The sequence below is a fragment of the Trichosurus vulpecula genome, chromosome 1 (genome assembly GCF_011100635.1).
Source record: "Trichosurus vulpecula isolate mTriVul1 chromosome 1, mTriVul1.pri, whole genome shotgun sequence".
Taxonomy (NCBI): domain Eukaryota; kingdom Metazoa; phylum Chordata; class Mammalia; order Diprotodontia; family Phalangeridae; genus Trichosurus; species Trichosurus vulpecula.
The window spans coordinates 224,041,946-224,098,756 of record NC_050573.1 but is presented as its reverse complement, the minus strand read 5'-3'; the positions used below and the strand labels follow the sequence as shown (position 1 = coordinate 224,098,756).

The 56,811-nt window shown below is 38.5% G+C and overlaps 1 protein-coding gene across 1 annotated transcript; it reads left to right on the top strand.

The window, feature by feature from the left end:
- Positions 1–6,073: 6,073 nt before the first annotated feature.
- RNMT (RNA guanine-7 methyltransferase) lies at positions 6,074–45,479 on the top strand (the record flags this gene model as incomplete). Its single annotated transcript, XM_036743537.1, is given in 16 exon segments — positions 6,074–6,221; positions 6,224–6,433; positions 6,436–6,482; positions 8,962–9,097; positions 16,106–16,131; positions 16,133–16,215; positions 17,443–17,575; positions 18,606–18,787; positions 28,240–28,376; positions 28,379–28,403; positions 33,766–33,780; positions 33,782–33,881; positions 40,993–41,068; positions 41,071–41,093; positions 41,989–42,022; positions 43,288–45,479. Coding segments are annotated over 16 exon segments (1,413 nt in total), but the record flags the coding sequence as incomplete, so codon positions are not given.
- Positions 45,480–56,811: the final 11,332 nt, after the last annotated feature.

Below are 56,811 nucleotides of genomic sequence, written 5' to 3'. Positions count from 1 at the left end.
GGAGTGCCTCGAAAGGAGATAAGCTTCGGGAAACTTATCATTGGCCCCTGTCGTCATCTGGAGCATGATGAATTGATGTGAATGGAGCAGAGCTTCTTAAAGTTTCAGTCTCACTTTCTCCTCCAGTCTTCAAAGTCCAGTGGCAAGACAAAAATAAAGACAACTGGCGATGGCCTGGGCTGCAGTGAGGGACCTTCACCTTACTAAATTGAGGTCTTTCCTAGGCCTCAGGTTGTCTGAGGCCACACCCATTCAGTGACTAAGGGCTCTATTTGCCATCTCAAATATATCAGTCTGGGAGGGGAAGACCCTCGAGTTTCTGCCCAGAACCTCAACAGTTGCTATTTACACTCATTCTAAGCCTTCAAAATCTAAACTGAGCCACTGAGGCTTGGGTTGGAGCTATGTTGGCTATTTTAGGAAAGCCTGAGTGATTTGGATTTTACAGTGGAATCTAATAGGTCCATTTAAAACACAGTGGGCTTTTAAAAGCCTGTCTTTTCAGAAGTATATTTCAAGAAATTAAAAATGAAAACCAAGATGGACAAAAACTAAATTGTCCTAGCTTTTTTTGGGGTGGGGGGCTAAATAAATAAATAAAAGAAGGTGAAAGATAGCAAGAAAGAAAACGAGCTAGTGTAGCATTCCCCAACTTCTGCTTAAATTGGCAGGTTGGGTCCCCTGAGAGGACTATTACTCTCAGATAACATGGTGAAGACAGTTAATACAAAAGTTCTATCAACCTAGTTCAGTCCTTCCCACAAATTCAGCCATTGTCATAGTGAAGCTTGTATGTAAAAAGGTTTAACTCAACACCTGCTCTGGAAGGCCTTCTCCCTCTATGTAGAGACTTCAGGCAGAACCCCTGTTCTTCATCCTTGCTTCTCAAAGAGGACCAATGACATTTTGAGGGTGATATCTTGACTTCTTCATGAATCGTGTATGAAGTGGGGTAGAGCTGCTAAAAGTTGTCAGCCTCACTCTCCCACTCACTCCGAGTCATGGAAGTCCAGTGGTGAAACATAGGTCAAAACAACTGGTGATAGGCCGGGATCTGGCCCCTGTTACTGCCTTGAAGGAAACAGTGAGATGAGTTAAACCATTATGGAAGTGTAGGGAAAAATAATAGGGCCTAGAGCTAGGATATTTGTAATGGGAATAAAGAGGGAAGAGGCATGAGAGAGAAGCGGTTGGATTTGTTGATTGATTAGGTGGATGGATGAAGAGTACTACAAGGTTGTCTTCTGAAGACAAGGAGATTGGTAGTGCATTAGCAATTAAATTTTAGACCTGAAATTGAGATGCTCATGCCATGTCCACCTAGAGGACTTAAAGCAGATGATTGAAAAATACTGAGATAGAGCTCAGTGGAGACGATTTAGGGATTAGTCACTTGAATATAATAAAGCAATGGAAAGGCTAAAATTACAAAATTAAAATGATTAAGGTAGGGGAAAAAAAAGCAAAGAATAGAACCCCTGGGATATGGAGTTGTTCAGTTCCACAGGCTTTAAGTGCCTGTTGTTTGCAGGGTGTTAAGGATCTAAAGGCAAAAAGGGAAAATTTCTATCCTGAACTTTTCTAAGAGGAGGGGGAGGAGACAAATATTCATAGTACGTGGAAAATTGAGGAGGAACAGACATGCTAACAACTGGACGGAGGGCAAGGAGTCAAACTGAGCTAGTTAGAACCAAGAAGCAAACCCTGTCAAGAATCTGGGAGGTGGCAAATGAAAGGTCAAGGAGAGAATGGGTCTAAACAAGGGTCTAAAGCTGAAAATGTGTTGAAAAGCCTGGTAGCAAGCACACAGCCTCGTTTCACTCCGTTGGTGACTGGAGAGCATTATCCGAACCCAGGCAAGCATGCTGTCATAAATTGACATACATGCTGATGAACTTCTCCAGACAACCAAATTTGGACATAATTCTCCAAAAGCCTCACAACTAACAGTATCAGAGGCCTTGGTCAGGTCTACAAACTTTGTGAACAGATCTCTGTTCTGTTCCTGGCATTTCTCCTAGAGTTGTTGGGCCAGAAACACCATATTGATCTTTCCTTGGCCCTTTCTGAAGCCACACTGGCTCTCAGGTAGATGACCATCTTCCAGGTGAAGGATCAGCCTATTAAGGACTCTGGCAAGAATCCAGGTCTCTCTTAGAAGAATAGGGAGGGACTAAAAAGGAGAAGAAGTAGTTGAAAGAAGTAGAGGGAAAGATAGGAGGATAAGAGATTACAAAGAGAAAGGCATTCAGAACAGAAGGAAATAAGCATTTATTAAATGCCTACTATGTGTTAGGCACTGTGCTAAGTGCTTTACAAATAGCTTATTTGATTTTCACAATAACCCTAAGAGGTAGATAGGTGCTATTTTTGCCCCATTTTACAGTTGAAACTGAGACTGACAGATTAAGTGACTTGTCTGAGATGTGACATTTGAACTCAGGTCTTTTGCTCAATCCACTGGGCCACCTAATTGCCTTTTTAGAGTTTGAAAATGTGAAGGTAGCATGGTTATGGTTGATAGAGCTAGGTGACTAAGGTTATATGAAGATGAGCATCAAAGAGAATGATGAATTCAGTGGCCAGGATTGGAGGATTTCAGTACATAGTTGAAAACTCCTAGTATGAGGACTGGGTTGAGATTGACTGGTTTCTTTGAAAGAAGAGGGCGGATGATCCTGGAAACAGGTAAATGTATGACAATAATATGGACCTATTGGTCCATATTTATTAAGTGTAAGTGTGTGCTATGTGCCAGATGTTGTGTTGAACACCGGGATACAAAGAAAGGCAAAAGGCAGAGAACCAAACCTGAAAACCTTCCTCTCCAGTAGCTCACAGTCTAATGGGAAAAACAACCTACAAACAAGATACACACACACACACACACACACACACACACACACAAAATTGGAAGTTAATCGGGGAAGTCATTAAGATTAAGGAGAAATAGGAAAGGCTTCCTGCAGAAGATGGGCTGTAGCTGTCCCTTGAAGGAAGCCAGGTAAAAACTAGGAGGGCAGAAGAGGGAGAGAGCATTCTAGGCATGGGGAAAATACGCAGTTTTGGGAGATGGATCGTCATGTTCCAGGAACAGCAAGGAGGCCAGTCTTCTTGGATCTTAGTAGGGGTAAGAAAACTGGAAAGGTGGCAGGGGTTAAGTCATCAAGAACCTTAGAAGTCCAACTGAAGATTTTATATTTGATCCTGGAGCTAATAGGTAGGCTGGAGTTTAAATGTTGTTGTTTACTGTCAGACCTGTGTTTTAGTAGAAGCTGAATGGAGGATGGATTGGAGTGGGGAGAGACAGGAAGGGTATTGCACTAGTAGTCCAGCTGTGAGATGATAAGGGCCTTCACCATGGTGGTTGCTGTTGGAGTAGGCACACTCCTAGTGTGTAGTGGGGTTGGCTGAGTCAGGGAGGAAGACAGAAGAGAGCACCTAGTCCTGGAGAGAAGATGACCAAGAATGAAATGTCTTGAGCCAGGGAGCTTGTCAGGTTCAGAAGATGGAAAGAAAGACTACAAGATGAAGTAGTCTCTTCTAGGGAAAGTGGGAGGGCACAGTAAATATACAGTGAGTGGAAAGATGGGACAAGAGACCTGTAGATTGAATCTACAAAACTTTGCAAATGATTAGATGTGAGTTGAAGACAAAGGAAGAGCTGACAATGGTATCTAAAGCCTGAAGGTTCTGTGGTCCTTTACAGAAACAGGAAGAACAAAAGGAGGAGTTTGGGGGGAGAAATGAATTCTGTTTGGACATTCTGAGTTTGAAATGCTCAGCATGTAGTTAGTGATGTAGGACTAGAATAGAGGGAGAGCTGGGTAGATCTACTTGGTGTTTTCTTAGCATTAAAATCATGGGAGCTAATGAGGTCACTTAGAGAGAGAAGAGGTCCTAGGACAGAACCTTGGGGGACACCTGTGCTTAGGTTGTGGGATATACGTGTTGATTTATACAGCAAAGGAGAGTTGTTAGTTCAGGAGAGGGCAGAATCAGGTCACAGAAGCCAAGGTAGGTGCAATTATCCATGATAAAAAGCAACTATGTATTCAGTAATGCTTTTAAATGAGTGTGCATTTTAGGGTTTATTTTGGTTTATTTTTTTTTTTTAGACTTACCAAAGAGATGAAGAAAATGTTAATGATGCAGGAAAAAAAAGTACTCTCTCCAGACCCTCCCCCACCCCCTAAAGCCAGTTTGTTTAACATCATATTTAGCTACATGTCCCTGGTTAGAAATATCACACAAACCTTGGCATTCTTCCCCACCATGTCTATGTCTTGGATGTCCCTGACAGTCAGAGTATGGGACTATGGGAATATTACTCTAGGATATGCTGGCTTGCCCAGTTGTATCAGTAAGGCAAGATTCATGACCTCGAGGATGACCATGAACATGCCTGTATGGTTTGAAATCGGAAAGTATGAAACTCTCTAGGTAGAAGGCAGAGGAAATATAGCATTTATTTAGACACCAGAGGATCAAATCCCAAGACCAATAACTCCAATTTGATATAGCAGTAATTATATTCTAAAATCAGGAAGCCCACCTCAATGTAGCAAAAGGAGATTATAACAGTATTATAGCAAGGAACCAAGTCATCCTGTAACCTTTCCCTACTGGGGCCTCCCTGTAAACACTCACAAATCCTAACTGTCTGCTTACCTGCATTCCCTCCTCCCTCAGTTCTCTGGTATCCACAGCTCCCTGGTTTCCGCTCTGTGCTCCATACTCTTTTCTATAGCTCTGTCTTCTTGATTCTTGCTTCTCCTTGGGCTGGATTCAGAATTCTGACTCCTGACTTGTGAATTCTCAGGTCTCAGTGGCTACCTTCTGGGTGTGTGTACTCTTTTTAGGGCCTGAGGGCTTTACTCCCTATCAGCAAAAGGGTGTGGGCCTGAGGCCTAAGCCTCATCTACTTAGCAAAAGGGTGACTAAGTTAAAAAATCACTAATTGGCCTCTATTAAGGCCTCCTTTAATTGGCCCCACCTGAGGCCTATTGAAGGGAGAAGAAGATCTTTAATCACATCACCACACTAGCTCTTACTTTTTTTACTTTGTTGTCACTAGAATGAAGGACTTTGAGTAGTTGTTGCTGTTTGTCCTTCATTTTCTTTTTTTTTTAATTAAATAATTTATTTATTTTTAATTTGCAACATTCAGTTCCTCAAGTTTTTCAGTTTCAAATTTCTCCTTCTCTTCCCCCTTCCCCACCCAAGACAGCATGCAATCTGATACAGGTTCTACATATACCTTCACACTAAACATTTTCACAGTAGTCAAGTTGTAAAGAAGAGCTGTAACCAATGGAATGAACCAGGTTAGAAAGAAAAACAAAAACAAAGAGAGCAAATAATTTGCTTCAATCTGCATTCAGACTCTGTAAGGCCTTCTCTGGATGTGAACTGCTCTTTCCATCATGAGTCTTTTGGAGTTGTCTTAGAACTTTGCATTGCTGAGAAGGGCCAAGTCTATCAGAGTTCGTCATCAGAGGCACTGTGTGTCTGTAATTGTGTATAGTGTTCTTCTGGTTCTGCTCCCCTCATTTAGCATCAGATCATATAAGCATTTTAGTTTTTAATCACAGTATCTATGTTTAAAAACAGAAATACATTTATTCTGTCAATAGAAATTATTTAGAGAAGGAGAAAAACAGAGTCCCAGAACTGTGTATGTGCAAGTACCTGTAATTTCTTTCTGACCAGTGGTCCGACCCTCTTACTATCTCTGTGTTGAGAGCTGTTGCTGTCACACTTTAGACAGGCCTCCACTTTGGTGTCATAGAACACTCCTGCTAACCTCCTTAATTTTCTTAGACCAGAAAAGTGTCTTGCCCTTACTTGTTGGCTCTTCCACTCCAAAATTTGATTTGAGGTGTTACTTTGAAGTTGTATGGAGGGGAATGTTGAGAGAATTCAGCTGGGTTGCTGCCTCTAATCTGTCATCTTGGCTCCACCTCCAGAGTCAGTATTTAGAAATGATAATTCTCCATTCATTATGCATATTTAACATAAGATATTTGCTTTTGCAGCTTTCTTTTATGCACTAAAGCTTTAAATTCAAATCATTGAACAAAAGGAAAATTCTGCAAAAACAGAGGATTGTGAAAAGATCTTTGAAGATGAAGAGGCATCTGACAGAGAACTCTCTGTCAATGTTAATGAAATTGAATCCTCTGATGGAAAGGACACTAACAGTGTTCAGGAAGGCACACCAAAAAAAGAAAACTAGAGTTTCTGGATGATCCTGAAGTTAAGACTGCCAGTTGTGGAGAGGGCACTCTGTCAAAGACAAGAAAGTTGGATAATGAAATTATTCCTGAGGAAAGAGCTGCAGCAGGTGATGAAGAGGGCATTTCACGAACAAGAACGTTAGAAACTGATGATAATTCAAAAGATGAAACTTCTAATGGTGGAGATGGCACTCCTTCAAAAAAAGAAAATTGGAAGGTGAAGATGTTCCTGTAAAACGCAAAGTAAGTTTACTACATTTAATACATTTATTTAGGTTTAAAAATTTATTTAAAGGTATAGCACAACTTAAATTTCCTTGTGTAACCTCGTGCTATTATAGTATTTAGCTCAGGGGTGGGGAACCTGCTGCCTTGAGGCCACATGTAGCCTTTTAGGTCCTTGTGTGGGGCCTTTTGATTGAGTCCAGGTTTTACAGTAGAAATCCTTTTATTTAAGGGGATTTGTTCTGTGAAGTCAGTCAGAAGGCTGTACTTGAGGACCTAGTGGGCCATATGGGCCTTAAGGCTGCAGGTTCCCTCCTCTGGTTTAGCTACTAAATAATTAAAAATATTACTTATGATTCATAGTAGCTGTGTTTTCTACCTCCTCTGAGATGATTTTAAGAGAGCTGTAACATTTATTTGGCTTTTTCTCAATGTGCTTTCTCAGTATTGCAGTTTGGTGCCTGCCAAAGCAGATCAATTCTAATCTTGGAAAAATTGTAGTTATTATGTTTGAATTTAAGGTTGCAAATTATTTTTTTACATTGTTTGCTCTAAGAGAACTTAAGGCAGCAAAAATATGTAGTTTTTGAGCTTATCTCACAAGACAGTCTAGTTTTGTTGACACCAATAATGAATGTTACAGGTAGACTTATTTGCTGATTAATTTAGAGTGATTGCTTTAAATTTCCTAAGATGGAAGTAAATAAAGTCAGTTTAAATTTTATGATTTTCCTAGACATCTAAGACCTGATTCTAAATTCCCCAATGGATTCATCATAGCAAGAGCTATTTGTCTTTGGCACGCTGCTGCTCTCATCAAAAGTGTGGGAATGTCACTTAGCCTTCCACATAAACAGTGGAAACAGGAACTAGAAAGTCCAGTTTTTATACTAAGAAAGATCTCTTAGGGCTAATAATAATCAACAAACCATTAATGTTGCCATTTTTGGCTTTGCTGTCTGTAACAAGGCTGTATTTATAGATTGTTCATAAGGAGCACTCTAATAATAGTGTGATAAGTAAATCCAGATTGTTAAAATTGAAGTTACATGTATATGAAGTACCACAGGTGTATTTTAATTTATGTAATAAATGTGGTATTGCAAAATTGTTTTTGAAATAACATTTTTCAGTCTGAATTTTTTTTTAATAGATGCACAAAAAACATTTTTTTTTTAAAAACAGATGCATATAGGTCATCAAACACTTCAAATTGGAATCACATCATATTTTGTGGTGAATAGTAAAGTAAAAATTGCTTTGTTTTATAAATTCTGTTTTTGGTCATTGGATTTGCTTAAAGCAGATCACAATCCATTACAGATATTTCTCCTATAAACTTAGTCCAAATACACAATCCTTTGCACTGTTGTAGTTTAATGTACTTTAAAATAGACCCCATTTTATACTTGTGTTATTTATTACTGTTAGACATCTGTGGCTTCGAAGTGCCTTGTACATAGTAGGCATTTAGAACATTTAATAAAGTGTTTATTGTTGAGTATATTAATTTTTCTAAATTGCCTGCATTCTTTCTCAACTCTAAAAGTTTGGAAGGGTTGTTCTTTAATGTTCTATAGCCTAATTTTAGGTAAACCAAGGAAAACACAATTTTAAAAGGTAGAGAAGCTTTTTATTTGGGAAGAAGAGAAAAGGATCATTTCTTCTTTCATCTTCTTAAGAATTAATGTAAAGCATTTCATAATTGCCTACCATGTTCCAAGTACTGTGCTGAGCAATGGGGATATAAACACAAAATCTAGACAATCATTTTTCTCAAGGACTTTATAATCTAATGGGAGAAGGGAAGAGACAAACATTTATTAAATGCTTACCCTATGCCACTGTGCTAAATTCTTTACAACTCATATATCATTTGGTCTTCATGACAATCCTAGGTAGGTACAATTTTATTCCCATTTTACATATGAGGAAACTGAAGCAGACAACGTAAGTGACATGTCCATGGTCACATAGCTAGTAAGTGGCTGAGTTGGGATTTGAACTTCTAATCCCTGTGTTCTAGCCACACTATTGCCTAGCTGCATAGGGTATATACAACATGCATATATGTAGAATTAATGGCCAGAGAAAGATATCATGGTCTGAAATAACAAATGTTGAGTGGATCAATAAAGTGTTCTAGTAATACAGCCTTTCTAGGTTTGTTAATGGTAGTGGTGATTTATTACAGTTCTTATTAAAAAAAGGTCAAGATTATATGTGTGGTGGGGTGTAGGGGTGGGGATTACCATAAGCAAGGTGACAGTTTGGCAAATAACTTATTCTAGTAATAGTCCCCGGTGATATGGTTTGGAGAGTAAAGCAACAAGAGGAGCAGGGTGGCATAAAAAGGGAGTCTATGGATTCATACTGATGAATAATGGAATTCATAACTCAGCTACATTTTAAACTTGGAAGCACTTGTGTAGATCAATTTTTATTTTTCTCAGTTTCATACTTGTTTTAATATTATCCTGCTTTCTCCTTTGTTCAGCATTTAGAAGAAGGACATGGCTCAACAGTAGCTGCTCACTACAATGAGCTTCAGGAAGTTGGCTTGGAGAAACGAAGCCAGAGTCGTATTTTTTACCTTCGAAACTTTAATAATTGGATGAAGAGTGTCCTCATTGGTATGATTATCCCATTTTTATTATAGATTTATGTGTCTTATTTATCTTCCTCTAGCATAATTGGCTATTGAACAAACACCTTGGTATAGTTGAAAAAAGTTGAATATAGTTAAAATTAATAAAGTTTTGTGTACTCAAGTCTGAAGCTAAACTCACCAGAATGAGCAGTGATTTCTCTTAGGACTTAACAGTTTTAATTTTAAGAAGACTTAATAGAGACTTAATTGATAGTGAGGTGTTAGAAGAGGAAAAAAAACCAGTTAATAATCAGTCCCTGGTCTCTGAAAAGGAGGTGCAGTACTCCATTTATTTTCATTTATTGACTGATCTCTCTATGATGGTAGTGACCTAGTATAGCCCCAGTTTGTACCTGGGAAAGCATCTATGTAAATCTCCATCTAGCAGTTGGGTTAAATTTCTAGAGCAGTGGCAAAGACATGGTAATTTCTTGAGCATCCTCTTCTGTCAGCAGAGATGTGGGATTGGGGTGTGTTTGTCACACAGATATTTTCCTTAGAGACAGTGTTGCACTTGGTGGTTGCTCTCAGTACCCTGTACTTCAGGTACACTGAGTTAAACTGGCCAGTGTGGGCTAGCCAACAGAAACTTTTAGGGGATCAGAGACTTGGTGTTTGGTGTTGAAACAAAAATAGCCAATTAAAACTTTGCAAAAAAGATACTACCTAGAAAAAGATCATTTGTAATTTTTGGTCATTTGTATTCTACTCTCTCTTCCCCCTTCTTCCCTGTTCCCTGCAGTCTTCTGTTATAGGTCAGACTAGCTGCTCTAAGGTCCCTCCCAACTTTGTGATTCTACGATATTACTCAAAATACTTTGCATTATAGTCACTTGTATATCCTTCTAGCTTCTCTGTTTGCTTGGCTTAGGCTTTGTTTATATGGGAGCCCTGATCAGCTTATTAACCTTTTATCAATCTCTCTGCTCAGTTTTTTTGTACACTTAAGATTTTTCTTGTGTCAGTAGCATCAAGAGATAGTGCAAACTTTATAGAAAGTTATTCTTTATAATATTCTTGGAATTCTGAAGTTAAGCTATTCCTAGTGCTGAAGAGACAGCTTTTTTTTCCTCCAGCTATTCCTATAACCTCAGTGACAGTTTTTGTCTTTGCACCTGCCAGTATGGTCTCAATCCTAATTACGTCTGTATTTTGAGTAGAGCTCTCTTTCTTAAACTTTCGTGTTCTTTGTAAAGCTGTTGAGATCCATTTATAGTTTGGTTTTGAATATGTAATGTTTGTAAAATTAACAAGACTCTTTGAAAATAAATTTATAGTGCCCTTTAGTTTAAATTATTACAAGCTTTATAGTACACAGGAAAGTTATAAAGAAAAAAGTGACCTTTTTTTAACCTTCCAGTCATTATTCCTTCCCCCCTCATTACCCTTTGAGCCCTTCCTTATGATTGAAAAACTAATAAGCAGAATTATAATAATCACCCCTCTTGGGGCGGAGCCAAGATGGCAGCTGGAAAGCAGGGACTTCAATGATCTCCTCGCCGGGCCCCTCCAAAAACCTGTAAAAATGACGGAACAAATTCTAGAACTGCAGAACCCACAAAATAGCAGAGGGAAGCAGGGATCCAGCCCAGGACAGCCTGAATGGTTGCTGGGTGAGGTCTGTGGTGCACTGAGCTGGGAGCAGAGGGGAGCGGAGCCCAACATGGGCGGCGGCAGGACTAACACCAGACCAGGAGCTGGATGGAACAGGCCCTAGCACCCCAAATCAGTAGGCTGTGGCAGTCACCAGACTTCTCAACCCACTAACACCAAAGACAGCAGAGAAAGTTAGTGGGAAAAGCTGCGGGGGACAGAGTGAAAAGAGTTGGTGGTTCCACTGCCCCAGTGGCAGTGGGGGTGGTGCAGCTACAGAACTACAGCTGCAGTTGCTTCTGGCCCCAAGCCCACCTGGTGGGAGGAATTAAGTGGCGGATCAGAGCAGGAGTGCAGAGCCCGCTTAAGATCTGAGTCAGGTCCATGTTGGTGGTCCTTGGGGAAGGAGGAGCACTGCTGTGGCAGAGCTGGCTGTATAGAAATAGCTCTGAAAACACGGCGCATCCCCTCAGGTTGGGAACAAAGTACTCTTTACTCTACAAGCAGTCTTACCCTGACGAAAAACTCAAGGGTCAAGTAGTTGGCTGGGAACATGGCCAGACAGTGAAAAAGGACTCAGATTCAGTCTCAGACTTTGGAATCTACCTTTGGTGACAAAGACCAAAACATACAGCCAGAAGAAGTCAACAAAGATCAAAGAGCATACATCAAAAACCTCCAAGAAAAACATGACTGGGTCTCAGCCATGGAAGAGTCAACAAGGATTTGGAAAAGCTAAGTAAGAGAAGTACAGGAAAAATTTGGGTAGAGAATGAGAGTGATGCGAGGAAAACCACTGAGAACAAGTCAATGACTTACTAAAGGAGACCCAAAAAAGTACTGAGAAAATAGCACTTTAAAAAATAGACTAACTCAAGGTGGCAAAAGAGCTTCCAAAAAGCCAATGAGAGAAGAATACCTTGAAAGCAGAATTAGCCAAATGGAAAAGGAGGTCCAAAAGACCACTGAAGAAAATACTACCTTAAAAATTAGATTGGAGCAAGGTGGAAGCTACTGACTTATGAGAATCAAGATATAAACAGACCAAAGAATGAAAAAGTGGAAGAAAATGTGAAATATCTCATTGAAAAAACACTGACCTGGAAAATAGATCCAGGAGAGATAATTTAAAAATTATTGGACTACCTGAAAGCCATGATCAAAAAAAAGAGCCTAGATATCATCTTTCAAGAAATTATCAAGGAGAACTGCCCTGATATTCTAGAGCCAGAGGGTAAACTAGAATTTGAAAGAATCCACAGATCGCCTCCTCAAAAAGATCCCTAAAAGAAAAACTCTTAGGATATTGTTGCCAAATTCACAGAGCTCCCAGATCAAGGAGAAAATACTGTAAGCAGCCATAAAGAAACAGTTTGAGTATTGTGGAAAAACAATCAGGATAACACAAGATCTAGCATCTTCTACATTAAGGGCTCGAAGGACTTGGAATATGATATTCCAGAGATAATGGAGCTAGGATTAAAACCAAGAATCACCTACCCAGCAAAATTGAGTATCATGCTCCAAGGCAAAAATATGGATTTTCAATAAAATAGAGAACTTTCAAGCTTTCTCAGTGAAAGACTAAAGCTGAATAGAAAATTTGACTTTCAGACATAGGAATCAAGAGAAGCATGAAAAGGTAAACAAGAAAGAGAAATCACAAGGGACTTATTAAAGTTGAACTGTTTTGTTTACATTCCTACATGGAAAGATGAAGTGTAAGATTCGATGAGACCTCAGTATTAGAGTAGCGGAAAGGACTATGCATATGTATGTATGTATGTATGTATGTATGTATGTGTGTGTGAGTGTGTGTGTGTATATACACACACACACATACACACAGAGGGCACAGGGTGAGTTGAATATGAAGGGATGATATCTAAAAAAAAAAAAAAATTAAAAGGATGAGAGAGGAATATATTGAGAGAGGGAGAAAGGGAGAGATAGAATGGAGTTAATTATCTTGCATAAAAAAAGGCAAGAAAAAGCAGTTCTGTAGGAAGGGAAGAGGGGGCAAGTGAGGGGGCATGAGTAATCTTGCTCTCATCAGATTGACCTGAGGAGGGAATACCATACCACACTCAACATCTTACCTAACAGGAAAGGAGGAGGAAGAAGAATAAAAAAGGGGGGATGATAGAAGGGAGGGGTTGATGGGGGTGTTGGAGGTAATAAAAAACACTTTCCAAAAGGGACAGGGTTAAGGGAGAAAATTCAATAAAGGGGGATAGGTTAGGAAGGAGCAAAACATAGTCTTTCACAACATGAGTATTGTGAAAGGGTTATACATAATGATACACATGTGGCCTATGTTGAATTGCTTGACTTCTTAGGGAGGGTGGGCGGGGGAGGGAAGAGGAGAGAGAATTTGGAACTCAAAGTTTTAAAAACAGGTGTTCAAAAACAAAAAAGAAGTTTTTGCGTGCAACTAGGAAATAAGATACACAGGCAGTGGGGTGTACAAATTTATCTTGCCCTACAAGAAAGGAAGGGAAAAGGGGATGAGAGGGGGAGGGGGGGAGATAGAGGGGAGGACTGACTGGGGAAGGGGGCAACCAGAATATATGGCCATCTTGGAGTGGGTGGGAGGAAGGAAATGGGGAGAAAATTTGTAATTCAAACTCTTGTGAAAATCAGTGCTGAAAACTAAATATATTAAGTAAATTAAAAAAAAAAAGAAAAACTATTAAGCAGAAACATTCATTGGTGGCCACATGTGACAGTGTATATACAATATTCCATTTTCTTATTCCATCCCCTGTTATAAATGGGAGTGTTAAACCCTATTCCTCTTCCCTGAACCCTTACTAGGTTTTTAGTTATTGAGAGCTCAGCTTCCTCTTAGCTTAAATATACATTGTTGTTGTTGTGTATAAATATTCTTTTGTTTTTGTTTATTTTGTTCCTCATTTATACAAATCTTTTCATGTTTCTTTGAATTCCTTGGCTTTGTTGTTGTTGTTGTTGTTGTTGTTTTGGATCTGAACCTGTGACTATTAGTGTAGCGAACTTCCTGTGAGGAAAAGCCATATACTAAAGCAAATTAGCACCTGTCTGTATCTTTTATGGTGCGGCTCAGTTTAGGGAGCATTGAGAAATTTAAAGTGACTTCCCACCGTCACACAGTATGTTTTCAGAGCTGAGACTTGCACCCAGGTGCTCTTGACCTCTGTGATCTTATCAACTCTCTACTATGCTACAGGTGCCTCTTCTTGTTTCTTACTCCACAGTAATATTCCATTATATTCATATTTTTTTCAGTTATTCATCCAATCTGTAGGCACCAATTTTGTGTCTATTCTTTTGTTAACCGGTGAAAATGTTGGTATAGTTGGTGTATTTTGGACCTTGTTTCTGTCTTCAACTTCCTTAAGGTATAAGCCCAGTAGCAGGATCTCTGGGTCAAAGGTTATGAAATGCTTATTTACTTTCACAATAATGAATTGATAATCCAGAACTGTTTGAGCACTTCACAGGTTCACCAACAGAATATCAATAAGCCTGTCTTCCTACAGTTCCTCTTATTTTGTATTATTTTGATAGCACTTTCAATATAATTAGTTTTCCTTTGTACATTTTATTTTATTCATTTAAAAATATTTTGAGAAAGGATCTGCAGTAGGCTTCACTAGACTGCCAAAGAGATCCATGACACAAAAAGAGTTAAAAATCCTTGTTCAGGGATGAACTGTTATACCATTCTTTCGTCTTTGATAGCTTGCATGGTGTGAAACTTCTTTAACTTATTTTAATTTTTATTTCTTGTACTATTTGGAATGTGCAGAAATAATACATACACACACACACGTATATTAGGTTCCTTTTTTTAATCGGAAATTTCTGGTTTCTTTGACATAAACACCTTGATCTTTATAATTTAAAAGGTAAATTTGAAGCATGATTTTTGTCCTGTGATCCCTCAGTTAACAGAAACCCAGAAGCAATTGCTCATTGATCAGCAAAGGTGGAGAACAAGTAATTCCGTAGACTGAAAGCTGGAAGAGGACATCAGCTTATCTAGTTCTATCCCTTCATTTACAGTTGAACAAAAGTTAAGCCCAGAGAAGTTTAAGTGATTGGCCCAAAGTCCTAAAGGTAGTGAGCAGAACTAGGATTTGAACCCAGTGCCTCCAGCTCCACATACAGTGCTCTTTTTACTGTACTTCTGTGCCTAGAAATCATAACATAGCACCTCTGTGAGATGGGCTGTGCAGGTGTTACATATTACCTTTTATACAGAGAAGCAGACAGGCCCATATGATGAACTTCCCACAGATGTGAAGCTAGGACTCGGGCTAAGAGATTCTGTCTTCCAAATCCAGAGCTCTTTCCATTTATACCACGATGCTTTCTTTATGTTGTACAAAGCAGAAGGTTTTATCCTGAAGGTGATGAGAAAGGAGAAGGTTAATTTGCATGTAGTAATTTAGATAAAGTTCGATAGTACTAACCACTGCAGTTGTTATTTATTTAGCCACATATGATTATTTCTGTGGCCTCTAAATGTGATTTGACAGTTATGAGAGATTCTTATATATGGGGTTTTTTTTTCCAAAATTTTGATACAGTTTTAATTAGACTGTTACTTTTGACTAATCCTTAGAGTTCTTTTTAGGTTTCTTAGGTTCTTTTAGGTTTCATTCTGTTCCCAAGAGACTCCTACTTTAATTAGACTGTTAACACTTGTTAACATCTTTGGAAAAACTCTTATTTCCTCTGAAAAATAAGACTTTTGGGGCAGCTAGGTGGCGCAGTGAGTAGAGCACTGGCCCTGGAGTCAGGAGGACCTCAGACACTTGACAACGCTTACTAGCTGCGTGACCTTGGGCAAGTCACTTATCCCCCAATTGCCCTTCCCTTCCCCCCTCCAAAAAAACAACAACAACAAAGAAAAATAAAACTTTTAAAAATTGAGACTTCACAGTGAGTCATGACTGTTTGATATACAAAAGACTGAGATGAGTAGAAGTACTTAGTTAAGTATTAAAATAGCTTTGGGAACAAAAGATTTAAACACATTTATGTATTGCTAGTTTTTTCCCCTCACTTTGGGAGAAAAATGATCATTTTAACACATCAAGATTTGAGATACATACATACATACTATATATGTGTGCGTGTGTATACACATACATATATATGTGTGTATAATATATGTGTGTATGTATGTATAGTTGAGCATTTTGAGACTGTTTTCAAAATGCTTTCCTGAAGAGCATGATTTTTAATTGTCCCATTTAGGGACAACTTTATTTTTGTAGTTTTGAATTTATTTTTAAGTTGCAATTAGACGTGTAATAATTCATGTGTCTTGTCAGGTGATGGTTTTAGAGCAACAACCAATGCTTTGGCAAAGTTAGTAAAGTATTTGGTTTACTTTCTTTTTCTTCAGGGGAATTTTTAGAAAAAGTACGACAGAAAAAAGAAACGTGACATCACTGTGTTGGACCTGGGATGTGGGAAAGGTGGAGATTTGCTGAAGTGGAAAAGGGCAAAATTAGCAAAACCTAGTTTGTACTGGTAAGAAGAAATGAATTGTTTTAGAAACGGCCATTTCTGCTGAGTCAGGTAACTGGAAATGATGTAAGGGGCCTCATAATTAAAATATTAAGGCATAAATCCCAGAGACCAAGTTATGGTGAGACTCTAATGTACTTTTAATTAATACACTAAGGCTTTAGTAATGCTTTTAAATAAAATACTGAAAAAGTAATGACTTTTTTCCCTGTCGTGGGCCATTTATGTTTTTCTGTGGCCTAAATTCGTAGGCATAGCCAAATGTGTTGTAAACACATGCTGTTTATCACAATGGAGATGTTGTAAATAATGAAGTAGTTAAGAGATTAATTTAGCCTTAAAATTTTATTAATTGAATTTGTTAGCCACTTATCATCTACATTCAAGGTACCATACTAGGGCCCTGGTGATACAAGACAAATGCTTACCTTTAAAGAGTTAGCATTTCCACTGCGGAGGGTACACCTTACTTAATAAATGCAAGATCATTTGAGGGAGGGAGCACTGGCAACTTGGGGACTAGGAAGATAAAATTCAGAGAGGTAAAGATGAGAAGTATTGCAGTTTAAAAATGGAGGATAGACAGAGGCATGAGGTAAAGAAATATAGAAAGGTAGGTTGGAGCCACATTGTGGAGGATTAAAATAACCAGGCTCAGGGGTTTATATTTCTATGTTGAAAGTATCAGGGAACTCCACTGTTTTGACAACTCAGACTCAGATAATTTTATGTTTTAGGAAGATCATTTTGGTAGTTTTCTAAGAATGGTAATGTTAAGCAGAATATAATCAAAAGTGGATATCTGTGAGAATGGGGTAATGAATAATGTGCAGAGAATGTCCTCCTGTTGGAATTCAAACCGGCACCAATGCTTTCCTCTTCACCAAATTCCTATTTACTGTAACTTCAATTAGACCATAGTGTTTGAAACCAAGACTCACCTTTTGTGTTGATTCTTTTAAGTCCTTAAATAATAAGCTTTGCCTCTTAAAAATTTTTTATCCCTTTTTAAAAAACAATAAACTAATAGGTGCCTTTGCATCAGAATGAAGGCTTTTCTTTCTTTTATTTTGAAGGAAATAGAATTGGTTTTGTACCTAAGCTATATTATATGCCAAGAATTTACAGTTAAGATTACTGTTTGATATTTGTGTCATAACCCTGTCTCTACATCTTACTATTACCGTGTTTTAGTCTAATCACTTTTAATTGGAAGCTTTTCTGTGTAGATATTGCTGATGTTTCTCTCCAGCAGTGTCAGCAACGCTATGCTGACATGAAAAATCACTGTCGTGATCACGAGTACATTTTCAGTGCAGAATTTGTAACTGCAGACAGCTCAAAGGTATTGTTTTCTTCTTTTTAAGTTTTGTCAGTTATTTAATCTCAAGTGAATTGTACCTTGGTTTTTTATATTCTTTGAAGATTTTTTTTTGCCTTAGCCATATCCATTTTAAACTTGAAATTGGTTTTTGTAATAACCTTAAAGTGGAGGTCAGTAGTGACAGAATAATTACTATTCACAGGTCATTTTGTAAACTGCTGATATTTATCATCTCACATAGAACCTTGGTTGGACATTTCTACTGAATCCTTTAATCTGAGCAAGATAGTAGTAGGGTTAGCAATCTGTAGACAGGAATGCCTCTAGAACATCATGAGCCAGAGGCTCATCTAGCATTTGCTTCAGGGTTTCCAGTGTGGAAGACAGCTCATACAACCTCTGAATTATTTTCATTAGTAGAAGTTGTTTCTTAAATTTCCCCCAAACGTGCCTCTGCAAATCCTACCGGTTGTTCTTGTTTCTGCACAGCCTGGGTCAGGCAGAACAAGGCCTAATTCTGTTCCTTTCCAAATGATAACTCTACAGATACTTGAAAGATTTCATTTTACTATCTCTTGGAGTCTTCTCAACATGATCATCCCCAGTTCCTTCATCTGATGCTCATGTGGCATGCACTTAGTTAAGACCCATCCCTATCTTGGTTGTTCATTCAGCAAACATTAAGGTGCCTATTTGTAAGGTACTATAGTCCCTCTCCATTGGATGCCTTCCAGCTTATTTAATGTCCTTTCCAGTAAAATGATTCTTAACAGTCTCTTCTTGCCCCCCTAAATAGAATTTGGAATTGAAGTGTTTTATCTAACCAAAGAAAAAGAACGTTTATCTGGTTAACAGTTTATCTTCTAAAATACTAATTTTCCTAGAATCTTCTTGTATTGTTGCAATGTTTAATTTGTATTTCTTAAGTTCTTTGGAAGTGTTTTGGAATTTTTTACCTTTTAGACTCTCAAATTCCGTTTTCAACTTGGAGAAAGTTTTCTATCTAGGCTTTTATAGTTTTGAGTTGTTAACCTGTTTGAATTTGTTTCAGGAGCTCTTGACTGATAAATTTCGTGATCCAGAGATGTGCTTTGACATCTGCAGTTGTCAGTTTGTGTATCATTATTCATTTGAGACTTATGAACAGGCTGATATGATGCTCAGAAATGCTTGTGAGAAACTTTGCCCAGGAGGATATTTTATTGGTACTACACCAAATAGCTTTGAGCTCATGTAAGTATTTTTTTTGGTAGTGTGATAATAGTTTATGAAATGTCCAGAATGTGTACGCTTTTTAAAATGTTATTTTTCAGCATGATTTTCTGTTAATCTACTGTCATATTAAGGTCTAACAAATGAAATATATGCTCACTGCTGTAGTTAAAGGCATTAGTTAAATAAGTTATGAGATCTTTTTGAGAATACATGCTTAGAATAGTTATGTGCTGAGCCTTGACTTGCTGATCTTAAAGAGCACAGTTATAGAATATCAGTATTGGAGATTGATTGGAAACTTTGCACGATTGTTTAATATCTTTGGTTTTATTGACGTGTTCTAACATTTTCTTGCTTATTTGATATATGTCAAATTTCTTGCACTTGCCTAGTCTCCTCAAGGAAGTCATCTAATGGTTTCTCTCTCTCTCTCTCTTTCTTTTTTCCTCTCTCCCCCCCCCTTCCTTCCTTTCTTTCTTCTTTCTTCCTTCCTTTCTTCCTTTCTCTTTTTGATTTAACATTCTTATTTTGGAGAAGTAGATGGGAAATTAAAGGTAGAAAAATGTTAAAACCAGAGCATGCCCTTTACATTTCAAGATGTATTTCTGTTGACTTTAGTTGGGTACAGAGAGAAGAAAGTGGGAAAGTTAATGGAGCATGTATAGTAGGAGATTAGTAATATGCTCTTCTTCCCCCCCCCGCCCCCCCGCAACTCTTCTAAACAGATCTATAAAATGTACCAGACCTAATCCTGATGGGAATACCCAAGAAAAAGTCACAGTGTCATTTTTTTTAGCCCTCATTGGCATAGGGAGACAACAGGTTCGCAGGTACTAGGGATGGCAGAGGGGGTCTGGCCAGGCTTAGCCATGGAGAGTACTCTAGCACCCACTGAGAGACTGACTGTACACCAGCACAAGAGGACATCACAGATCCATACTGGGCCACTTTCTGGGAATAGTTGCCAGCTGACAGCCTGTTACCCAGTCCTAGGTCATAGATCCAGGGTGTAAGCCTTGGGGTAGAGTGCTTGGGTAGGGAGTGGGCCCTAGGCCATATTCCTAGAGAGGAACAAATTCAGAAGAAAGCAGTACCAGTGTGGCTTTGGACTTCAGGAGTGGAGCTGGGCTGTCAATCCAGCCCAATTTGATGCCCACCGTGGAATAACCAGGGTAGAAATCACAGAACAAAGGGGAGCCTGTGGTTCTGACACTCTGAACCAGCATAGCTTTCCTGGGCTAATAGTGGCTGAGACCAGCAGCTGTCTGCTGTTGCTCAGACCCCAACCCAAGTCAGAAACATGCAGAATTTAGATCAGGGAAAGCATTCAGATTTTGCCCTGGATCACTTTGACAGCACTGAAAGCTTGCAGATTTCGAGCCTGAGCTCACTTTGAGATCCTGGAATAATAGTACTCAAAACCCCAAGAAAGCAGGAGTGGGATCAGCCCAGGCATTTCTTCCAAAAGTGTGCAGGACCCAGCTCTGGCATTGACTCTAAAGTCAGGAAATAGGCTGGAAAGAAAAGCAAACAACAAGAGCAAGAAGAATCCCTTCTGAAAATTATTAATGGTGACAGGGATACACGAGTCAGAAAGCCAGAAGAGAAGGGCCCCAAAGCACGTACAAGTAAAGCTTCAAAATAAAACACAGCTTGGACAAAAATTGAACTAGCATTTTTGGAAGACATGAAGCAAAGATTTTAAAAAGAGATTTAAAATTTTTAAAATAAAATTTCCAAAGGAAGAAATTGGAAAAGAAATGAAAGCTATGGAAGAGAGAATTGGAGTGGGAATTTATACCTTGGCATAAGAGGTAGAAAACCTTGTCCAAGCAATTTCCCTGAAAATTAGAATAGACCAAATAGAAGCCAGTACACCATGAGACAACAAGAAATAAATCAAAAGACAGAATAAAAAGCAAAACAATCAACTTAGAAAACATGAATAAGAAAAATTTAAAGATCATTAGGACTGTCTGAAAGCTATAACCACAAAAAAGACCTTAGATATGCTATTTCAAGAATTCTTAAAAGAAAATGGCCTAGGTGAAGCCAAGATGGCAGAATCCAGGCTGGGTACTGCCTGAACTCTCCCAAATGTTTCCCTCCATATAACTTTGAAATAACACTTCAAATTAAATCTTGGGATGGTAGAGCCAACAAAGCTATCTATAGTCATGTGAAAAAATGCTCTAAATCACTACTGATTAGAGAAAGGCACATTAAAACAACTCTGAGGTACCCACCTCACACCTTTCAGAAATGACAAGTGCTTCAGGGGATGAGGGAAAATAGGTATATTAATGAATCATTCATGGAGTTGTGAACTGATCCAACCATTGTAGAGAGCAATTTGGAACTGTGCCCAAAGGGCTATTAAACTGTGTATATCCTTGTGCATACCCTTTGACCCAGCAATATTACTACTAGATCTCTACCCCAAAGAAATCAAAGAGAAAGGCAAAAGACATATGTATGTACAAAATATAGCAGCTCTTTTTGTGGTGGCAGAGAACTAGAAATTGAGGGGGTACTCATCACTTGGGGAATAGCTGAACCAGTTGTGGCATAGGAAATGACAAGCGAGGTGCTTTCAGGAAAAAAAAAACATGGGAAGACCTATATGAACTGATGCAAAGTACAGTGAGAAGAACTGGGAGATCTTTGTGCACTGTAACAGCAATATTGTAATGATGATCAACTGTGAAAGACTTGCTACTCTGATTAATACGGTGATTCAAGACAATTCTAAAGGACTTATGATGAGAAAATACAATCTACCTCCAGTGAGAGAACTGATGAACTCTTGAGTGCAAATTGCAGTGTAGTATTCTCACTTTTTAATTTTATTGCTTTTTTTGGTGATATGGCTAATATAGACATATATTTTGCCTGATTTCACATATATAATTGATAAATTATTTGCCTTCTCAGTGGGGAGGGGAAGGGAGGAGAGGGAGCGAGAGAATCTGGAACTCAATTAAAAAAAAAATCTTAAAAAATAAATAATACAATAATAAAAAACAAAAACTGCCTAAATTTCTTAGAATCAGAGGGCAAAGTGGAAATAGGAAGGACCCAGTAGTCACCTCCTTAAAGAAACCCTCAGGAACCTTATAGCCAAGATATAGAGCTTCCAGTTTAAAAAAGACATGCAGATAGCCAGAAAAGCATTCGGGTCTAGAAGAACCACAATTGGGTTGACGTGATTTAACAGACACCACTATATACACTTACAGTAAAAACGGTAAGAAACAACAAAAAAAAACTAAACAAAAACAAAAACCAGCAAAACTGAACTTAAAACTGCTTTGTGCTTAGTTGTGCTGTAGCTGGTCTTCAGCCTCTTTTCTATTGAGTATCTTCTCTGTATTTTCCTTTCTGTTTTCTATTTCTCTGCTGCCCTTTTATTTTTTGCTCTCGTAAAAAAGAAGAAAAAGAAGAGGTATCTAGAAAACACTTGTAACAATTAAATTTGCATGCTAAGAATTCAATGAAGGTAGAAATTGTTTTAAGTATTTTGAAAGCTGGGTATACACCAAGTGGTGTCAAATTTCCCCAATTTGTAAGATACTCTGTGATTTCCCATAAACTACACGTTGTATTTTTTTTTTGCCAGCATTTTATAACACTTTAATGTGTGCAGAGTACCATACATGTATTACTTCTTTTGATCCTCACAACAAAACTGGGAAGGAAGTGATATTCTTGTCCTCATTTTACAGATAAAAAAGCTGAGGCTGAGAGAGATTGAATGACTTCTCCAGAGTCACACTGCTACTAAGTGTCTGATGCATTATTCAAATTCAGATCATTCTGACTCTTTAAGTTCAGCACTCCATCCACTATGTCATCTACAAATTTTCTCCTCTATAGAATCTTTAAGAGAATGATTGATGCACTCATTGTGCACACCCTTGATGAAAACAAGATAAAGGAAAATTTAAACTTTTTATCCTTTAACAATTATTTTACTATTTAATATTTTAGTTTTCAACATTGATTTCCACAAGATTTTAAGTACAAATTTTCTCCCCATTTCTACCCTCCCCCCCCCCCCACTCCAAGATGGCATATATTCTGATTGCCCCGTTCCCCAGTCAGCCCTCTCTTCTGTCACCCTACTCCCCTCCCATCCCCTTTCCCCTTTCTTTCTTATAGGGCAGGATAGATTTCTATGCCCCATTCCCCATATATCTTATTTCTCAGTTGCATGCAAAAACAACTTTTTTTTTTGAGCATCTACTTTAAAACTTTGAGTTCCAAATTCTCTCCCCTCTTCCCTTCCTACCCACCTCCCTAAGAAGGTAAGCAACTCAACATAGGCCACACATGTATCACTATGTAAAATGCTTCCACGATACCCATGTTGTGAAAGGCTAACTATATTTCCTTCCATCCTATCCCGTCTCCCTTTATTCATTTTTCTCCCTTGAACCTGTCTCTTTTAAAAAGTGTTTGCTTTTGATTACCTCCTCCTCCTATCTGCCCTCCCTTCTATCATCCCCCTACTTTCCTGTGGGGTAAGATACCCTAATGAGTGTGCTTGTTATTCCCTCTTTAAGTCAAATCTGATGAGAGCAAGCTTCACTCATTCCCCCTCACTTGCCCCCTCTTCCCTTCCAACAGAACTGCTTTTTCTTGCCACTGTTTTGTGAGATAGTTTACCCCATTCTATCTCTCCCTTTCTCCCTGTCTCAATTTATTACTCTCTTACCCCTTAATTTTATTTTATTATTTTAGATTATCATCCCTTCATATTCAACTCACCCTGTGCCCTCTGTCTATATTTATATATGTATGTTCCCTTCAACTACCCTAATACTGAGAAAGGTCTTATGAATTACATACATCATCTTTCCATGTAGGAATGTAAACAAAACAGTTCAACTTTAGTAAGTCCCTTATGATTTCTCTTTCTTGTTTACATTTTCATGCTTCTCTTGATTCTTGTGTTTGAAAGTCAGATTTTCTATTCAGCTCTGGTCATTTCACTGAGAAAGCTTGAAAGTCCTCTATTTTATTGAAAGTCCATATTTTGCCTTGGAGCATTATACTCAGTTTTGCTGAGTAGGTGATTCTTGGTTTTAATCCTATCTCCTTTCACTTCTGGAATATCATATTCCAAGCCTTTCAGTACATTAATGTAGAAGCTGCTAGATCTTGTGTTATCCTGATTGTGTTTCCACAATACTCAAACTGTTTCTTTCTGGCTGCTTACAGCATTTTCTCCTTGATCTGGGAACTCTGGAATTTGGTGACAATATTCCTAGGAGTTTTCTTTTGGGGATCTTTTTGAGGAGGCGATCTGTAGATTCTTTCAATTTCTATTTTACCCTCTGGTTCTAGAATATCAGGGCAGTTCTCCTTGATAATTTCTTGAAAGATGATATCTAGGCTCTTTTTTGATCATGGCTTTCAGGTAGTCCAATAATTTTTAAATTATCTCTCCTGGATTTATTCTCCAGGTCATTGGATTTTCCAGTGAGTTATTTCACATTGTCTTCCATTTTTTCATTCCTTTGTTTCTGTTTTATAATATCTTGGTTTCGCATAAAGTCAGTAGCTTCCACTTGCTCCAATCTAATTTTTAAGGTAGTATTTTTTCAGTGATCTTTTGGACCCCCTTTTCCATTTGGCTAATTCTGCCTTTCAAGACATTCTTCTCCTCATTGGCTTTTTTGGAGCTCTTTTACCATTTGGGTTAGTCTATTTTTTTAAGGTGTTATTTTCTTTAGTATTTTTTTGGGTCTCCTTTAGCAAGTCATTGACTTGTTCTTCATTATTTTCTTGCATTGTTCTTGTTTCTCTTCCCAATTTTTACTCTACTTCTCTTACTTGCTTTACCAAATCTTTTTTGAGCTCTTCCATGGCCTGAGACCAATTCATGTTTTTCTTGGAGGCTTTTGATGTAGGCTCTATGAATTTGGTGACTTCTTCTGGCTATATGTTTAGATCTTCTTTGTCACCAAAAAAAGATTCTAGAGTCTGCGTCTGCATCCTTTTTTGCTGCCTGGCCACGTTCCCACCCAACTACTTGACCTTTGAGCTTTTTGTCAGGGCATGACTGCTTGTAGAGAGTGCTTTGTCCCAAGCTTTAGGATCCAAGCACTGCTGTATTCAGAGCTACTTCTACTCCACTGTCACTGCAAGCTCTGCCACAGCAGCGCTGCTCCTTTCCCAAGAACCGCCAACCAGGATTGTGACCCAGATCCAAGCAGGGCGAAGATACTTCTGCACCAGCAAAGTGCTCCTTGCGCTCCTGCTTGGATCTGCAGCACAGGACCTTCCTGCTGCTGCTGCCACCACCATGCCACTCTGCCACTCTCAGGGCTTGGGCTGGACTGCTCTCTAACCTGATGCAAGAGTTTTCCCACTAACGTGCTCTGTGGTCTTTGAGGTTTGTGGGTTGAGAAGTCTGGTAACTGCCACAGCTCAATGATTCATGGCCCTAAGGCCTGTTCCGGCCTACTCCTGGTCTGGTCTGTCCTGCACGGCCCAAGCTGGGCTGCGCTCCGCTCCCAGCACGGTGTTATAGACCCTTCCCAGTGACCATCCAGGCCGTCCTGGGCTGGACATCTGCTTCACTCTGCTATTTCATGGGTTCCGCAGCTCCAGAATTTGTTCAGAGCCATTTTTTACAGATGTTTGGAGTGATTTGAGGGAGAACTTAAGCAAGTCCCTGCTTTCCAGCTGCCATCTTGGCTCTGCCCCCCACTACACATTATTTTTATGAGCCCGTATTTGTTAGTTCATGAAAGGTAGTATGATATAATGGATAGTTGACTGGACTTGCAGTAAGAAAGACTCGGTTTGAACTCTTGCACTTGATAACTATGTGTCTATGGGCAAGTCACTTTGTTTTTCATAGAAATTATAGATCTAGGACTGAAAGTGATATCAGATGCCATCTAGTTCCTTTCTCTCATTTTGCAGATGAAGACGCAGAGGCCTAGGGAGGTTGTGACTTTTAGAATACAAGCTCATTTTGAATCGAGATGTTTCAGTCTTTGTATCCTCCAAACCTGGCACATAGTAGGAACTTTGTTGATTGATTCCCACATGTCACACTGGTAATGTCAGAGATGAATTTCAACACAGGTCTTCTGATTCTACAGCCAGTTTTTTTTTCCCCTACTGAACAGCACTTTCTGAGCATGTTTTTCCTCATTTATAATGGGAAGAATCGTCAGCAAGTATTAATTAAGCATAGCGTGCTTGGCACTCTGTTGCCCACTAGGGATTACAAAGAAAAGAATTAAACATTCCCTGCACTCAGGAAACTTCTGTAGGAGAAGATAACTTGTACACGTATAAATATATTAAAAAAAAAAGATAATTTTTGTGGGGAAGCATCATAAGCTGAAGACATCAGGAAAGACTCCATGTAGGGGGACATATTTGAGCTGAGCTTTGAAGAAAACAAGGAGTGCTTTCCAAGCACAGGTAATGTGTGTCAAGGCATAAAAGTGCAAAATGGGGTGTTGTGTACGAGGAACTATTGGGTGGCCATAGAACTGTTGAATTGCTGTAGAGCCTGTGATGGGTGATGTGTAATAGTAGCCAGGAAATGCATTTTGGAGCCAGGTTGTGAAAGGTTTTCAGTGCTAAATAGAACTTTAGTGTGACCCTAGGAGAAATAGGGCTAGGGCATCACTGAGATTTCTTGAGCAGGGGGGAGAACATATTCACACTTGTACTTTTAAGAAAATTACTTTTGCTCTGTGGAGGATGAAATGAAAAGGGAAGAGTTAAAATGGGGAGAGCAGTTAGTGTTCTCTTGTAATGTTCTACATGAGTGGTGATGAGAACCTGAACTACGGGTGTTGTCCAATGAGTGGAGAGACAGGAATGGATTGAGAAATATTAGATAGGCCTGAGAAGTCTTGGCAACTGATTGGATATATGGGGTGAGTGTGAAGTGGGAGAATGACTGGTGAGTATTGTGAACATGGATAACTGGAAGTAAGGTAGTAACTACTTCCTGTAGTACCTTTCTCACACAGTTGTGAAGTTCAAATAAGCTAGTGTCTTTTTAAAAAGGAGGTGCTTGTAAACTTTAAAGTTGTTATTAGACTGATTGTGTCATAATATTAGTTCTGTCATGATGAAAGGAAAGTGAGGCCCAGAGAAGTTAAATGATTTTCCAGAGGTCGCACAGATAGTAGGTAGCAGAGACAGGATTCTAGCCCAGGTCTTCTTGATTTCAAATCTATTTTTAATTCTAAATCACCATCCTACCCAGGATATGGTTTCATAAAGACAGTCTACTTGGATACCGGAAGCAGATATTAAGTCTAAGTTTTATTCTCTGCTATTGAGTTTTCCATAATAATTTCAGTTTCAAATTGATCTTGCCAAAGCCAGTGGCTTTTTTTCTTGGTCCTCATTTTATATGCCCTCTTTGGTGTTTAACACTGTTAACCACCTAGTCAAATTTGCAGATATTGCTGGGTGCCTACAATATGGTCTTAGACTCCTTTGGATAGAAATAAACACACATCACAGTCTTTGACCTCGATAAGTTTAAAATCTTATCAGGAAGACAATTGTAGGTTTGTGAACAATGTATAACAGTACAGAGAGTACAGTGAATTGCTTATTATAATTGCAGTTGAATTGTATACAAGTGCCGTATAGTTGAGGTCTGAGAATTATGTCATGGAGAAGAAAGGGATTTGTACTTAATTTTAAAGAACAGGCTGGATAGTCTGAGTGAAGAATATATTCTAGGAAAGGCAAAAGCAGTAGCTTTAAAGGACAAGGCATGATCCCAGGATAGAGGTTTAGATGTACTCATCTTGAGTTTTTTCTTGATTGAGAATACTGGGTTAATTATTGATCCAGAATATTAGCTTATGTGGATGTAGTTTTGACAAATTATTGGCGTTTAGGAGTTAACAACCTTTTCATATGATAGGAACTTACCTACCTCCATCACTGGTCACTTGTGGGAGAGATCCTTTCCTGATGCCCCTTCAGAACATAGTTTCTTATAGGAACAGTGTTATAAAACAGTGGTTATGTATACTTGAAATGGTACTACATTTAAGGTATAATTATGGGGTTATTTAGTTTCGTGACCGCATTTCACAACCTAATTTATCCTTTATAACATTGTTTCTATGTCCCAAAGTTCAAATACTGAACTGAAAAACAAACTTTCATGACATGCCTACTTATATGGATTTACTTACGTATAGAACTGGAGGTTTGTAGTAGCATTCTGCCTATAGATCAAATATAGGAGAGATTGAAGCTATTTGGACCTGGAGTACTACCTCTACTTTTCTCTCTATTTTTAATGGTATAAAGTTAGTGTTCAACTATATTGCCTCTGAAAGTAGCACAAAACCAGTATATGCAAAACTAATCAAATTGATGACTTTTTGTCAGATTCAATATTTTCAAATGAATGATTAGAATAAATTTATTATTAATCTGATTTTTATCCTTTTGGTAACTTACAGAAAACGGCTTGAGGCCTCAGAAACAGAATCAGTTGGAAATGAAGTCTACACTGTAAAGTTTCAGAAGAAGGGGGAATATCCTTTATTTGGATGCAAATATGATTTCAACTTGGAAGGTGTTGTGGATGTTCCAGAATTTTGGTTTATTTTCCTTTGCTGATTGAGTAAGACTTTCATAATTTATCCTTTTCTATTCTCTTACCTGCCTTAAACGGGTGAGGGAGTATGGGTAACATTCTATTTGTGTTCATCCACTATTGGGAAAAAAAAAAAGTGGAACTCTGAGGAGTATAGCTTTACAAATAGAAGAGTTAACTATTTACACAATACTGGTACTGAGGTGTTATGATGCCTTGCTCTTTTGTTTTTCTTTGACTTCTAAAATTAAATCAGCAGCCATTTATCTGTCGCCTACATTGTGACAAAATATTGTACTAGGTGCTGGGGAGATACAAATAAAATTGAAACATGCTCCATGAAGCTTACAATTTAGCAAAGAGAATGTCACACTACAATTATGTTATACTCCACACTATCTATGTAGTAACTAATTCAGAAGAGACTATATAATAAGGACAACACAGATGTACAAAGTATGAGACTAGAGAAAGGATCATTTCTGACTGGGGAAATCGATGATGGTTTCATGGAGTGGGTAACTTTTGAGATGGGCTTGAACGATTTAAAAGGCAGATGGGGGCCAGGTGTCATTCCAGACAAAGAGAATTGTATGAATAAAGGCATAAATATTAGACACATAGTGTTAGTAGATAGTTTGGCAACTAGTTCAATGGGAGTGTGGCATATTGGAAGGGAATCTGTGAAATGAGGTTGGAGAGGGAGAGGTAGAGAGTATAACCAGGTTAGGGGAGTGGAGCTTGAATATTAGAATAAGAACTTAAATTTATGTAGTAGACAATAAAGAATTAGAAAAAAAAAGAATTAGGAGAGCAACATAATATGTGCCATGAAGAAGAGTAGTTTGAAGGATGAATCTTTAGATAAGAAATTAGGTTGAAAATAATTTGAGAGTCTGTTTTGATCAAGTTAGTATAGCAGAAGGGTGTCTACTGGCTTGGGTAGTAGATGGTAAGGAAACTAGATAGAGGGAGCTGGTGGCATCATGGATAGAGCAACTGGCTCTGAAGTTGGGAAGATCTGGTTTCAGATCCAGCCTCAGACACTTAACTAGCTTTATGACCCTGTTCATGTCACTTGATCTCTGCCTCAGCTTCTTGGTCTGTATGATGGAAATATTAACAACTATCTCTCAGGATAAAATAAGTTAATATTTTCAAGCACTTTGCAAATATTAAAGCACTGCTTGTATAAAAGGCAAGTTTTCTAGTAAGAAAAGATGCAACCAGTTTGGGGGAAAAGATGACTAGAGTGTTTCTTAAAAGTAGAAAAACTCATGGGAAGTACGCTAGTTTGAATTTGATTTAGTTCTACTTTGTACTGCTTACTGTTGTAAAATTTCTCACGAAATTATGATTTGACTAGGAAAGCTAATCTTAATACAGTAGAGATTCTGATTTTTTTTTATTTTTGTGTCGAACAGTGACACTTCATCATGCAGACTTTTGCGCAGATCTTCATATCAGGTTAAGCTACCAGGCATTTATTAAGTATCACTGTACTAAATGAAAGGAATGCAGAGAAAGGCAAAAAAAAAAAACCAACCCAGTCCCTGTTCCCATTCTAATGGGTTTGACAACATGAAAATAACTATGTACAAAGAAGTTACATACATATATGATAAATTGGAATACAGATAATATACACATACATACATATACATATATGCATATACACAAACATATATGATGAGTTAGAGATACTCATAAGGAAGACACTTAAGACAAAAAGGCAGAAATTGGGACTTAAGCTCAGGGTTGATGGAGACCTAAAACCTAAGAGGCTGGAGGTGAGGAGGTAGAGGATTCTAGGCATGATGGCCTGCTATTGAAAATGCCTTGAGTCAGTAGATGCAGTGCTTTGGTGAAGAATATTAGGAAGAGTATGTGGAAAGGTGGGAGGCGCTTAGGTGATGAAGAGTTTTAAAAACCAAACAAAGGATTTTCTGTTTGATCCTGGAGGTAATAGGGAGCCATTGGAGTTTATTGAATGGAGGAATAACATGGTAAAATGTATGTTTCAGGAAGATAAATTTGACAGCTAAGCAGAGGGTGGTTTAGAATGGGAAGAGACAAGGTAGGGGAAGGCTGTTGCAGTAGTTCAGGTATGAGGTGATAAGAACCTGAACTAGGGTGATGACAGTATCAGAGGAGAGAAGGGGCATACATGTTAAGGAAAAAATTGATAGGACTTGGCAACTGATTGGATGAAGGAAGGAGGATTAAAGAAAGTGAGGAGTCAAGGATGGACAAGTAGGGTGTGAGCATGGGTACTGGGGAGGATGGTGGTATTCTTGATAGTAAGAGGGAAGGTTAGGCATAGGTGAGGCTTGGGTGGAGATAGAATCAGTTTTCTTTTGGACATAGTGAATTAAAAATGTCTACAGGGCATCTAGTTCAAGATTTCTAATAAGCAGTTTTAAGTATAACATTGGAGGTCAGGAGACAGGTTAGGGTTGGACAGAACACCTGAGAATCATTCACATAGAGATGATAATTGAACCCTTGGGGCGGATGAATCAACAAGCAAATTAATACAGAGAGAGTGAAAGAAAAGAGGGCCCAGAAAAGAGGACCTGGGAAACACCATGATTAACATGTACAGCTTGAGTGAGGGTCAGTAAAGGAGATAGAGAATGAATGGTCATACAGTAGGAAAACCAGGAGAGAGCACTGTCATTGAAACCTAGAGAGAAATGATAGATCTGCTGGAGAAGATGGGTCATGTGTGCATATAAAGAACCATCTCTTTGTGTGAGACAGTGTTGAAGGAAGATAGTAGTATACCAAGGGGATATGAGATGAGAAGAATTCCTTTGTGAATGACTTCATACTTTTTTCAGTAAAATATGAAGCAGGATTTTCAGAGAGGAGGGGTGGCTAGCCAGTTTTGAAGAAGAATGAAAATTTAGGAAAGACGCTATGACAAATGGGGGAGAGGCTTGATTAGGGAGGTATAAAAGGATTGCCTTGCTTCATTGAGGACTTAGTTGAAATTATTATGTAACATAAATTTGTAGTGGGCCCAGTCAGAAAAAGTGATTTTGTGATTTTCTCCCTAGTTTTGCTCAGCACAGCATAAGAGCAAAGACAGGATGATGGAGTGATCCAGAGCTGAGACTTGGTAGGGCAAGATTGGCAATAAGATAAGGAGTCAAGGGACTTGAGAGAAAACAACAGCATAGAGTTGAACTGGTTCACCAAGGGGTCAAGATGGAGAAGGGAGGAAAGTGTAGCCAGTGTAGAGAGGATGACTGGGAAAGAATTAAGCAGCTGAAAGATTGCTGGTCATAATGAGGATGAAGAATAGGTTAGGGTATGCAAGGCAGAAGTAGAACTGGAATGAAGCACAGATGATGATCAGATAAAGGAATTACAGAGTTCATTAACGCGTTGCTGGCAAGGTCAGAAGTATGACTTTCTGTGTAGCTGAGGAGGGCTGGATGGGAAATGAACAATTGGAGGAGTTGAGGGAGTATCAGTATATATGTTGAAGTTGTTAGTACGAAGATAGGAGTTGGAGAGGAGAAAGACTGTACTTGGTGAAGAAGGAAAAATTGAGTGAACTTCAAATGAGAACAGATTACTGAGTGATAATGGTAGAGGGAGAACTTGGAAGTGGCATATGGGGAGTAAGGTACTAACTATAAAGTGCTAGAATAGGAGGAAGAGGGCATTTATATGGGCTGTCTTCCTCTCTCTGGTGGAATTCAGGTAAACCATGGAGAGGGGGTGAATGGTGAAGGCAACTAACTTGGATTGGAGGTTTACCAGGTAAGTCTTAGATCTATCAGTAGAACCCAAGCTAAGCATTGGAGATCCTTGTGATGTCATGCAAAAATGAACTTTAGTGTAAACCATCTGAATTTTAGAGTTCTAATTTTATGGTATAGTTCTGAGTTTCACTGCTCCCACTTTTTTGAAACATTCTTTTTAGTATCTTCTTTTTGGTTTATTTGGTTTTCTTACATGAAGAATAATTAGATTCTTTAATAGTACCATAAGCTACTCTTGATTTTTGCTGATTTTTTTTTATTCATAGCTTACTATAATAGTAAGTAGCTTATAAAATTGTGGTTTACAGAATTCTTAGTAACATTTCTGCAAGTAAAAATTGTATATTCTTTGTAGATATTTACAAATATCTCTGCTGAGATCCTTTTCGTTAGCATAAAGAAAGTTATAAGCACAAGTTTACATTGGATAAGTTTTCACACTTTAAAATTTCAAGTTTTGATTTTTGGGTAGTGTTTGAAAACTTGTTGAGTTTTTTATTTAGCTGCCTCCCCATGGTAATGGGGAGAAAAGTAAATGCCAGGCTAGTTGGCACAAGTTTGTAGTCTCTGCTACCAAGGTGGCTGAGGACAGCAGATTGTTTGAGCATGGGACTTCTAAATGAGCTAAGCTGGTTGGGTGTCCACAGTAAGTTCAGCATCAATATGGCAAGTCCTTGGAGCAGAGAGCCACCAGGCTGCCTGAGGAGAAACAGACTGGCCCAGGTCAGAAACAGTTGGCATTTCCAGCATGGGTGAGAAAGGAGACCCAATCTCTGAAAAAAAAAAATTTAAGAAAATGTCAGGCATAGGGTGGAAGCCATATTTGAAGTTTAATTAAAACACTTTGCAAAAGTTAAATATCCCTTCATTTCTCATCTGAAAATCCTTTGACTTGTGAAGATTAGTGGAAAGATAATCAGCTTTTCAGTTAATAACTAATCTTTTGAGTCACAACTTTCATTTCTGTTGTTTATTGACAGGACTGACTACATGATAGCTCATTGTAGATTTTAGAATCTATTGATTTAGCTAAATTGGGGGAGGAAATATTACTATTTTCAACCTCTTCAGTAATTAATGAATGCCATCATTTTACTTCCCCTCTGAAAGTAGTATTTTTTTCTTTAAACTATTTTACTCAGCTTCAAGTGATATAATTTCATCCTTTTTGTTAACCTGGCTTGGCTCTTGTCTTTCAAGCCCTCAGATTTCCTTAACATTTTGAATGGTAACTTTTTCTAGTTTCCCTTTCCTTTTCAGGGCCTTTAGTTATAAAACAAGGAAGTTAGACAAGATATTTTATAAATTCTTTCCAGTGTTAAATACCTTGTGTACATAAATTTGTGTACTCTGTTGTAAGATCCTTGAGGGTAGAGTTTATGCTTTATACTTCTGATGTATCTCCTAGAGCTCCTAATTGAGTGCTTTGTACATTTTAGGATTTACTAATGATAACTTATGGAATGAATGAATGCATTTTCTATCAGTGTGTTATCATTTCTAGGGAGAGTGGTTATTTTATTTGAAACCTGAAGATGTCACTGTGGCATAGAAGTTCAAATTATTCAAAATCTGTATTTTTTTTACTACACTATCAGAATTTTTTTTAACAGAATGGCAAAGAAGTATCATGAAACTCGTTTACAAAAAGACATTTTTGGAATTCTATGAAGAAAAGATCAAGAATGTTGAAAACAAAGTGCTCCTCAAACGAATGCAGGCATTAGAGGTAAGTATTTTGAAAAGAATTTGAAATTGCCATTTATTTCACAAGTTCAACTAGATTTTCATTTTTGAAGTGTTTTCCAAACAGTTTCTACATTCATACTTTCCAGCAATCTCTGGCTAGCTGCACTGGCTGCACTTTTCCATCTTGACTTCTTGAAGGATCTTTTCAATTCTTTTGTCATGTATCTTGCCCCCTTATCACTGATCTTGCCCTGCCTACTTGTTCCTGGATGACTCCCATTATCTCCTGCCTTTGTCCCTACTCATTGTTCTACTGAACAAAGCTGGGGGGAGTTGCAAAGTTATGGTAATTGGATTCACTACAAATTTATGTTTTATAATAATTTTAACTGGGCCTTCATTGTGGCAAAACAGTCTTTTTAAATCTTCCAATTAATTCCCTAGGCTCTTTCAGACCTTTTTGTCTATCTCAAACTTCCCTGGACTCCCTCTCCTCCCTTCTCACCTGAGAACCCTGCTTCGTTTTTTATTCTAAAAGTTGTGAAACTATTCACCAAGGACGACTTCTTCATTTCATATCCCCCATATATGTCACTATCTTCCCTTTCATCCCTGTCTCACATGAAGATGTGGCCCTTTTCCTTGCCAAGGCAAAACCTTACATATACCCAGATGATCTCCATTCCATCCCATCTTCTCCAACAGATTGCTCCTCTATCATTAATACTCTTGTCTTCAAAAATCTCCCTGTCCGTTGGCTGCTTCCCTACTATTCTCATATTACATTTTAAAACTAAATCAGTGTGCAGCTGATGGGAATCCTTATGTATGATTCCTGTTTGAATTTGATTTGACACCATTGCTCCACACTCTGGCTTCTAACCTTATTATTCAAATGAAACTAATCTCTCCAAACTTACTAATATTCTTTTAATTGCCAAATCTGATGTCTTTTTCTCATTCCTCATCTTTCTTGACTTCTCTACAGCTTTTGATACTGTTGGTCGCCTTTTTCTCACTAGGTTTTTGCAACATGACTCTCTTCCTACCTACCTATCCAGCTTTTCCTTTCTTTTGCTGTAACTTCATCTAGGTCAGTCCTGCTAACCCTGAGTATTTCCCAAGACTTTGTCCTGGATCTTTTTTTCTTCCTCTTTACTATTTCATTTGATCACCCCCCCCCCCCCCAGATTCAGTTATCATCTGTTTGCTGATGATTTCAGCCCTGACTTCTCTGCTGACTTGTAGTCTCTCACATTTTCAGCTGCTTATTGGACACTTTGAACCTGATGTCCTGTAAACATCTTAAAGTCAACTCTTCAAACAGAATTCATTCTCTTTCCCTCCAAAATCATCCCCTCTTTCTAATTTCCCTATTACTGTCAAGGGCACCACCATTTTTCCAGTCACTCAGTCTTGCATCCTAGATGATCCTTCTTTCTTATCCTATTCAATCAGTTGCCAACTCCTGTCAATTTCGTCTTCATAATATCTCTTGAATAATCTTCCTTTTCCCTTTACCTTCATAACATCTCTCACGTATATCCCTTTCTCTCCTCTGATACTGCCATAACCCTGGTGCAGGCCCTTATCACATTGTACCTGAACTATTGAAATTGCCTTTTGTTTTCTCTATCTTTCTCTCAATAAATTCCAGTGGCTCCTTATCATCTTCAGATCAAATATGAAATCACCTGACATTCAAATCCCTTCATGACCTGGCGCCTCTTACTTTTCCAGTACTCTTTAAATACCTTACACTCAATATGTACTCTGCAACCTAGTGACACTGACTCCTGGCTGACACTGACATAGGCATTTTTACTGCCTGTCCCCCAATACTGGAATGCTCTCCTTCCTTATCTGTGCTTCCTGTCTTCCTTCAAGTCATGACTAAAACCCTGTCTTCCACAGGACATCTCCAGTCCCTGCTTAATTCTAGTGCCTTCCTTCTGTTGATAATTTCCACAATCTCTGAATAATGCCAGATAGAAGGATAAATTTTATGGCACATTTGCAGATTATTTGAATTCACTAAGAGCTAAACATTGTCTATTACTGGGCATGTTGTTTCATTCTTTTACTTTTAGCTAAATGACAAATAAGGAAATCATATCTTTTTTCCTCTTTTCTCTGGACTAATTAGAAATAGGACATCTTTTTCTTTTTTAGATCTAACCAAGAGAAGGAGTTCTGTACCCACTTTTATTTTTTAATTTGTCATGGTAAACCTGTATACTTTTCAGAGTATATACATGAAAACTATTGTTTTCTAATTTTTTCCTTTTTCCGTTCTCATATCAATTTAATATTGTATAGTTAAACTGATCCAAAATATTCAGTCCTTTTATTCTCTGTTGAGAGAGGTATCATTATCAATAAGTGGGAATTACAATGAGATAAACATTTAAGTGCTTACTGTGTACCAAGCATTGTGCTGTGTGCTGGGGAGACTAATAAAAAAAAGACACAGTCCTTGCTTTCAAGAAATTTGCAATCTAATAGAGAAAAGAAGACACAAAAGGAAGTTGGGGGAAGGGAAGAGAAGGGACCTGGTTTGATGATGGTGATTCTAAGGAGAGCATGTAGTAGGAAATGAAGAATGATTGGACTTGCAGAGGGTTTTTGAGGAGTTTTTTGCTCTACTGTCTAGCCCTCCAATCAACAACAGAGGCTCCTGAGGATACTGATGAGGTAGGAGTACTATCTCCATGACTTAGTTTCCTGGAAAGACCTTTAGGACCTTACTTTAATTTTGATGATAACCAATTAGAGTTTACAGAGTTCTTTCCTCACAAAAACCCTGTGAAGAGTAGGTTTTTTTTTTTAAATAAGGAATAATAGTTTTTTTATAGAAAAGTAAAGCGTTTGTAAGAGCTATTGTGAATTCAAACTCAGTACTGCAGTAAGAGCCAACCACTGGTTCTATTTTCTTTTCCTTGTATTCTTTTTGCAGAAGTAGTTTGCTACCAAACCATCAAGTTTTTTTTAAATGTGGCCTAAAAAATGGAAAAAAAAATGACAACCTTCCGTTTTATAAAAAGAATAAAAACTTTACTACTAAATTTAAAAGTAATGTATAATTATGTAATATAAATTAAGGGCATTTTTTCTCTATAATATCATGTTATTTTTGTTGTTTTTTTGTCATTTTGATACCCTTTCATTTTTAGGTTTTTCTAGTCAGTATGGGGGTAGTAATGATTGCCTTTTAAAGTATTTTTTCACTTCTTGTTAGGAATAAGAAATTATCTTTAAGGCCTTGTGTCTATAAACATACATACATACATCCTTGTAACTGTCCTTCCATTTGTGACGATTTGACGTATAGCAGTTGACGTTGTGAGAAACGCGATTTTGGGGATCACTGGACTTCCTAAGCAGGGCCAAAATCCTGAGGAAGAATGATAATCCCTAGGGAAGGCTGTACAGAACAGCCTTAATCTGTGGGGATCACAGGGACCCCTAAGGGTCAGACCCTAAGGAGGACCCAAGTGATGGCCCCTTAGGGCAGTGGCAAGATCACAGAGCTCCTGAGACAGGGCCGGAAGTCCCAAGTGATGTCCCCTTAAGAAGGCTGTGCAGACCACAGGGTTCCCCAAGGGAATCTGGAGTGGTCACCCTCTTAACACTACAGTGGGGTTCACAGGACACCCCAAGGCAAGAACCAGGAGTAAACCTGAGATGAGCTTCAGCTGCTCATTGCTTCCCTTCACTTGACCTTAGGAAGATCCTTGTGATTTGCCCGTTCTCACCCAAAGAACTCAGGACCAGAGTGGGAGGAGGAAGGCATTTTATTATGCTTCTTGAGAGAACGGGTGTAGTGCTTACTGGAACACTCATACTGATACAGCTGCAGGTGCAGGGGTAACCATTCCCTCCACTCCTGCTAGAGTTATGGTTAGTTTACAATCTTTATTTTTTACATAGTTTTCCTAGGTTATACAGTTTATATAGGTAGGATAATAAGGATACAGAAGCAAAAGTGAAGTTAATTAGATTTTCCTTTTCTTGGTTTAGGATTAAACTACATTCTTTTACTTCCCCTACTTTCCCTCTTTAACATATGCAAATTATGTAAATCAGTAGGCCTGGATTTTTGACCAAGACCAGACCCTAGATAAGCTTGAACTGGTTCAAGAGGTTTGGCCTCTCTAATTCCCCTGACTGCCTTCTCAAAAAGCATGGGCATGAGTACAAGCCTCTGACCTCTCACATGACTGACCTTGAGGCCTGGTTTCTGCTAAAGCTGGGGTGGGGGAGGGGGGAGAAGTACACCTTTAGTTCTGTGTAAACAAAACTCCTCCTCCCATTTCTTACAACATTTATTGCCGTTTTCTAGATCTATTTGTGACAGGAAGGCCATACACAAATGAGCTATCAGTCAGTCTTCTCCTATGTTCATCTAGATCTGGCCCCTGGGTTCCTCTTCTCAGATTCTTCAGTTAGGTGCAAGTACTCAAGTGCAAGTGTACCAGTAAGAAGAGGAGGGGAGAAGGTATAGCTAAGCAGAAAGGTTAAAGAAAAAGATACTGAACCAAGGAAATACTCCTGACTAGAGTAGTGAAACTAATGTTCTTGTGAGGATAGTAAACTGGCTCTTGAGGATAATTACAGGAAGAATTCCAAAGATGTGTTGAGCAGAGTGACTATTTGAAAGACACTACTCACTCTGAAATGTTTGGTGGTTAGGGATAGAAAGGACCTTGCCCACCCCCCCCAAAAAAGATCAGTCAAATTAATTTAGAATTCATAGCCCTCCACATCTTATTAAGAACTTTTAAATGGCTTATGAAAGGAAAAAGTTGGGCCCTTCCTTAATGTTTCTGGGTTTCAGTTTCCTCCACTTTAAAATGAAGGGGTTGAACTCATTGGCTTTTAAGGTTTCTTTCAGGTCTAAATCAAAAAATCAAGATACTATGATATCTTTCTGAAGATGTGAGTACTTATATTTAATTTTGGTTGGTGTCTTCCTGGCTCCTAATTCATTAACATCTCTTAAAAATCTGAATTGCTTTTCTTTAATCTTACTTTCTGATTGCCTTATCCCTCAATCCCATTTTCTTTCACGTGCTTATTTGGTTTTAAGACCTTTGATGTTAAAGAAATAAGTATCTCTGCAAGTGATTTAATTATTTCAGTGTCATTTGAATGATTTATTCTTATACTTCCATGGTAATTTTACCTTACTCCATTATGGCTTATTAAAAGTCATTTATTTGTAGTTTCCTTTCTTGTTCAGTCAGGTCCAATTCTACACGACCTCTTGAACTGTTTTCTTGGCAAAGATTACCGGAGTGATTAGCTATTTCCTTCTCTAGTGTGTTTTGCATTCTTCCCATGAGATCCTGAGGCAAGTGGGAGTTTACTTATTTGCCCAGAGTCACACAACTAATAAAATGGCTGAGGCTGAATTTGAATTTAGGTCTTCCTAACTCCTGGCCCACTGTTGTATTCACTGCCCCACCTAGCCATCCCCTTCTTTTCTAAGCATTGTGTAATAGAAAAGTTGTTATTTAAAGATGCCTCAAAAGCCCAGCCAGTTCTTTATTTCCTACCAGCTGCACTCTTTAGAATTGATTATACCAAAATTATGCCCCTGCACCAGATACCTTCTCTCCTTCCTTCATCCTTTTCAGCTTCCTTTTTTTTTTGTTTCCTTTGTAAGAGATAGGGGGAAGGGTTTTGTTTCCACAGAGCTGAAGGTGTCAGTGTCCTTGACCTATAGGAATCCAAAACTTAGAGCAGCCTGAGACTCAGCATGAGCCTCGCCAAATAAGGGTAAAAGTGTTTTTAAGAGTTGGGATTGGCTAAATTAGCACTTCCTTGTTCCTTGTACATAGGCTAGATATCCCTGTTTAGATTTTGAGCCTGAACTCTACCAATGAGAGTAAAAAGGTCAGTGGTGGAGTGGCAGTTGTTCGGGCTGGGCCATGGTATTAACAGAGTTCTGCCTTCTGGGCATTACCTCTACCTACCTATTGTCTGTGGTTGGGAGACTGCCCTTTCCCGCAGGATGGTAATAAATTTCTTCCTACTCTCTACTTTGAGAAACCTCTGGGTTTAATTTTGGACAAAGTTGCTGTCCCACACACCCCCATTTAATTGTAAGCCCCATGAGGACAGGGGCTATTTTTTTCTCATTTGTATCCTCAGCGTTTAACATAGTGCTCGGTACATAGTAAGTACTTAATGTTCATTTATTTTGAACAGCTCCACTAACAGTAGAGACAGCCATCACTGTGTCATGTTTGATAGCTTCTTCAACGTTGACTAATTGTATCTTTCTCATCCTTGCCAGTTTGATTAGTATGAGGTCATGCCTGAGAGTTTTTTAGTTTGCATTTCTTGTAGTGATTTGAAGCAGTTTTCATGTGGTTCTTTAAAAACTGTTCACACTCTTTGACCATTTATCTTTTGGTAGTGCTTTACATTTTTGTAAATTTCTTAGTAAGCATTTGCCTCAAACATTAAGTTCAATGATTTGATAATTGATAGAACTTGGGTTTTCTGAGCCCAAGTCTAAGATTCTTCTTTGCCATTGTGTCTCACAATTTTTCTTTTATATGTAATACAAGGAAAATTAGGAACCCCTGAGAAGCCCCTAGCTACTGACAAGCAACCCCAGAAAGAATGGACTCAGATATCTTTGGCATTTAGCAAACCCCCTGGGACTCCATGATTCCACCAAGGAATGTCAATAGATAGGACCATCCCACTGAAGGATAACCTGACAGACCCTTTCTAGCAGATATCCCTGTGGCTCCATGACTCCACCAAGGAATGTAAATGAGATTATCCCACTTATAACCTGACTGAATCTTTTGATCAGCCAGGACCTTTGTTCCTGTTCCCACCCAGTGACCTGGCCTGTAGGTTCCAGGAGATAATCAATCACTGTACCCCCACATGTCCATATAAGTCAAGCCATCACCCCAACACAGGCCATTGATTTGTGGTTGCAGTACCCCAATGGCCGCCGGCTAATAATTCTCCACTTAAAACTTATACTCTGTGGTGTGTCTCTCTTGCTTCTGGTACAACATATATGTTTAAGTTGTTATTTTGCTCCTAAGGCAATGTCTAGAATTTGTTGACTTAATAATAGGCATTGGTATGAGAAAACTCAAGATTTTAATTTACTCTCTTAGCCATATCCAGCCAATGAGAATTCCAAACTTGCCTCGGGGAATTTGGGCGATTATGAACATGCTGCAAAATATATGAAAAAAGTCAAGTTAGATTACCTTTGGTAAGTAATTCCTAAAAGAAAATATTTGTTAGGCATTAGATAAAGCAAATATTGTATTGAAATATAAGATAAGTAATTCAGACCAGTCCATTGCATTTCTCTAGCTGGCTTTGACCACTTCACTGTTCTTTGACTGTTTTTTTAAAAGATATTCCTTGTGATACATATTACAGAGGTACCGTTTGTGGTTCGCCTATACTTACTTCCCAGTACAAGAACAATAATCATTTTCCCCAAAAATCAACTATATAGATGCAGAAGCAGAATATGGAGTAAGATAAATTTTAAGGGATTAGGGAGGAAACCAATTTTTTGGGTAATAACCAAAGGTGCTTTATGTTTTTCAGTCTTGCAAGAGAGCACAAAAAACCAGACTTTGTTGTCCTTTTGACTCGCCCCTTCTCTGCTATTTTCTCTCAGAAAAAGAAGAGGGTGTTAGACTAAGGATTAGTATCTAATATTGGAGTTATGAATGTAGTTTAAATTCATTATATTTTCAAAAATAGATTATTATCACTAATTACACTAATACATTTTATATTGGTTAAGATTAAGAAAAAATTGGCTTTAATTGAAGAGGTACTTATTTTTATATTAAGTGTGTGTGCTTTTTTTTAAAGCACATTTTTTAAGCAATTAAAGCTTAAAATGGAACTCAGTCTTTTGGGACACCCTGTATAGACAATATACTTGCAGTTACCCTTCAAAATTTTTAGTATCTATTTGCACTGATGATTAAATCTAGACCTGCAGTTTTTCATCTTTATTATCTTTGATATCGTTTAACATTTAAAATGTTTATGAGTTATTAACAGTAACAAATTCCTGTAAAGCTGTGTATGGTTTTGTATTGCCCTTTATAACTCTTCTCCTCTCTTTTTTAATTTAAATTTAGGGGACCTTAAGTAAATCTGAATGGGAAGCTACAAGTAAGTAGCATCAATGTGAGCACGTGATATCCCTTAGTGTTTAGTTCTGATAAGTTGAAGGAGTTCACGTGCTGATGAGAAATTGTGGAAATTAATTTGGTCTGTTATGCATGTGTGTGTTATATTTTCACTTTCCTGAATGTCAGCCTGCAGGCATCTGAAGCTCTCTCTTTTCACTCTCCCTCACACACAGACACCCCAAGTGAGGGCAAATATGTATGGGTAGGTGAACTGTGTCTGTGGTCTAGTTAAAGGTTTATTTCATGCTATTTACTGTATTTTCAGGTTTTTATAGACCTAGCTTAAGATTCATATTTAGTCCTTTCCTTCAGTGTGAAGCAGTTGATTTTGTAGCCTTAATTTGCACCTAAACCAGGACCCTTTTAGTAACATACTCCATTAATCAGTCAGCAAACATTTGTAAAGTACTGTGTATATACTAGGTACCATGTTCTGCTCTAAGGATACAAAGAAAAAGCAAAAGTGGTCTGCCCCCCATGAAAATAAGTCTTGTTTCATGGATTTGAAGTACCAAAAGAGTGGGAATACATTTAAAAAATTCTTTATATACTTGCTTAGCGAAGCTAAGATTATAAGTGCCTGTGAAGCATATTAACTTGGTGTTTGACTTAAAGTTAGAACCAAAATGTTTGATCTCTTTCAGAATTTAGTTAATTGTTGTCATCAGACCAGTTTTAGCTTGTTCCTTTGTTTTGCTCATGACGCAAAAATTGGTAGAAATTCACTGTATGGAATCTTATAAACTTTATTTCATTCATACAAAGGTTACTCATTTATTGTTTCAGTTTTATTTTAAATACAATTTTTAGAGTCACTGCCAATTGGATTTATTGTGGAGGTATCTGCTACTACTTGGGTGATAATCTATGTATATTTTCTAGTAACTTCACATTAGACTAGGCATAAAGCTTTTTTGTTTTTTAGTTTTGACCTTACATTTCAAAACTATGTTGTGTCTTTTTTTGGAGTCATTAAATCATTGAAATGATGCTACCATAGATTACAGTGTGCATACAGATTTTGCAATTGATGATCATTTGTCCATTTAAGCATGAAGTGAAGTAGGCTGTAAATAAGAAAATAGTTGTGGATATTAGGATTTTTCCCTTTCCTCCTTTTTTCATCACTTTCTGAGAGCAGAGGAATTTTTACCAAATCTTATACTGTGTACTAGAATTGTTCTTTTTATTTTCCTTGTGGAGCAACATACCAAGCCTTAAATGTGTTTTTTCTTTTATTTTTAGGTATTTATTTGGTTTTTGCATTTGAAAAGCAGCCATGAACACATAAAACAAATTTAGTCAAGAAGATGGTTTATCCTACCTTATACAGATGTGGAGGATTCACAATCAGCACTAGCAGCTTTGTTTTAAATTCTTTCTTTTCCGTTAAAAATTTTTTTTCTCTTAAATTAAAAAAATTTTGATGTGAACACATAGGACCTTGCCAAGAACTAGAGCAAAAGATGTGTGTCTGCCTTCCAGCTCCTGACTCTGGCAGATAAATTTTGTGTGTGTGTGTTGTACATGAAAAAAAAAATAAACGAGCTTGGACATTCATCTCTTAAAGCAATTAGTTTGCTTTAAGAAATGGTCAAGGGTGGGGAAACCTATTTGACTTTTCACTGACTTGATAGCTTTCAAAAATTATGTTACAGTACAACTTGTTATTAAGGCAGCTGAGCCATTACCACAGTGCTCCGGTTTTGTTTAGTAATGTATTAAATTTTGAGACTCTAGGATGTGGGGCAAGAAATCCAAGTTGTAAGTGTGTTTGTGCACGCTCATGCGTGTGCTTGCTTATGTATAGTCTTGTTATGTTGTTTTCAGCATTAAATGGTTTTGCATTCTGTATAGTTTTGAATGTTGGTGTTCCGAATGTGTTGGTAAAATAGAAGTTTTCAAATGTGTATTTTAGAACATTTTAAAATTCTAGGCAACTTATTTAGACAGTTGCTACAATATTTAATATAAGTAGTAACCTACTACTACTATATACTACTAGTATAGTTAATATTTTAGTATGAGTAGTAGTTTGCTTAGCATAACATCCTTCCAAAATAGAATTTTTTAAAGATGCATAGCATAGAATTGTTTTAGAATTTGTTTCCTACAGTAATGTTGGCAGCTTTTTTTCTACTCCTTTTAAAGGAGAAATATGGGCTGCCATCTAAAATGTTGATTGTTAGAACTACAAATTCTAAGCTATTGCTTATAATGGGTTATAGATTCCCCTCACTGAAACAAATACATGATTGTGCTGAAACATTTTTTATGCTTTCTAATGCATCATTATTTGTAAAGATTGTATCTGGCTACTGTATTTGATAATTAAGCCTCAAGTGGATCCAAGTTGTAATATTCATTTTTCTGACAATTAAAAACTCACTTGACACACTAAACTACAAATTATTTTTTATCTAATGTTTCTTTATAAATGGGATTACTTGAGCAGTATATATGGTCATAAAGTCAATATTTAGACATTAGATTGATGCTTAGTGAAATGTGGTGATGAGTAGTAGTGTAAATCAGTAGTGCCCTTTTGGTCCAGGCATCCATTCTAAGCACAGCCATCAGGCTTGTCTCTGTCAGACCTAGCTAGAACAAAGGCAAGGGACAAGGGAGTAAGAAGGCAAATAGAGGAGGAAAGGGGGTTTGTCAAAGAGATACAGGGTAGTGAAGTACTATTGAAAACGTCAGGTAATGACTGACGCCTCTTCCATAGGTTGTTTACCTTTTCCTTCACCATATAATCACATATATAGTAGATAAAATATATAACTTACTGCATGGGGAGAATTTTCTTGTAGGCTCTATAACAATGATCCAGGAAACTACCTTTGTTTTTATTTAGTGAATAAGACACTAATTATAATAACCAAGAAAAATCTCTGAAAGCTAAGTAAATGGTTATTGTTACATGAGGATCAACATCTCCATGGGTGGTTGTAAGTAGAAGGAATGTAATTTCTGCTATAGCCTCCAAATATCAATTGCTTTCATTTCTGAGGTCAGCTAACAATAATAGTAAAACACATTTCTATGGTACTTCAGTGTTTACAAGATGATTTCCATGCAATGGTTCTGTGGAGTATGCAGGGTAAGCATTATCCTATTTTATAGTTGAGGAAACTGATACTAAAGGAGTAAATTTCTCATGGTCAGACAGGATTAGTGTCAACATTCTGACTGATTAATTTTCTTTCCATTATACTGATTCTCTGTGTTATGATTCTGGAATTTTGGAGGTATGCTTGGTTGTTTTCACAGTTCTCTCTCTTATGCTCTGCCTCAAATTAGTTTATTATATTGTTGATAATGGTACTGAGACTTAAGATTTTCTTTCTTCTGATATTTGTAAATGTACCACAGCTATAAATAAATATGGGTCATGAAGCTTGAATAATAAAAATTGTCACTTTGTTGTGAGCTTATGAAATAGACTTGTTTCTTTAGTTTGCATGTAGCCCAGTTTGCATGTAGTCCTCTGTACATATCTTTAAATAGGTTTCATTTATTCTTGCAAGGCCAAGTTATAAATTTGTGGGTGATTGGTAGGCCAATTAATTTGATTTGAATGGCAGAAAAATCTTAATTTGCCGTTACCATTTTTTAGTGTCACATTTTAATAACCAAGTCCTTCAAAGGTTACTTAAAGTGTCATAAGCTAGTGACATGAAAGCTTAAGTACATCTGAACCCAACTCCCGTAAGAAATTTCCCAGTAAAGAAAAATAAACAGAAAGTGGTGACCAGGGGAGGGGTGTTTTGCACCTAGAAGTCACAAGGATGGTGAGTGGAGCCATAAGGCAATTGATTTACACATTTTCCCAAGAGTGGTGATGTGGATTTAATTTGTTCTCAGAGCTAAATGAAAGGTTTGGGGGCTGTGCCTGTTGGCTTTGACATGAAGATGATCAGAGGAATTCCTAATGAGGACAGGTTGAGCTTGAGAAAAGAAAAGGTTGCCACGACATGGAAAAAATGAAGCAAAAGGCAAAAAAAAATGAGAACTCTTAAGAAAAAATTTGAGAATATCTTTGAACAGATGGAAAATATGACCCAAGTAGTAGACACCCTTTAAAATTTTAGAAGGGTGCAAATGAAACTGAATGATTCAATGAGAATAAAAAATTTGGATATTGGCTGAAAATTAGAATAGTGTGATGTATATATCAGAGCCCATTGATATAGAAAACAGGTGGGGGGAGAGAAAATTTAAGAATCATTTGACTCCCTGAAAACTATTACCTAGCTCCTGGATCCTGATTGAAACAAATCAACATGGGACATTCTCATCACTTTGAAACCTGAGATCCCCTCAATTGCTTTCTGTCAGAATAGTCCAACTCAAGCAATATAGAATTCTAGGCACAGAGAAGGGATGACTGCCTTAATGCAAAAACTATTAAGAGTTCAGTCATACTCAGAGCCATCTCTCAGTTAGACAGTCTGGTACAGACCTGCACAACTTTGTAAACTTCTTCAGGCCACAGATAGGTTAGACTAGAGACATGACTGATGATGGTTGTTGTGGATCATGTGACAAATGAGAGTGTGCAGTATCAATCCTACATTTTTTGGGCTGCCTGAAATCCTTGGCAGGCCACAAGAGGACATATGTTGTGCAGGCCTGATCTAGTATAACTAGTGAGGCAGACCTCTCTAGAGGTACTTGGGAATTAACTATAGTTTATTGAGGGACAATCCAACTTTTGGCTGTGATTGCCCTTGCTGTTCTAGACACAATGATTGACTGAACTAGTGGCCACACTCAGTATGAATGGAGTGCTGTGGCATATCTGGCCAGTGCCTTTTCTATTCCCTTTAAGAGAGGAGGGGGTAAAGAGTGAGTCTAGGGTGTGTAGCCATTGTGTTATGCACCACTAGTAACCTAGTGATTCCTTTCCCTCCACTCCCTGATAATGGTAATGAGGTAGTGGAGACCCACCCTTGAGGGAAATATGGAGGTATTAAAGAGTAGATTGGCTGAGCCAGGTAGTCTCTCTAGCCAGAAAGAAATTGCCCATTTTTATTGGCATCTAGGACTTGTTTCAAGCATCCATTCTGTATTCTACTAGTGTCCATTGCTTGAGGGTGTGTACGGGGCACAGACACCCATCTTATGCCCTAATTTGGGGCCCATTATGGAATATGGGCTACAGTAAATGGAGTTCCATTGTCAGTAGAAATAGAGTCAGGCTAGCCAAAGCAAAGAGCAGATGTGCTTTTCAAGAACTCTGATGATTGTTTTTGAATGAGGGTGGGCAAGAGATGTGGCCACTCTGTAGAGGTATTGACTGCTGTCAAGATACATCATAGACCAACCCTAGTGTCATGGAAGAGGGCCCACATATTCTACTTGCAAAGGTCTGGACAGCCATACTTCCCAGGAGAACTTCCCTAGGTGTTCCCCTTCTACACGGCAGTGACATTGACAGCTAGCCCTCGATTCCTTGACTTCTTTGATGAAGTAGAGATTTCTCTGGTGGACCCATTTCTGCATAAGATACTCATTTCCATGGTACATTTCAGGTGGAGGCGTGATACGTCATACCGTTTGGATTTCTCTGGAAAGGGTCTCCTTTGGTGGACAGATACAGGATAATGTATAAATGATATTTTTTGGTTTTTTTTTTTCTTCTGGGTTTCATTTGTTGTTCAGCTGCTATAGAGGACCACAGGGATGTCCCTACAATGAGTTGGACTTGGTTTTCCAATTAGTTTGCTGCCAGTAACTGGATCAAACAACTAGGTTATTGGCCACAGCTCAAGAGTCATTATAGACGAATACCTTCTTTTGAGTGCTCAGTTTGAGGGCAAGGGGCATTGCTCATAGCTCTGTCCATTGAGCTGACTGATCATTGCCTTGAATAGCATGAACTTCATCTTGAAACAACTTGGTCACTACTTCACTCCACTGGACTTATTTTAATGTGATAGGTTGTGTCAGCAAATCAGGCCTCTGTATCCTCTGGGAGCTTGTACAGACAAGGTTCCCAAATTGGTAGAGGCATACATAGGCAGGGGTTACCTTTGGGCGCATCTCTGGTGCTTGGGGTTAGCCACCAACTTGTGCAATTTACTCATCATGCTTCACTCAACTTTGAATCTATCTCAGCTTTCAATGCGATGGGAATATCCCTGATCAATCCCTCTGTCTCAATCAAGCCTAGTATCAGGTCATAATTGCAAAAGGGATGCTATTGACCATTACCCATGTAAATGTGCAGGTGTAGAACCCGAGAGAACGATGGGTCTTGGTTTTTCTTTCATGAGCTTATCTACTGCTACTGGAGTAGGTCCTAGGTGTCAGTCAATAAATGTTCTCCATTTTTCCAATCAGGGAGAGAGGTGGCACCAGGGACAGAGGGTACTGATGAGGTATAAGTTCCAGGGTGTTTAAACAATCCGGCTGGCAGCTGCTGTGGGGGTGTAAAACCAACAACCGCCAGCTCACAGAATGCTGCAAGCCCAGGTCCTTTTGATCTGCTTTACTAAGGAAAGCAATGTTAAGGGTTAACAATCTTACTTTAATCCAGCCTACAAATATCATTTACTTAGTTCTGGGGGAAAAAACCAGCACCCTGAATTACAGGCCAAATACAATTCATAGTTATCAACATCTGAGTGTTCATCCGGGGAGCTCATTACAAAGACTGGCCCAGAGTCACGCGCCACTCCTGCTGTGGCTCAGAGCTCCGAGAGAGAACGCCAACCTCTGTGCTTCTACATGCATCAGCGGGCCCTGACCTCACCCAGGCTGGGCATGGAAAAGTTCCCCACCCCCAGTATCACATCAGATACAAATCAATCAATGACTCCCAGTTGTCTCAGTGCTGAGAAATACAAAACCATCCCACTTTATCTGCCCCATTCGAACAAAGGCCAGAATCATTAAAGGTCAACAGCAAAAAGTCCCACCTTAATTACTATTACACAGGCTGAAGTGAACTTGAAGGATCAAGAGGTTCCTGTGGAATCATGGAAAAGTCCAGAGGAGTGCAGCCACTTGGGAAATGTGCACCATGGCATCAGTGAATGACAGGTATACAAGTTGAAGGACCTATTGGATACCAGCTGGGCAGCTTTCAATGTAGTTTGTTGTAGTTCTATTCAAACCATGTAGCATGCTCAAGTCACAGGTTAGAGGGGTTGTGCAATGAACCCTATATGGGAAAAAGTGCTGCCAGTAACTATCAGCCGAATCAGAGCCTGAGCATATTTCTTGGTTTTTGGGAATTCAGGGCCAGGAGTTTATTCCTAACCCCAGGGATGTCCCTCTGGGCCCCTTCACATTGCATCCTCCAGGACCTTAGGCTATTGGGATGGTACTTAAATTTTGTCTGGGTTAATTGCCAACTTACTCCATTTGGGTCCTCAAGGTAGTGGCTGTTGCCCACTTTTGTATCAGTTGTTTCTACTATAAAAATACCAATATAGTAATGGGTTGTAACAGTCAAGTTGGATTTTGGACACTTTCCAGCCTAATGGTGGCAAGTAATCAGGCTATTATGTTATCCTTCGAGTAGGACAGTATAGTTGCAGTGTGCTCCCTAAGAAGTAAAAAGCAGGCTCCACTAGTCAAGTTGCTAATAGGAACTTGTATGCATTGATCCTTGCCAGCTATGTTGTAATAGTCTGGGTAGCAGACCAATCATCTTTTACATTCACCCTGCCCCAGGTTGATTGTGTAGGAGAGCCAATTTCAAGGTTAGAAAACTGATTAACAGCTAGTTTGAACCATGATCACAGAAATGATCCAGTGAAAGCCAGCAGGTGATAATAAGTGAACCCCAGTCAAGATTTTAGGTCATAGGGCTTGGAGGAGGGGACATTGTTGATCTTGCCCACCAGTTATGGTCCACCTATAGACTGAGGGGAAAGTAAGTGACTACATCTAGAAGAGAAGATGTAGACCGATGGGGAGGAGAACCTTAGACTTTGGCCTTCACTGTTTGTTTTTTGGTCAGGGCAATTGGGGTTAAGTGACTTGCCCAAGGTCACACAGCTAGTACATGTGTCAAGTGTCTGAGGCTGGATTTGAACTTAGGTCCTCCTGACTCCAGGGCTGGTGCTCTACCCACTATACCACCTATTTGCCCCCCTTGTTTATTTCTATAGACAACAGTCGATACTGAATACTAACCTATTGAGATACTCTGACTCCATTCACATTGTTCCTGTTGAGCCGTTTGATTTTCTACCTGACCTTCAACCCTGGCCATCACCTATATGGTGAAGTCAACTAGACCCTGGCAGCACCCTAAAGGGGTCCCTGCTTTTCACAGGGACTGTCTTGTGTTTGTGTTCCTCTACCCATCCCCACTCCCATCCCCCTGCCCAGGTATATTTTTTGCAGAGTCAACAAAACTGAACCCCTTCCTGTGCCTGACTCAAGCAATAGCCATGCAGAAGCTGTTTTTGTTGAATCCTTTCAGTCATTTGTAACTCATCATGACCCCATTTGGGGATTTCTTGGCAAAGATACTGGAGTGGTTTATCTTTAGTAGCTAACTTCAGCAGATGGATCTGTCATCCAGTTTTAGGAACACCCGATGAGTGTTTCTGAAGTGCCTTCCAAACTCTAACTTCTGTGTAATAGGCACAGTTACAATCCTGAAACATGATCGACTGTGTTCTACAATCTTTCTGGTGCCAGTTCACTGATTGCTTCCCTACATGTCTTTATGTACCTCAGAGAGGAGAGTATTTATTTGGATGATGGAGGTCTGGACTAGGGGATGGATTGTAAGCCAGTGAAAACCAGTTTGATTGGTATAGCCCAAGAGCACACTTTTTCAGCCTCTTGCTAGATTGGCACAATTAGAGTTATTTCCTACTACTCTGCTCCTCATTCCTCCCTCCTTATTAGGTAATTTAGGAAAAAAAAACCCTCATTTTATTGGTCCTATAGATAATAGGAAAGTCACCTATTCATATCATACTGGCTCTTTATCTGAAATGGTATTAGCATATTAAATATAAATCATTTCAGGCAAAGAGCCAGTTTGATACCTAAAGGGTTCTGGACTTTAAGTGAAGCCTGGATACCCTTTCCCCTGACCTCCTCAGTCCCCCACACACTGTGGGTATGGCAACCACACACTAAGACTGTCCCTACTACCAGCTATTCTCTTCCCCTTTGTGAATGACAATAAAATATATAAAAGCTATCTCTGTGTGAGCTGACATTTTTCATCCACTACAACCTTTCACCAGCTCCTTCCAACAAAGGACAGCAAAGACTGCACAGACTCACGCTACTTGGTGATCTGCCTTGTCCAGCACTTGCTCTTCCCTCCTGGGACAGCTACAGGGTAGTCCTCTTTCCAAGCCCATGTGTGACTTAGCATCTCTGCCTTTTCTAGTTGACTCCTACCTGCCTTATTAGTGCTTCCTGTGCCAAAGCAGGAGGGGCATTTTATTTATCAATCTTAAATGCCCCTATGATTCTTCTAATATGGAAGTGGCTCACTTTTTTCTCATATTACATGAGCCTCATGTGTATGGGAGGGGGAAGCGGGAGGGACTGTGCTTATGGGATTCTTCTTGGAGTATGCCTGCCATATTAACTATGTTAATATAGTAATCGGTTATCAAAACTACTGTCAAAAGGCATGGCAAGAAACATCCATGAATTGGTGACTGCACCCTTAAAACACATTCGAAAAGGTATGCAGTTGACTGGATAGGTGTGGATAAGACAAACATTCTTGTTTTTTGATGTTTCCGATATTGATCAGGTTTCTTGGTTTTTATTGTTTCTCATTTGAATCTGTTCAGTTTATTTTTATGTTTAAGCTGTTTATGTTCTATGAAGAGCTACTTTTGACATTGGTTGGGAGGTGAGCATATAGTGTTTCAAAAAAGAGGGATTAACTGGATTACATTGGGATTGACAGTATTCTTGTTTTTGAAATCTGCTATACCAAATAAAAACTGGAAGTTGGGATGCTCTTCCTTCCCTCTCTTCTTATTGAATTCCTATAGGAATTTAAAGCCTGCAAAACCCAACTCAAATCCTGCCTCCCCAAAGAAATTTCCTTTCATTCCATCAGTCACCTTTCTTCTCTGTGTATACCTGTAGGGGCCCATCTTCTGAGGGGCAGGCCAACTCAGCAGGAGTTAGCCTGCCCAAGTCTTCAAAAGGCTTCAACATGAGCCAGGGACAAAGTGGACAAACCTCCAGAATAAAAACTCAAGTTTCTGGTGAGCAGCTTCGGTTTTGATGAAGCAACTCTTGGACAATCCCTGAGTTATGGCTTTCTAAACAGGCAAAACCTATCACCTTAGCACTCTCTGATCAGTTTCAGTTCATTTTCCTCTTTTTGATTCTTGGATAGCAGTGACCAGTCTTTTGAGTAAGGGGGAAGGGAAAGGAAGAAGCATTTATTAAGTTCTGGCTTCTATGTACCGGCACTATGCTAAGCACTTTGCAGCTATCTCATCTGATCCTCAACAATCCTGGTTGTTAGGTGCTATTATGATTCCCATTTTACAGCAGAGGAAGCTGTATGTTATGTTACCCAAGTTCACATAGCAAGTATCTGAGGTCACATTTGAACTCATGTCTTCCTGACTCCAGGTCCAGCGGCCTATTCCCTGTGCCATCTAGTTACCCATAGGCAAACATGGCTTATGCTTTGGATTATTTTCTGCTCTTCTCCACCTTAAATCTCTGTTTCATTGTCTCTACTCACCTGCATGGGATTGTCACTAATGTTTAATACTTACTAATGTTGGGGCAGTTACGTGGCGCAGTGAGTAGAGCACTGGCCCTGGAGTCAGGAGGACCTGAGTTCAAATCTGGCCTCAGACACTTGACACACTTATTAGCTGTGTGACCTTGGGCAACTCACTTAACCCCAATTGCCCTGCCTTTCCCCCTCAGAAAATAAATACTAATGTTGGTTCCTGCAAAGCCCAACAGTAGCTCTCTTATGCACTCATCATGTATATGTATGTATACATATATATGTATATATATATATGTTTGTGTATGTCTGTATGCATATACATATATGTATGTATAGACACACAAACACACACATACCTACTCATCTTCCTGGGTTTGAATCTGCCTTCAGACGCTAACTGTGTGACCCTGGACAAGTCACTTAGCCCTGTTTACCTCAGTTTCCTTATCTGTAAAATGAGCTGGAGAAGGAAATGGCAAACCTCTCCAATATCTTTGCCAAGACAATGTCAAGTGAGGTCATGAAGAGTCAGACACTACTGAAAGACTAAACAACTATATATGTGTATATGTATGTGTGATATGTGTGTATATCCTGCTAGACTTTAAACTCCATGAAGGCAGAGTCAGTCTTATTTAAACTTTCGATCTTGTTTAGTGTCTAGCACAATACTTTCAGGTATTTCATGAGTACTTATTGAATTAAATTGGCAGTGCTCTTCCAGAGTTTGATGTATGCCTCATTCCAGATAATTATAAAATATTTGATAAGATCAGTTCTTGGGAAGCCCCACAATGAATATTTCTCCAGCCAAAGAAGTACCTCATATTTGTTCCTTCTCTAAACCAATTCCTTATCTATGACAAAAATTGCCCCTAGATCTATGGCAACTATTTTAAAAATTAAATAAGATTTAATCTTTTTAAAGGCCAGCTGCCTCGTGAAGTTTTTTCCAGATTCTCCTTAGAAATGATCCCTACCTCTTTGATCTCTCAGTTTGACTTCATCAATGCACTGAATCTTATTCTAACTCATATTATAAGTATTTGTATACATGACTTGCAAACATAGAGTCATTTAATCTCAACACTGGCTGAAACCTCAGAGATTATCTTGTTTAACCCATGCCCAAACAGAAATTTCTTCTAAAATAAAATTCCTAGCAAGTGGTCTTCCAGCCTTTATTTGATGACCTCTCATAATGGCAATACATTTTCTTCCAAATACTGACTTTAGGACAACATTGATTGTTCGAAATTTTTTTCCCCTTGAATCCAGATGACATACTATTTCTAGTTCTGAATTCTGGAACCCAGAAGAACAAGTTGTAATCTTTCTTCTAGATATTAATCAATCCTTCAAATTCTTAAAGACAGCTATCATTTCTCTCCTCCTCTCTTTTCCCTCTATGTGTCTTCCCTCATCCCCATTAGATTTTAAATTCCTTAAGGGTTGGCACAGGTCTACACAGTACCTACCACTGTGCGTTGAATTGAATCACATACTCAAACGGATCTATGACCTCAACTTTTTGAAAATTCTCTCCAACAATGCAAATCAAATATTCATGGCTGTCCATCCCTCCTTACTTCTTATTCATGTCCTCCATAAGTCTTTCATAAAATGTTCGCCCAACTTGTTGGAAGTCTTACTTTCTTCTGACATTGTGAATGTATCTGTGGAGCACTCTTAACTCTTATCTATCCCTTCCCCTCATCACATGGCGAACCCGTATCTCTCTCATCATAGAATTTCTTGAAGATATCTTTCCCTCCTGTTCTCTAAAGTTTCTCATCCTATCATATGAGATAACATATACAAAGTATTTTGTAACTTTAGAGTGCCTTAGAAAATTAAATATAATAATAAGAACAAACAACTAGTTACATTCATATTCACTAGGTATCTTTCCTTTTCTCCATGTGTGTCATACTCATTTTTAACTCTTTGGAGACTTATTCCATGTTTTGCTGCCCATTCAGTAATACCAGTAAAATGTTGGTATTAAAATACGAGGAAACTGGAGGTAATCTTTCAAAGGAGTTTTGCAATTTTACAAAGGTAATACTGGTATTTCCCTCTTTTCACTTTCAACCAGTTCAGTGTCCATCTGTACTGTCTTTTCCATTTTTGCATAAAGATGGACACTCCAAATTCAATTTGTATAGTCTGGGCAATAGTCATTTTTCATCCTTTATGTCTTTCTTGTGTGAGTGGTGAGGCTAAACTTCTTGGAGTGATTACAGACCCATTTCAGGAGGCCTTTACAATGTTCTGGTACTTGATGCAAACAGTACAATGTCATCTGCAAACGGTAGCATCTGGAGGGTGCCACCTCTCCAACTTGGATTCTGCCCTAGATCTCCTCCGTCACAGAAGCAAAAAAAGATCATACATGATCAAGTTTGGTATAGCAAACTTGTGCTTTGACAAGCACAAGTCTTTGGTTTTTTTGCCTGGCCCTGGTATATATGAACAGAGAGTCATTGAATAGGGCTGTTACATCTCTCAAGGTCTCTTGAATGACTTTGATGTTTGGAGGAGAAATACCTTTTTCTAGAAAAAGCCTGTAAGGTATGTATCACATTGGTTTTGGTTTTGTTTTTAATAAACGAAATACACGGTGAGATCTTAGTTTCTGCTTCTTTCAATCAATGGTGAAATAGCAAAGATGTGATCTATTGTTAATTTTCTCTTTTAAAAAAAAGTGTTCCCTACTATTTTCCTCATCAAACATGCTCTTGATTTATTTATAGATGACTCTATAAAGTCAGTCAGCCAGGCACTGGGCTAATAGCTAGGGATACAAAGAAAGGCAAAAATGTCCCTGCTCTCAAGGAGTTCATATTCTAATGGAGCATGCAGACATGAAAAGAACTAGTTACATGCAGATATACAAAACAGATGAAAGACAACAGAGAGATGTTAGTAGCTGAGGGAAAAAGAAAAGGCCTCCTAAGGAAGGGAGGATTTAAAGTGAGTCTTGAAAGCAACCTGGGAAACTCAGAGGTGGAGGTGAGAAAGGAAAGCATTACAGGCATGGGATGTAGCCAGTGAAAAGGCACAGATTGGAAAATGGAGTGACGTCTACCAGAGCTGACGAGTAGGTCAGTATTGCTGTTGTAGAGTGCATGGAGGGAAGTATAAGAAGACTAGAAAGGGAGCAGCTAGGTGGCACAGTGGGTAGAGCACTGGCTCTGGAGTCAGGAGGATCTGAGTTCAAATCGGGCCCTCAGACACTTGACACACTAGCTGTGTGACCTTGGGCAAGTCACTTAACCTCAATTGCCCTGCCTTTCCCCCTCAAAAAAAAAACCAAAAAAAAAAAGACTAGAAAGGGAAGAAAGGGTCATGTTGTGACGAGTTATACTATATAGGATACTATATAGAATTTTATATTTTTTTTTCTGTGAGTAATAGTGAGCCATTGGAATTCAAACAAGAGGATGCCATGAACAGGCAGATATTTTAGAAAAATCAATTTAGTAAGCCAAGTGGAAGATGGGTTGGAGTAAGGCAAAATCTGAGGCCAGAGAGACCAATTATATAAGACCAATGTAAGATGCAATATCCAGGTGAAGATGATAAAGACTTAAACTTGAATGGAGGCATTTTGTGAATAGAGAGAAGTCAACCTGTACAAGAAGTATTGTGAAGGTGGGAACAAGAAGATTTGGCAAATCACTGGATATTTGAGATAAGAGCCTGGGAGAGAGTAGGGAGTCAAGGATAACACACAGAGCATGAAACTAGGATGGTGGTACCCTTGACAACCAATTGGGAAATTGGGAAGAATAGAAGGTATTGGGGCAAGAAATGTAAATTTTATTTTGGACATGTTGGGTTTGGCATGCTTGCTGAACAATTTAAGATATTCAAATTGCAGTTACTGATCAGAGACTGGAGCTATGCTGATGTAATGTTTCAGCCAAAGCTATGTCTTTTGAATGAATGAATTATTTTCCGTGGGATAAGCCAGAATGTCTCGCATCCTTTACTATCCTCTTTCTATACTTCACTCTCTTGATAGGAAGCCCCCTTTCCACTATACGTGCATAACAAGGATG